Here is a 63,060-nt window from a genome sequence, read left to right on the forward strand (position 1 = left end):
CTGCTTATGAAGCCCTTTACCAAATCCAAATTCATACAAATCTAAATCCAAAGACTCAAATCCCATACTTCAAAAGACAACCTTAAGAGTAGATATCTAGAGAGAGAGAGAGAGAGAGAGAGAGAGGAGGGGGGGGCGTAGATCCCTTGTTTTTCCGAGAAAAATATTTATTTCTAAAAAATGTTCTTAGGAAGTGGCTTATTTGCAGATACTCCTCTGAGTTTGAGCTTCATATCAATTGGTGCAACTACAAAACAGTAGAATAATTGGACAATTTCTTGCTTCTTAGTACTTGGAATACAGCAAATAAAATTTGTGAATAGAACTATATAAATGTAAAAGGAAAACATACTAAAAAAAAAAAACTGAAATGATAGTCCAGGACCAATAACATGTTACAATAATTTCCCAATTACAACCCTGAGAAAACAAACAGAACCTAATCTAACCAAGAGCAGACCTGTCAATTTGCCTAAGCTGTTTTGCCACCTCCATCATCATTGGCCTATCTTCCGCTTTTTTATTGGTGCATTTAAACGCAAGTGCTGCAAGATCTTGCAACTGCTGCTCTTTCCCAGGCCAACCTTCCTCTTCCAATATTGAAGGATCCACAACCTCACTAGGCAGACTGTTTTCAAGATCAAGTCCCTCGAGATTGGATAGAACAAAAGAATCAACATTCGCATGCTCGTCCTCACAAAACCAGCGTTGTCCAATCAGAAGCACAAATAGAAGCATACCGAAAGCAAAAACATCCACTTTCTCGTTCACAAACCCAGTATTTAAATATTCAGGTGCAATGTACCCTATTCTTCCCCTCACAACATCTTTTACGTGTGATTCCCCGTCAGGAATGGAAATGCAGAGTGAGAAATCAGACAATTTGGCCAGATTATGTTTATCCAATAGAATCGACGCAGCTCTAATATCCCTGTGGATTACGGGCCTAGAAAATGCAGTGTGGAGGTATGCAACTACATTAGCTATATCCATTGCGATCCTCAGCCTACATTCCAAGCTAAAGGCTGTCGATGTGTTCCACGGGAACTGCGGAGACTACTTTCAAGACTTCCATTCTCTGCAAATTCATGCACTAGAATTGGAGTTTGGGCCCCTAAGCAGCATCCTATAAGCCTCAGAACATTCTTGTGGACACTCATCCTTGATCCAATCACGATGCTATTAACAACAAATTGATGCACCACAAATTCACCGCCAAACTTCCTAACAAAAACTGGTCTGTCTTGAAGAAAACCCTTGTATAATCTACAATCTCGTGCCAAACATAAAGAAAGTGTGTCATAATTATTTGTTACTCTCTCTTTTTCTAAAAAAAAAAGAAGGACGGGACCTTCATTTATTTATTAATAAACCCTCACTTTTGACGGAGGAATAAAGTGATTACAAGATATTTAGAGGGAGGGACAAAAGACAAACTTTTAAAGATCTCCCAAATAACAACATCAACATCCGAATTACAAAACCAAACAAATCAAAATAAAAACAAGGACCTACAAACCAAATATCACGCAACAAAACAAACAAAAGATAAATAACATAAAACATACACCAAAACCAACAGGAAATCAGTTAAATATACCTCAAATAAGTTGTACTCATCTTCTCCAATTTATATAACCCATTGATAACTCTAGGGAGTTGACTACTATTTATAAACAACATATTCCTCCCCGTAGCACCTTGACGACCCAAGGCATCTGCCACTTTATTTCCTTCTCTATACCGATGTTTTATCGAAAAGTCTACTACCTCCAATAAACCAATCAACTGCGCCCAAAAATCCTATAAATACCACAAGGAACACCTCCTTGTTCTTATCCAATTTACAACAATCTTCGAATCGCATTCAATATCAATTCTAGTATGACCCAAATATTTGCAAATCTTTATTCCCTCTAACACAGCTCTCAATTCAGCTTCATTATTTGAACAAGAATCAAAATATTTTGAAAAACCAAACACAAAAGTACCTGTATGGTCTCTAAGGATGCCACCACCACCCGCCGGCCCTGGGTTCTCCAAATTGCTTCCGTCCAAATTTAGTTTCAACCTCCCTTGCCCCGGTTTTAGCCATCTCACACATTGCATAGTTTTACTTCTTATATTCACAGTTTGCACTTCCAGAACACCCTCCTTTAACTGAGTCAATCCTATCATGTTCCTACTCAAAACCTCCACCCAATACTTAATGGACAGCCACACATCTGAACTATTCTCCAATTTCCCCTCTATTCTACCTAAACATCTCCTTCTCCACAGCCTCCAAACTACTAAACAAGGAATCAAACCCATCAATGATTCCAATTGAGAAAATATGGAAGTCCTATTAAACCACATTTGGACTTTTTCTTTCCAACTTTATTGTCTAAGGAAAGGAACACCAACCTCCACCAAAACCTTCCTCCAAACCTCAGTAGCAAAGTCTCCCCTATTTAACACATGCTCTATATCTTCTAGCTGCCTCATCTCACAACAATTACACGCCGAAGCCAGCGAAACCCCCACCCTTCTCACCTTTTCATCAACACTTAAACACCCAAAAGCGGTCTTCCACATGCAGATAACAATTTTCTTCGGAAACCATTTATTCCAAATCCATTTTGCCTACTCAAACTTTGGAGCTCTAACTCTGATAACATCCCAAGCGGACTTTGTATTTAAACAACCATCCTTTTCCGAGAGCCAAAGCAGTATGTCCCAATAGTTTCTAAGATTTCCCACCTTTTCCATCACTTCTTCCGCTTTATTAAACCCCAGAATTCTCTGCAAATTTTTCACATCCCACGCATTATTGATAACCAGGTCTTTTAATTTGATATGAGAATGTGCACCATCTGGACACTCTGCAACCAAAGGTCCCAAGTCTAGAAACTTATCATACCACAAATTTATATCTCCTTCTCTAACCTTCCACTTAGATTTACTTAAAAGTTCAAACATACCCTGCAGAACTTTCCTCCAAAAGGAAAAATCCGATCCATGAGATCTGCAAAGAGCAATGTGTCCTCCCTTCACATATTTAGCTCTAAAAAATCTAGCCCATAAAAAATTTTGAGTTAATAAATGTCAACCAAACTTCATGAACAAAGACCGTTACATTTTCGAAATGTCTCTAACTCCTATACCCCCCCTCCCTCCTCTACAGGAACACACAATTTCTTCCAAGCCCTCCATTTCATTTTTTCTTTTCCATCCTTAAAACCCCCAAAAAAGAAGCAAACATACCTTGTATCTTTTTTAACCAGTTTTGGGACATTAAGAACAGCTAACAAATGCAATGACATACTCGACAACACATGTCTCAATAACACAAGACGACTTCCTTGCGACAATAGTCTACTTTTTCAGCCCTCAACTCTCTTACTTATTTTTTGAATTAAAGGGTCAAAATGACAGCCCTTCAATTTACCATCCACTATTGGCACACCCAAATACGTAAAAGGAAATTTACCCTCATTAAAACCAGTTTCTTGAAGAATTTCTCCTTTCCTCAGACCACCCAACTTATTTGAGAAAAAGATAGTTGATTTATCTTTATGCACCATTTGGCTAGTCCAACTTTCATACTCCTTGATCACCTCCATTATCTGTCTAACAGATTTTTTTCCAGCATTAGCAAATATAACAACATCATCTACGTACATTAAATGTGATATAATAGGTGCACCACATAGATGTGCAAACGGTAAAATCCACTTCTCAGACATCATTTTTTGAACTAATTTAAAAAAAACTTCTTCCATGATGATGAAAATATACGGCGACAACGGATCCCCTTGCCTCAAGCCCCTTTTTTACTTAAAGAAACCTCTATACGTGTCATGCATCATGATAGAAAACCAAGGAGTAGAAATACAATTCTACATCAACTTACAAAACTAGTTTGGAAAACCAAGAGTATGGAAAATCTGATCTACCACCTGCCACTCCACTCAATCATACGCTTTGCTCATATCAAGCTTTAGTATTATATTACATCCTCTCACCCGCCTATGTAATAATTTTGTTATCTCTTGAGCAAGCGTTATATTTTCAAAAATACTCCTCCCTTCCACAAAAGCATCTTGTTCTAAAGATATTAAATCACCCATCACCAACGAAAGCTTACTAACAAGGATTTTGGAGAAAATTTTATAGATTACATTACAAAGGTTTATCGAGCGAAATTTATCAAACGATTGAGGATCCTTTACTTTAGGAATAAGCACTATGTAAGACGAACAAAAAAATCGAGGCAACATATCACCTTTGAAGAATTCTTTTACCGCATCCATCACATCATTTTTAATAATTCTCCAACAGGTACTATAGAAAGAAGACCCAAACCCATCCGGTCCCGGGCTACTATTCACGAAAAAAGAAGAAATAGCTTCATAAACCTCCTCTTCACTCGGTCCTTCCCTCAACCGACCTATAGCCTCCTTAGAAACCACCGTATGGATAATACTGTCTAGATTTGACCTTTGCACAAAACTATTTTGCCTCAAGAATTGCTCAAAATAATTTACAGCTTTATCGTGGACCATCTGCATATTTTCCAACATCGAACCATCAAGGGGCACCATAGAATTAACACAAGAGTTACGCCTTTTTTGCATAATCACAGCATGAAAAAACTTTGAATTCTGATCACCATCAATCAACCATTTCAATTTTGCTTGTTGAGCCAACCTAGCCTCTTCCCTTTTATACCAAACCTCCAATTCAGCCTTAGAAATAAGGAACTTTTCTTCAACTGATTCCGAGTACTCTGTCTGTTGTAAATTCTTATATTTTTCCACCCTTTCCTCCAACTCTTGAATAAAACCACCAACATGCCCAAAAGTCTGTTTATTCCACACCCTAAGTCTTTGTTTTAACCTTTTCAATTTACCCGCCAATTTTTCACAAACCTGAATCTACCACAATGTATTTTTTCCAAGATGACTCAACCATTTCCAAAAAATGCCCATGCAACGTCCACATTTTTTGGAACCTAAAAGGCGTTGGCCCATACCTCTCCATATTCGCACATAGCCGTAAAATGATAGGAGAATGATCTGAAGTATTACTTTTCAACAAAGATGTCTTAGCTTCACCATATTTTATAGAAAAAACATTATTAATCAGCATCCTGTCCAGTTTCGCCCAACTTCTCATCAAACCTTGTTGGTCGTTACACCATGAAAATTGACTTCCCTTAAATTTGAGGTCTAATAAACCACATCTATTAATACAACCATTAAATTCAGCCATAGATGAACCCAAGCGAGGTCTACCTCCAACCCTTTCCTCATCTGACCGAATTACATTAAAATCCCCCGTAACAACCCAAGGCACATCAAAACTCGACAGCCCCTAAAGTTGATCCCATAACTCTCTTCTCTCAATATGATAACATTTGACATATACAAAAGTAAGAAGCAAGGGGCCTCTATCCTCTGTTAACAAAACTGTCACACATTGATTAGAGGCACCCACCCAATCCACTTGAACATCCTCTTTCCAGAACAGCCAAATCTTCCCACCTTCCTCTACATTAGAGCAAAATTTAGTAAATTGCAAATACACTGCCCACCTTCTTATCTTTTCTATATCTTGAAAGGGTTCCGAAACTGTTAAAATCGAAACTTTCTGATCTTTTACAATTTGTTTCAATCTTCTCTTTGACGTGCCCAACCCTCTTAAATTCCAAAACATAATTTTTTCCATCATAAGTTCAACTTTTGAGGCACTACCTTAGCCCTCTTAGACTTTCTCACTTGACCATCATCTTTATCTCTTCCTTCCGACTCACCCATTGTCACATTACCTGGATCAGAATGATATTCTTTTTGAGTATCAATGCAAACCTCCATATCTCCCTCTGACAACACATCATAATTCTCCCTACACCCTACACCCTCCACATTACTCTTTCTCTTATCCACCTTCTCCACCAAAATCACCTCCCCATCCTTGTCCTTTTCAACTTTTCCCCTCTCTCCTTCATCAGCAACTTCGATTTTCTAGGCAGACCTAGAGCAACCTCCCAGTTCTACCTGCACCCCTACTACCTCTGACTTCTGGTCTTGACAATGATTGACTTTCTCTCCACTCTTTTTCTCTACCTGTAAAAGCCCCAAAAAAAGAGATATAAAAGATTGGAGGACTGATTTCCAAAAAAAAAAAAAAAAGAAATCAGATTAGTGGATTGATTTCAAAATAAATAAATTATTATTATTATTAATTAATTAATTAATTAATCGAAGTTAAAAGAAAAAGGAAACAAAAATTTAATTAATTAAAATTTATTTTTATTTTTTTAATAAAATATATTATTAATATTAATTAAATATATTATTATTATATTAATATATATATATATATATATATATATATATATATATATATATATATATATATATATATATCTCAAACCACCTGAAGCTAAGCTTCAGGTGGATTCTATTTTAAATTCAACCCCCCTCCCCCCCTTATCATTTATCTTCTTCTTCTTCTTCTTCTTCTCCATTCTTTTCTTTTCTTTTCTTTCTCTGTAACTCTCTGAGCTCTCTCTCTCTCCTCACGTTCTCTCTCCCTCTCTCCTCGATTTCGCGACGGATTTTCGCCCGATCGAAAATCCGAAGATACCACTAGACTCCATTCGCTGCTGCCGTCATTTCTACTGGAGCGGATCGATGGTAGGAGCGACATAGGCATATTCCCTGGGGTAAGCCATTTCCCCCTTTTTCTTTAATTTCTTGCAAAATATAAGCCCAATTGACGAACGGACACCACCACGAGAATCTAGGGATGATTCTCTACAAGTCTAGTGGGACGGAATTCTCATGGGGGTGTCGGGCCAAAACTCTAAATTTGGGGTGCGGCGATTATTAAGGGGCTTATTTTTAATTAATTAGCATTAATTTAGAAATGCTAAAATATTAAGCATCTGCGACTGAAATAGGATTTCTGAAATTTAGGGCTCGGGTGAGAGCCGCGGGTGTAATTTTGGGACCCGCAGGCAAAATTTGAAAAATTAAGTAGGGATATTAAATAATAGTTTAAATATTAATTTGAGGTATATGGAGCCTAAGGAAGGCTAGATGAGTATTATTTTGGAGAAATAGATTAATTAATCTGGGGAAAAATGTAAATTGCAGGAATTAAATTTCGGGCGCCAAGGGCATGAAATTTTGGGTCCTAAGGAATTTCTTAATAGTCAAGTAAGGGAATAAACTAAAGCAGTAATTTTTCATACAAATTATTATTGATTATGAGTAAATTTATTTTCAGAAAAACATAGGTTATATTGTGTATTACGCATGAAATGTACGATTGGGAAAATACTGCTATGATGATTAAAATGTATATGTATGTATGAGATATAAATAATTCACGTTTTTAGAATATGAAGTATGACTTTTAACAGCATATGTGTGGCATGAATATTATTTTATGTGAAATGTATTATGATGTGAAAGATTTTACGAACCAAGCATGATTTCAGGCATTTATGAAAATATGAGTGATGTTGTGATGGTTTTGACGATTGTGTGATAAATGAGGTATTTTCAGTATATATATACCTGAAACAATTTTGGCGCGAGGCCATATATTTATGTTATCGGCACGAGGCCGTATTTATGTTTTTGGCGCGAGGCCATATATTTATGTTATCGGCACGAGGCCGTATTTATGTTATTGGCACGAGGCCGTATTTATGTTATTGGCGCGAGGCCACGTATTTATATTTTCGGCACGAGGCCGTATCTATGTTTTCGGCACGAGGCCGTAATGATGTTACGTATGATCATGTATTATATGTTTTCACAACCAGGATGTTGGTTTAGTTCAGACCAGGAGCTCGGTACCGTAGCTATGGGTTCATTTTGGCACGAGGCCTTATTAGTGCTACCGTCCCACGAGGGGATGGGAGATGGATAGTCGATGTGGCTTTCAGTAGAGTGTGGACGTCCACCTGGCAGTCCGGACCAGGGTGTGGCGGGCTCATCGTACTTACAGACATATTTGATTCGACAGTGGTCGGCCAGCCATTGTCGGGTCCCGCCTTCGGGCTGCACAACCCGTCATGGGGGGTAATACATGACACCAGCTAGCTAGTCATCCTGGGTTTATTTTTAGTACTACAGTTATAACAAATGATTTTTATGGATGATATGAATTATTAACAGATGTGAAAATATATGTTTACCCAGTACGATATGATGATGTTTATGGAATTATGAAATGTACTATATACGTATAAATGCATTAAATATTCATGTTGCCACACAGCTGTATTTAGTTTATTTTCCCTTACTGAGAAGTGTCTCACCCCCAATATTATTACATTTTTCAGGAGTCCCTGAGAGACCGGTGGGTCAAGGCCGCCGTTGAGATTAGTGAGATTACCCCGTGAGGAGGGTAAGATTTTGTACTAGGGTTAGAATTATTTTGTGTTTGACCCTAGAGATATTTTGATGTATGTGAGGATGTATAGAATGCTCTGGTATTATATTTTATGACGGGATGTTTGAGATTTTATGTGTACTGCTGCTAGGTTTTCCGCTGTGTATGACAGGTGTCCCCGTTACCCACGGGTTCGGGTTGACCATTTTATTTAGTATGTGATATTTTATGTTAACAAATTGAGGGACGTTACACTACCAAATTAACTTCATCCACTTTTTGAGTGCCCACATTATTAACCTCATTCACAATTTTTTTATTTTTCTCAATCTCCTTCGACAGCCCACTCACGTTTCCATCCTTCTTCTCCTCCATCCTCTGAACCTGAATCTTCAAAATAGAACCTTCCTCTTCAACTAACATATTCTCTTTTCTACCCACTTCTTTCCAAACCCTCTCATCTCCCTCCTTCCTCATACCTACCTTTCTTTTATCCTTAGGCTTAACTCCAAATCGGCATACTACTTTAGTGTGACCTTATCTACAACATTTATTACAATAGAAACTTCTTTTCTCATATATTACCTTTTGCCAATTCTGCTTTTGTCCTACCACCAACGAAAAACCCTCCATAGGATCTTTCTGCAAGTCCACTTCAACACATAATCTCGCACTAGTGGCTCGTGTTCTATATAATGTGGCATTATCTGTCTCCAAGAATCTACCAAACCTAGTGGCCAAACTTTGCAAACAGTCTATTCTATATAAATGTAAAGGCAAACTTGGTAGGAAAATCCATTGAGGTGCGATCGATGGCTCCTTGTTTACGTCAAAATTCACAGACCGGTTAAAAATCTGAAATTGGCACCCTGTCACCCATCTTCCTTCTCGTGCCCATGCATGAATGTAATCCTTTTCGTTTACCAAATTCAACAGAACATGGTAGTTGTCCATAAAATTTATCATTGAGACTTCAGAGAGACCCTATGATTGGATAATATGCCTCCGAAGGACGTCAATAGATGACCTTGCAGAAAGAAATTTAAGAACCAATGCAAACTTCAGATCCTCAGCAGCCTTTTCCATCTCCACATTCGAGAAAACAAAACCTAATTCTCCATTAATTAATTTCGGTTTCCTCAAGGGGATTTTGAATTTTGAAGATGGGATTGGCCTCTTCAAGGCTTCCGCAAATGATTTTTCCCCAGCGAAACATTCCCCCTTTTCTACCTTATTATGCCCCCAACCACTCCCCTCAACCCATAAGCTAGCGTCGACACCTCCCCTCAACCCTTCGGTAATAGCAAAACGAGAGTCGAAGAGAACCCCAAATGCCGTTTGGGCGACAGCTCCAACGCATGCAGCCAGAGACGACGAAACTCTCCGTCTTCATTCGCAACGAGGGCAAGAAACAGCTCGCGGCTCGTTGTCTTCCTCGTCGCGTAAACTCCCAACTCCGTCATCGTTTCGACATCGGCTAGAGACAACACCTCGCGGCGACAGAGACGCCAGAGAAGGACCTAACACCGTCGTCACGGAACGCGCTCCAGGCCGTCGTCGTCTTCCTTGTTGCGTCAGCGGCTCGCGGCTCCTCGTCGTGAAACTCCCAACTCGGTCAACGTTCTCAATCGGCTAGCAATGACACCGGAGAAAGGACACCCAACCAACGCCGTTGTCACAGAACAGAAGGCCGTCGTTGTCTTCCTTCACGACGGCGGCTAGGGTTTCACCAGAGCAGCTTTTTTCTCACAGTCAAAAAGTTATTCTTCAACGATGCCAGTTGTACTCATAAACTTAGAAAATAGACTAAGTTTATACATCAAAATTAACATCATTTGGTGCCCATTATTTGTTACTCTCTCGATCTCTTTGATAGTGAAGTTACGAATAGGATTACATTTTCCATTACAAAAGGATATCAGCTCCTCCATCAACACACTTCCATTTTTTATAAATTGATGCCTCATCTCTCGCTTCTCTTCTTCTTCATTCTCAAGCACACACTCATCTTGCTCCACTGACTTGTCCAGAAAAGTCATTGAACAAAAAAAATGCAAATGTATCCACAATTACTTCAAATATGAACAAATAAAAAACAAACTAAAAGTCCTCACAAGCATCATGCTTCTTATTTTTTATTTCTTTTATTTCTTTTCTTTTCTTTTGGATTAAAGAAAGAGAGTTTGCTAAGAGAAAACAGAAAGAAGTGCAATAAGAGAATAAGTATCCTCCAAAAACTAAAATGCAGTACTGGAAAAAAAAAAATTAAACAAAACAATAAAGCTTCCCAGCACTTGTAAATATCAGCCAAAGAATTTCCTCTGTAATCTACAATACTCGAAGATCACAAGCAAGCCAAGAAAACCATCTTGTCCAAAATTAAGTGCACATGCTACACTGACCCTTGAAAAGTCTAGCATCTCTCGCCATCCAAATACAGCAAACCATTGCCATCTAATCACATCTTCAAAAAATCTTAACAGTCTTCTCCGTCCCAAAACCCTTGGAATGGGTCAATAACATAGTTGATTCCAGACGTACTCGTTGTTATCCAAACATAACAAAAAGACAAGGACTACAGGACCTAGACTAATACAAAAGAAATTGCTAGTGGTCTCATTATTATGGTACCGTATAACACGAACAACAAACATGCTTCAGCTTTGTGAACGAGAATAGGCTAATCACTAAACATTATAGATGTCTCGAAAGCACTCTCTTCTTGTAGATAAAACTAACTACACTTGTGATTTTATGGGGCATTCTGTTCATATTTGTTCAGATTGATAAGCCCGGTCAAATATAAAGCATGTGTGTGGAGAAACCAATAAAGGGCAAGTTACTAAAGTAATTCAACAAGGAATAGAGCATAGTGGTACTGTAGAGGCAAAGACTGTGAGAATTAATCAAGCAGCAGAAACAATTAAAATTGATCGACTAATGGAAACTATAGAAGCAACGCCTTATAACGAATTATTCATACATAGTTATGAAGAGTTATTGCCATGTGGCCTGGAGAGATAGGACTGTGATAGAAGATAGCAACAGATGTTGGTGATGTTAGTTGTATTTTGTAGTCATTTCTGTTTTTAGGAAGTTAGTTATCAGTCAGTTAAGCAGTTTCTGTATATAAGTAGATTAAATGATTGTATTTAAACTGAGTTGCTTGTAAGTTTCATTTGATTCAAGAAATAAAACTCAGAGTTTATTTAGACTCTGTCCCTCCGTGAAACCTTTTATATGGTATTAGAGCTTGAGGGTACATCCATGGCGTCCCCAGATTCAAGCAACCAATCCGATCCATCCTCACAACCGAATATTAACACCCACACTGAATTGAATTCCTCTTCTAATCTCTCAAATCCATTTTTCCTCAATTCAAATGAAAATCTAGGTAGCATCTTGGTTACACAACCACTACTTGGCATGAAAAACTATCACTCTTGGTCAAGAGCCATGATTCTAGCTCTCACCGCCAAGAAGAAGATAGATTTTATTAATGGAAAAATTGCTATACCTAATCGAAAATCTCCTCTCTATGAAGATTGGCTAAGCTGCAACACGATGGTAATTTCTTGGTTTATCAATTCAATGCACTTAAATATGTATGGCAGTGTGATGTATTGTCAAACTGCTAGAGAGATGTGGTTGGAATTGCAAAATGTCTTCTCTCAAGGTAATGGTCCCAAAATCTACAATCTTCAAAAGGGACTTTGTTATATTACTCAAAATCAGATGTCAGTAACTGAGTATTTTAGGAAATTCAAAAGGATATGGGATCAATTGCTAAATCTAGAACCATTACCAGAGTGTACATGTGATGCAAATAAAACCCTAAGTACTAATCATGACAAAGCCTATGTCATGAGGTTCCTTATGGGATTGAATGAAAATTTTGAAACTATTAGGACTCAAATTCTGATGTATGAGCCTCTCCCTTATGCATTAGTCCTTCAAGAAGAGTCTCACAAGAATGCTGGACATGGAGGATCCTATACTGCTAAACCTGATACTGTGGCAACGTATGCAAACTCAAAGGGTTTCGGATAATGCTGGCCTACTCCACCATTGCAAAGAGATCAAATACGCGTTGAGACTCACATGCGGGCCACCGGTGACTCGTTATGATCATTCCCACCAAAGGCCACAAAGGGAGGAAGGCAGCTCTTCCTCTCTTGCCGAACAAACGGGCATTCTCTCCCTTTTTTCGACTCAAGCCGGTGACATTACAAGAGGTCAACTCTGCCAAGAAATAACTCAGGCAGTTAGTAGTGACACCGTTAGCACTTCGATAGATGTTGACGTTGAGCTAAGCCTCTAAAGGCCAGATTTCGTTTCATTTCGTTTTATATATATATTTTAAATTTATAGGACATGTATAATATATATATATATATATATAATTATCCTTTTCCACATCTTTTGAAATTCTTTTCCATTTCAACCCCTATTAAACCGACGATTCACACTCCAGTTCTCAAAATAAAATATTTCGCCAAATTGACCATCGATCTATTCTAAGATTTAGTCAAATCGTTCATCAATTTGCTTTTTCAAAATAGTGTAACCAATTATACAGTACTCATTTTAAATTAGCAAATTTCAAGGACAGACTTTTTATAAGGAGGGGAGAATGTAATGACCCAAAAATATATACGATTAAAGCATAATAATAATAATAATAATAATAATAATAATAATAATAATAGTCATTAAGTTAATATCAATACAGAAATATTTTCTGTATGATCTTTGATTCCATGTTTGATGCCTAAGAAAGACCTTGTCTTAGCGAATGCTCAGAGACCATTGTGGTTCAGTCGCTTCCTGGAGGTCGGCTTGGTCAAAATGGAATTTCATAAGATAAATAAGATAGACACTGTTTGTACACATAAATAAGTACATATACATAAAATAGTATTTTGACAGACATAATTTGTAAAAATACATGGTAAAATAATAATAATAATAATAATAATAATAATAATAATAATATAGGTATCCTATGTGGAGCCCACAAAACTGTGTAGGGTTCACATGAGTCCCGAAGTCGTATGGGGTCCACATGAGTCCCAAAACTATGTAGGGCTCATAAAACCGTGTGAGGACTATTGGAGTTACGTATGACCCACTTGGGTCTTGAAGTTGTGTGGGGCCCACAAGACCAAGTGAGGCCCACATGAGTTTTTGAAATTTAAATTTAATTCTTTAAAAAAAATAATACTAAAACATAGCTTAAAAATAATAACAATGATAATAATAATAATGATGATTTCAAAAAATTAAAAAAATTAAAAAAATAAATAAATCAATTAATTAATTAATTAAAAGTTAATTAAAAGGGAGTGATGGCAAGCACTCCCACATGGTCTCCATCCCTATCACATACCTAATTCATTCCTAACCCATCTCATGGCCATTCTTTAATTTTAAAAAATTATAATTTCACACCTCTCCGTACACTTTTACAAATTTTATTTTCTTCCCCAAAATTTTCCTATAAATAAGAAGCTCTCAACCTTCATTTTTCATAAAAAATTTCAGAGGAAGAGAATGATTAGTGAGTAAAAGAATTAGTGGTGGAAAGAGAATTTTTGAGTAAGTTCTTACTCACCCACTCTTTCCGATCTCATTTCTTAGAAATAATCATTGTGTTCGTAGCATAAGGTAAAAGAAGAGGTAAGTAAATTTAATTATGTTAGATTTTTTTTTTAAATTCATACCCGAGTTTATTTGCAAGTAAATTTCGATTATGTTAATTAGTTTCATAAAATTCTCTTGAGTTTATTTTTACGCATATTTAATTATACTAGTTTTATCTTCAATATTATTGCAGTTATTTTTGAGTTAAGAAATGTTCTAAACCCCTCGGGTATTTTACATCATTAATTTCTATTTAAAAAAATATTTTTAATACGAAAATTGTGTGGCATAAGTTTATTCATACGTTGCATATTTCATGAAAATACGAGTAAAGATTATATGAGTTGATTTTTTTTTTACGACGCGTATTTCACGAAAATATAAGTAAAAATGAGATTTTCATTATATTATTTTAATTGTACAAATTATATAATAAAAACATTTTTAAAACCCCTTTATGGCAAGGAAAGTTCAAAGTTACAAATGCTCGCTACCGCAGTTTAAAGTTTAAACGGATCAAAGTGCACCCACACTGTTTACAGAGTAGTTTAATATGGTAGTGGATTTCTCCTGAATGCACACCTGGGTCGGACCAAGGTTTAATAGGGAAAATCTCACTTAATGATGATATACGTTGATTTAGATTGGCCGACCAGTCAGCTAAGTCCAGTCTTCAGACCACACAACCCATTCATGGGGATAAACATGACTTACGATTAATAGGCTTAAGGATGGTTTTTACAGTACGTGTATATACATATTTAATTACGTATATAGAGCTATTGATAAATTGAAGGAAAAGTGTATGTTTACGTAAACAGAGACATTTTTGTGCCTAGATAATAATTTAGTAAGGAAAAGTATATTTATATATATACATGATTTAGTATTATAGTTATAGTTTTAAAAGTTAAAAAGTTTAGTTTAACAGCTATAATATATGATTATATAATTTTACTGATAGTAAAAGTTTTATACAGAAATTTTTAAATTTACATTTATTTTTAAAGCAGTTTTAAAGTTATAGTATTAAATATTATTTTACGAAATTAAAATATTTTGAAAGCTCATTTTGGCCACACACTAATAATAATCTTATTTACTTACTGAGCATCGTCTCATCCCAATCATTATTTTACATTTCAGATCATTTTGAAGAGTGTACTAGAAATTTGGTGTAGCAAGTACATAGGCGGAAATAAAAAGAGCAGAGTAGAATAAAAATTTAATATAATATAATTTAAAATATGTTTGTGTATTTTAGAATTTTAGAAGTTTGCATTTTAATAGTTGAAACATATATTTGTAATAAAGCTAATTAGTGCTCTGGTAATAAAAATGATTTAGATTTATTTGCATCCGCTGAAAAATTTATATGTAGGAACTCATTCGGATTCGGGTCCTTACAGGAAGGCTCCTGAAAAGAAAGGTGCACTTTTTTAATATGGATAGTAACATCTAATCCTTTTAAGTCTTTCTTCCACAGGGTATCATAAAGAGACTCCTCTTTTTTATCCACGCAGCAGTTGCAACATGAGACCATATCAAATCTCAGTTTCCGCACTCTCTCATCTACAGAAAGACATTGGAACATGGCTTTCCACATACACAGCGGTACTTTTTTAGGAAGTAGTTTATGTCAGACCCACTCCATCCATGGGCATTGCTCCCCTTGAATTCTTATCACCTCCCAAGATGAAGGCGGTTGAAAATTTTCCATTTATGGAAGGCTTCCAAATAAACACATCAGACCCCGCTTTGTGTTTTATAGATGACAACAAAATCTCATCCATCTTGGGGACCCTTACCAAATCTTTTAGCATATTGATATCCTAATTCTCAAACTCCCGGTAGTCTTGAATCTTTAACTCAAAATGCTAGACTGTGTAAGAACACTCGGCAAGGGGACCACTACTCAACCACTTATCAAACCAAAAAGAAGTTTTTTCTTCTTTAACCTTAACATAAACATTATCATATACCTCTAGAAAAACTTTTAAGATTGTCTTCCAAAACCAAGAGCCCATAGGAGTAGAATTTGTTGAAACCATGTGACCTGATTTAACATATTTAGCCTTAAATAAATGGATCCAAAGATTATCTAACATCATAAGTCTCCAAACAAACTTCATATGAAAAGATCTTTGAACGTCATTAAGATCCCTAATGCCAACACCCCCTTCATCTAAGGGTTTACAAACCTTTGACCAAGCACGTCATTTCATTTTTGCCCTACCATTACTCCCCACTCCCCCCCCCCCCAAGAGAAAAGAAGAGAGAATTGAATTAATATTTCTTATCACCACCAAAGGAACTGAGAGAACCGCTAGCATATAAATCGTCATGCATGATAAAACATGTCGAATAAGGATGAGACAACTTCCCTGAGACAGCAACCTCATTTTCCAACTCACTACCTTATTTCGAATTTTTAAGACCAACAGTTCAAGCATTCTAGTAGTAAGGCGTTCGGAAATCAAATGTGCCCCAAGGTACATCATTGGAAATTTTCCTTCCGAAAAACCTGTCAATTGAAATAGCCCCTTTCTTTTGGAAATGTTGATCTTGTTGGACATAGAGAGAGCTGATTTCTCCTTGTTAATAAATTGGCCAGACCAAATTTTACAAAATCCAACGTCTTTAATAGAATCTTTAAAGATATCCTTTCTCCATTAGCAAAAACAAGCAAGTTGTAACGCCTCGAACCCTTAAACCCGTATCCGGTGCGTTATACCTAATAAAAACCTGATAATCCATAAATCCATAATATACATACACAGCGGAAAACATAAACATAATCTCCGTATAACATATATCATAATACCATAATACCAGAGTTTACTATTTTCTACCTATAATCCATAAAATTCATCCATCACCTGCAATTCCAAAAATACATACATCCCCAGAACATTTCAGTATTTTCACAATCATCCTCACTCAACAGCCATAAAACATAAACATTTACATCCCCAAAATATGATCAACATATACCCTTTCTTATATAGTCCTCAAAAATGCTAAAATACCCTCGAGCTCCTAAGCCCGACCTCGAGGATGTCCTGAAAAAGAAACATTCATATTCGGGTGAGACACATCTCAGTAAGGGAAGAAACATACATATTAAAACAGCGTGTGACCAACATGAGGTAAGTAAATATCATTTTAATAATATTTGAAAAAACATTATCATAAACACTGAAATCATTTTCTGAACCTAAACAATCACATGCAAATATTTAACCCACAAGATTACTTAAAGATAGGGGTGATTACCCGTCTATACAAGTAGCACCCCTCTGCTCTGATGCTTAGGTAACTCTAAGGTCACAACTAAAGTATACCAGGGCACTCACCTTACTCAGTAAGCTCTCAAGTGTTAACTTGGTCTCGTACTCATGCATTCAACAATAGTTTACCAGCAAAGGCCCTAAGGATAGGGAATTCTACCCGCCCATACAAGTAGGTTCCCTCTGCCCTAGTACATTATGCAGTTATTGTCACATTTGAAGCTACTAGTGCACTCACCTTTCTCAGCAAGCCCTCAAGCAGAGAGTTCGCCTCGCCTAATCGTAATATGTTCTATATACATAATTACTTCCAATATCGTAGGACATTCTTCCTTTCTGTCATTATTCATTCATACACATCTGTTCATGTAACGGCCACCTTAATTTAAATGGGATTTTTTTTTATAAAAAAAAATATTGTAATAATTAACATACTCTGATACCACATCAATAACCTAAGCAGCGAGAAGCAGAATCATATAAACATAACCGTAACCATTATATATAATATAAAACCAATACCAGAGTACTACCATGTTTCCCAAAATATCCTCAACTGGTGAGGGTTGTACAAAAACGCTCCCAAAAATGATACTCACTTTCTGACAGGGCACTACTGAAGCCCCTCTATCTGCGAGTCTGGTTTGTTCGCCTACCTGGATTACCTGAAAAATGATTCAACTTTAGGGTGAGTCAAAGTTCAGTAAGACGAAATATGCTATCACTAGTGTGTGGCAATTGAGCTATAATACTATGCAAATCTGTTTTCATATAATCATGAATCAATGAATCTGTAAAGCGCAATGCTAAAGATATAGTCTTCATCTTTTCCTGTTGCTTAACATTTCTGTACTTTAGGTTTCTATGCAAAATACTACTAATACATGTATATATTTTCTGTTTCTGTAAAACTGTATAAACATAATAGTAACTGTAAATTCCCCCTGTGGATAGCTGTGTGTCATGATTTAACCACTTGTGACTGGGTTGTTCGGCCCGTAGGCGGGATTTACCCTCGTTGGCCAACCAGGAATAAATCACTATACTCCATGGTCTGATCAGCCCTCCTCTACCCATATCTGATAAGGAGCATGTCCACTCGTGGGCTCTATGCCATTGACCTTTATACCACATATTATCTAAATAGGTGGTTGCACTCTATAAACTGTATGTAACTACGGTACCGTGCTCTGTAAACTGTATGGTCCAACAAGGTATGATACTATATAATACACTTTTATATACAATCTATCTGTTTTACCATGATTCTGTATAACTATATTAACCATGACGCTGTAATAAATTATATTTCTGTATCAATTGTATTTCTGTATAAACTGTATTTCTATATGTCATGATTCTGTAAAACTATATAATCATGGTACTATGAAAACTGTAAATACATTTCTCTATCAGTATGTACTGTAAATATGATCCTGAAAATACTATAAAACATCATTCTGTTTAAATGCTGTAAAACATAATTCTGTAAGAAGCTGTATAAAATTATGTGCTATATCAGTACTCTCATGCCACACAATTAAAATTCATTAAACATAATTCTATAAGCTGTATAAATTCCTGCTCTGAAAACCCATGAACATATACTATATTTTATTAGTAAAAATCCCTACTATAACTAGCATAGCATATTTCCCTTACCTTAACTTTGAAAAGTCCCTATGATAAATTGGCTTAACCCTTGCAGGGCCTCCTACACAACACCCTGAAACCAACATATGTTAGAACATAATATCAGTATTTTTCCGCCTACATTATTTCCTATAACTGCTATAAGGCCAAAAAGGGACTAAAAGGTCTTACCCTGAATTTGGGATAAAATCCAACTCTATTTTCCCGACAATCTGCTCTGGCAGATTCGCAGAGAACTCCACCACGAGCGTCGTGGTGGCTTTGGATCGTCAATCCGGTGATTGGTGGGGCCGAAATCGAAGAGAGAAGGGAGAGAGTGGCGTAAAGAGAGAGAGCTCGGTGAAAAATGATAAAATATCCCGATTTCCCTCCATTTATACTGCCAGATTCGCCGACGAGACACGTCACCTCGTCGACGAGTCTTTCAGTAAATTCGTCGACGAGTCCCTATATTCGTTGACAAAATTCAGAGCAGCTCGGATCCGTCTCTCAGTATTTTCTCGTCGACGAAGCCCTGTATTCGTCGATGAACCCTGGAAAATTTCCTTAAAATTATTTTATTCTCCAAAATGCAATGTCGTCGACGAACGGTCCGTCTACGGCCTCCTTCTGTTTTTGTATCTATTTTCTCTCCCTCTTATTATTATTATAATGCTATTATTCTTCAGGTCACTACAGTTCATGTTCATAGCTTAACATTACATTGCATTTCACTTTACATAATCTTCAACATTTCATCGTTCACATTTGTCATTTCATTCCATTGTCGTTTCATTATCATTTCATTACGTTTTCATCTCATTCCTTCGTACTACAGCTGGTCTTTAGGCATCATCAGTTAGTCTACAGCTCCTTTTAGCTGTCATCAGTTAGTTTACACAGAAGTGTGCTAAAATCTGCTAACATGGTTGTCTTTCAGCTGTCTTACATTTACATAGCTGCATTTAGCATACACAAGCAACATAATCCATAACATATTTTATTCTCAATACTTTACTTATTTAACTTGCATTTCATACATTTAACATATATATTTGCACAGAATCTCATGCCACACAATTTATCAGTAATTCATATATATTTCCCGTAAAATAAGTCAATCCACATTTAATATTTATATGCTGAAAATACATTTCGTTTCTTACATAATTCCTCAGAAATTATTTTTCACTTTCATCCGTTTACTTTCACATATACATATCTTTATAAGTATACCTAGGCTCAGAAAACACAGTTTTACATGGCTGGCATTTTATACCCAAATGGAAACATATATATTTGAATAAACATAATCCATTTTAAGTCCTAAAGAACCTTATTTAATATGTAATTTCCCCTTACCTGAACTACGCTGGCAAGATCCCCGAACTGATACCCGCAACATTCACTTGGACCCTGGATCAAAAATCCTATTTTAATTAAAATAAATTCCAACTAACTCAAATCTTAAGAAAAAAAAATTAAGATTTGAAGGATTAATTATATAAAAAAAAAATAGATAGAAGTCGAAGGGAATTTTAATTTGATTAAGAGAAAAATAAATAGAAGGGAATATTTTTAACAGTATGGATAGTTAGAGTTGTATTTCAATTTTATTTTTAATTTTAAGAAATAATTGGGGAAGAGTAAGTAGAAGCTAAAGGGTGTTTTTAATTAGATTAGAGTAGCTATAGGAGTGTTCTAGGTTTTTAAAAAACCACTTCAAACAGTTCCACATAAGGTATCCAACAAAATATTTTTCAGGAGAAAATGAAGAGAAAACAAGACAGAAGACTCACAAGAAAGCAGTCCAAACCCACTTAAGATTACGAATACTATATTTTCTGAATTAAAGTAAAAGATAAGTAAATAAACTAAAATATATCCAAATGTCCAACACCAAAGTTATCAAAAGTTACAAACTTGGATGGAGCCAAGTGAAGCAATTTACTGGGCTAGAGTAGACTGTTCAATCTGCATGAGTTGTTTTGCTGCATCAATCATTGTTGGCCTATCTTCTACTGTTAAATTGATGCACCTCAGGGCAACTGTTGCAAAATCCTGCAACTGCTGCTCCATCCCAGGCCTTCCAGCTGCCTCTCTCAATACTACAGGATCCACACTCTCACTCAACCTGTTGTTCTCAACAAAATACTTTGCGGGGTTGGATACTTCATCAAGATCATCTATATTCCAATCAATTTTGCGCCAGACGTCCTTTTGTCCAGTCAAAAGCACCAGCAGAAGCATACCAAAAGAATAAACATCAGCTTTCTCGGTCAAAAAACAGGTAGTAATGTGCTCTGGTGCCATGAATCCATACGTTCGAGAGACAACATCAACTTTTACTTGTGTTTCGCCTTCAGGAATGGATACGGAAAGAGAGAAGTTATACAATTTGGCAGAATTACTTTGATCCAGAATAATGTTCTCAAGGTTAATGTCCCTGTGGATGATGGGTGTGGGAAGGGCAGTGTGTAGGTATGCAACTGCAGTTGCTACGTCCACTGCAACCCTCAACCTGCATTTCCATGGTAGAGGCTGCCACTCTGGTTCGTGGGAACCATAAAGACAAAGGCCCAAAGTTCCCTTAATTTCTGCAAAATCGAACACTAGAATAGGGATTTCGGTCTCCAAGCAGCATCCTAAGAGCTTCAGAACATTCTTATTAATGCTCATCCAGGATCCAATCACAATATCATTAATAACTGAACTAATATTCGCATCTGGTGAATATTCCTTAATGCAAATTGGTCTACCCTGAAGAGAGCCCTTGAAGAGTGCATGAAAGCCATCTTTTTTAAAAGCATGGCCTCGGTCACAGATGTCTTTTGCTTTTTTCAGTTCTTCGACAAAGAAGCACCGGATAGGACAACATTTTCCATAAGAAGAAGCAATCACCTCTTTGAGTAACATTGCACCATTCTTTTCAACATTTTGCATCAATGCTGTCTCAGCTGTCGCTTCTTTTCTCCTATTTCTTTTCAAGCATGCAGTAAACATGTTTCTATTTGCAAGCCATCAAACGACCAAGAAGTTTTGGCTTTAAAATAGGCTTCATTTTTGTATGAAAATCTACTATTCATTGAGAAAATTCAATTTTTTTAATATATATATATAAGATTTGTGGAGGCAAAAGTGTTTTGGTGAAAAAAAGGGCATCAGCTGCCTGCCTTCAAATTGATAGACCAAAATTTTGATCTCTATTAGAACTTTTTTTTTTTTTTTTTTTTTTGCGGGTGATATTTTTTGGTTAATTGAATAAATTGAGATTTCCTTTGTGAAAAATTGAATGAGAAAGCTAGGTCTGGGACCAATGAGTTATTTTTCTTGTTCTTCCAACAATTTCAAAAAAGAAAAAGAAAATAAAGAAATTACAGCCAAACATAAACCACAAATATACCAGATAAAGAGTAGGGACATCAAACATATGAAATGAAAACTAGCATATGAACCAGACTTCACCTATGATAAAATTAAAACAAAACATAAATAGAAACAAGATAAAGGTTCGAGAATCCATGAATAAACACAGCCAAATTCAAACTTCCATTCAATTCTCTTTCAATTTCCAGTGGTAAAGAATTCTTTCAAAGCCGTTACAGACGAAAGAAGAAATCAAATTACGCATAAGAAAAAATCATCCATAAGTGAAATAAATTCCTAAGCACAAACGATCTTTGATAGAGAGAGTGAAAAGAGATGCACCTTTTTAATTTGAAGGTCAGAAATATAGATATGATCCAATGCCTGATGTGCCCACTGTCCTTGCTGGTGAAAGAAAGAGAGGAAAATAAAGAGAACTAGCACGAAAATTATGCTCTTTAATATTTTAGCCCATTTGACCAAGGATTCTTCCTTTTAATTTCTTGGAAAGTTCATGTGCTCTTCTATGCAACCACTTGTTCCTTCTTGCTGACCGAAGAAGACTTGGAGTTTTTTCCCTGTTTATATCTTTTTTTTTTAAAATATATTGAATAATACCCTAAAAAAATATATATTAAATAATACCCTATTCTGATAAATATTTTTCAGAATAAATCTAACATAATCTCGCTACTTGGTTCAAGAAGATTTAAACAAATCTCGCTGAACCAAGTAGCGAGATTTGCCACATGTCACGCTCAAGATAAACATAAGCAAATCTCGCTACTTGGTCTAATGAGATTTGCTTGGTTTAGAGCAAATTGAGCTGCTATTTAAATTTCGCTACTTAGTGCAGTTAAATTTGTTTAAATCTCATTGCACCAAGTAGCGAGATTTGCTGTGCATATGATATTTTTTGTGTTCTACTTATTTATTTATTTAGTATAATAATGATTAATTAAATTATTTGAGGAAAGAATCATTTATTAATTTAAATTTTCACATAGAATAAATTACATTTTGTAATTTAGTTAAAAATATTATTTTTATCATAAATTAATATAATAGTTATACATTACAAATATACACTAATAGCAAGATTATATTTAATTAAACAGGGAAATCTTCTATTATTTTATTGAGTAGAAAATATTTAAATATTAATTAAAAATAATTATTATTGAAATTGTTAACTACGAATCTTCATAATTCTAATTTTTTTTCTTTTTTTATTTCTTCTGGCTTCCTTCCCTTCCACAAAATCTTGGATGCAAATAGAGCCTAACAATTTTGTTCGTTTTACAAATCTACAAAATCATACAAGAAATGACCCTCATTTGAGAATTTTTGAAGACTTTAGTTTTAGATCCCAGTGCCTATTTATTTGCACGGTTAAGAGGAACTTATTGTTGTCTCCTTTCTTAGTAACACCTTGCACCATGCAAAACAACCCCCCACAAGGCAAAAGAAACTAGCAAACAACATCGATGCTACCTTACTCTATCTAAGAATACCATTCCAAATATCACTTGGAAATCATCCATCAGCACTATGAAATTTGTATGTCCCACCCACTGTTCAAGCTTCATAGTCACTTGCTTGGCTACTTCTATAATACACTGAGCCGTGGAACTAACCACTTCTATACATCCTAAGTCCTCCAAGTTCAAGTTGTGTCTCTATGCTTCTGGCTTTGAGACAAAGTTATGTGTAGCCCTAGTTTCCACCATTGTAGAGGTCCTCTTCCCATTGTTTCGGAGATCCAGAAACATAAAGACATACACTTGGGTAACTTTTGGTCCTTTTTCCTACCTCTCCAACACGTTGAGTAACTGCACTACACACATCCTCGGGGTCATCCTCATCATCTCCAGCTGCCCCTCTACAATGGAAGCTTGCAAGACATTGAGTGATGACTTGTGATGGCAATCAACAACTTTGTGAGGGCCTCAACATAGTTAGTCAAGGCCCAATCTCATCCAATGGCGATAAACTAGGCGAAGGCCCAATCTCATCTAGTACTACACACAGAAACTCCTTGGACATTTTCCCATCTTGATCATTTGGTACTGTTTTCAAAGCTGCCTACAATGACTGCATTGAAAAGATTGAAAAACATATTTCAAACAACTACAACTAGAAAAGATTGGATATTTGCATCTAGGCACGTCGCAATTAGGAGTTTGCCCTTGTACTTACCGTACAAGTGTGTCCCATCCACACATATGACGGGAGGGCAGTGATCAAAATCCTGAAAAGATGCTGCAAATGATCAAAATACGGATACCAAGGTTGGAGTGTTCCCGCTACCTGAAACAGGACTCTACCTCCATCTGACTATAGTCCCAGGATTGCATGTGCACATCGCTTCCATCCACTTAGGCAACGTTTGATAGGACTTCTCCCAATCGTCGAATACTTGGGCAATTGCCTTCTTTTTGCACAATCAAACCTTCTTATACAAGATCGAATATCCAAAGCGAAAATCTATAAAGTCCTTCAATGTGGCGATCGATGTCAACGCATCTCCCCTTATCATATCACTATCTTTCTAGTAATGAGGGATAATGTGATTTGGTTATGGTTTTGTGAGAGAAGTTCGTTCAAACACGTGTGCGGACCGGCATATTGGGTGATTTCGAATAATCGATGTTTCATCTTATACATTACAAGCAATCTCCATCCGCAATCATGCTCCTTACACCTAGCAACCCATAACTCTAGGGTAGATCGCACAATGTGGAAGTCATGGTGGGTTTAAGCGTGATGCATTCGCACTACCATGATCAACTGATCCTTCGACTCAAAGAGCATCCCCCTACTCAGCTCAGAGGATTCATCCCAACAAGTCACTCGCATAGGAAGCTCATCTGCCGCAGTTAAATCTATAGCATCTACGTCAATATTACTGTGCATCGGAGGCTCGTCCATGAACTGGGCAGTGTACGTGGCATCATCAATTTCACCAGGGGGGTGGGTTCACATCATTGGGGAACTCATTTAACCTTTCACCAATTTCCTGCTCGTACGTGTCTTTATCTTGAAGATTAACATTGTTCGTAATGTTCATTCCCTCGTCCAATGCGTCATTCGCAATGGCGAACAACGATCCTAGACCCTCTGTCGAGACTTCCTCGCAACCTCCCCGTAGATACGTGTCAGGAACAGGTGTTTTGTACGTCAACGACTCAAACGACAATCTCGGATATTCATTAAAATCCACAGTAGGCATACCACCAACCTCCGCACTCATATAAATATGACATGTTTGTTGGGTGTCTTCCTCTACTTCATCCAAATGCTCGGCAGGCGCCTTTGGCTACCTAGCTGCAGTTACACCCATTTGAAGAATGGTTTCGATATATAATTGCATAGTTAAATATGTCAGACCTACGCAGTGTGCATCCAATACAATGCACAGATCATAATCATGAGATATGGGAACAGCCTCGTAAAGGACTGTACTCGCAAAGGGTATCTTACAATCACCCGCAATGCATATTGATCTGGATCAATATGAAAATATTTGTATATTTTCGTATATAATTTATTTAATTTACACCTATGGCCAATTCGAATTGGTCGAACGGGGTTACCTACAGCGTTGCATAGGCAGAATGTCATATGGGTTGTAGTCGATCCACTACCAAAGACTACACATTTCATTCCAATCAGAGTTAGCTATGCTCTTAATCGGTTGGCTGAGTTGTATGTGCGGGAGATTGAACAACTCCATGGTGTCACCATTCCTATTGTTTCCGATCGAGATCCACGTTTTACATCTCATTTCTTAAAGAGTCTACAGGATACCTTGGGATCACAATTGATGATTAGTACATCTTTTTACCTACATACGGATGGACAGTTTGAGAGGACTATTCAGACGTTAGAGCATATGTTGCGAGCTTGTGTACTGGACTTTGGTGATAGTTGGATACGGTATCTACCGCTTGTTGAGTTTGCGTATAACAGTAGTTACCAGGCTAGCATAGAGATGACACCTTACCAAGCATTGTATGGTCGTCGATGTCGATCTTCGTTGTACCAGAATCAAGTAGGTGAGTGGCAGATACAAGGTCTGGAACTGATTCGGCAGACCTCTGCAAGGCTCGAGTTGATTAGGAGGAATAAGGCAACTCAAAGTCGGACAGAAGAGTTATGCTGACTCGCCGACGACGAAAGCTAGAGTCGAAGGTAGGCAATATGGTATTCTTGAAGATCGTCTCGATGAAAGGGGTATTTTTGCGGTGAGGAAGAAGGGAAGTAAGTCCTTGGTAGATTGGGCCTTTTGAGATCCTGGAAAGGCTAGGTTCGGTGCCTACTCGAGTGGCATTGGCCCCCAGCACTATCCAGAGTCCCGACGTGTGCAGTGTCAGTGCTGAGGAAGTACGTGTCAAATCCATCAACAACATGAGAGGTTACGAGCCTCTAGAGATCAGTGATTTAATCATATGAGGAGTACCAGTACGGTATTAGATCGGAAAGTTCCCGCAGTTACGAACTAAGGGAAATATTGCTAGTGACGGGTGGATGGCGTAACCATGCCGTGGAGGAAGCTTACAGGGACTAGAGGTGAGCGATCCGCCCCTAAAGTACCTTGCAGATGATGTGTATGCTACGTAAGTAATGTATAGTATATAGTGGTTAGATATTAAATAATACGGTTTTCAGGAGGAGTGTTGAAGTGTATGTAATATCTGAAACATCATGTTGTAATCACGGTCTTCTCCACCTAAGTGAGGGGTATTAGTAAATAGAAACTTGGGCCGGAAGCTACTGGTGGGTGGACTGTTTGACTCTCTGTAAGACTGAGCTGTAAGTGTTAGGAATAGCGTAGTATCGTATTGCAAAATTTCGAGGACGAAATTTTTATAAGGAATGGAGATTGTAGAGACCCGAACCCTTAAATAAAAATAAATAAGAAAAGGGAGTTTCAGTAGGGTTTCTCGACGAAGCCAGTATACTCTCGATGAAGTCCCTTTAGTTCTTCGTCGCCAAAATTCAAGGCCTCTTCGACGAAGAAATACTGAGCAAACCAAGAAAATATTCGGATGGAGTTTGTCAACGAAGAAAAAGCTTCGTTCGCGAACAGTACAGGTGGTTTGTCGATGAAGGGGCCACTTCATCAACGAATTTTACTCAATCAAAGGCTCTATAAATATCATTTTTTGGTTGCTTAAAGGGTAAGAAAATCGAAAAGCTCTCTCTCTCTCTATGATCCTTCACCGTTTGTCGTCTATTTCTACGATCAAAAGTTTCTGCGTGGATTAGGGAAGGAAACTCTACAATTATAAGATCAGATTGTCATTTTAAGGATTTTCAGAATTTTCCCTAAAATCGAGGTAAGGATCGGAAGTGTTAGTTCGGTATATATAAGTAGTAGTTGAGATTATAGTGAAGTATTGTTCTTCGATTTTTAGGATTTTAGGTTTTTGTGTAGTTGTTTTGGATCAATAAGCTCGTGTTTCTGTTTTCGAGATTAAGGTAATGGGATTTGTTTACATCAGTATTTTGAAAAAAAAAAAAAAAAAACCCACTGATATGTGCTATATTATTTATTATATGTTACTTATTGAATGCTTATTGTAAAATTTTACCAGGTAAAAATATCATTCTTACAGTTTCACGATTTTCACTATTGGCAAAAATGGGTTTTGGCATATGATTCCAAATTTATTACACCTACTTTATTAGCACTAAAACTAACGTACGAGATGCTTGAAACTCTTAATAGCAGCAAAAAATGATATTTACGAAACCGCTTATATGAAATGTATATTTGACCAAATAAAGTGTGAGTATGTATATGAAGTGATTATAACTGCTTTGAGATGCATGTATATGAACTATAGGGACTAAGGTTCCAAGTAGTTATCAGAAAATGGCAGAAAACAGGTGTCGGTTAGATCCGGCCAATTAATGGAAAAAGGGTAAAATTCAAGAGGTTTGAGCCGGTTTTACCATAGTATGACTGGAATGTATGCATGAATGAGATTATGGAAAACATGGGATTGCACAGGTTATTATGTTTTAATGTAAATTATATATATGATATTGGGACCGCAGTTTGTCTCAATAGTATATGAAGCCTTAAAAAAGCTTATATATGTAGGCTCGGTATTGTTGCCAAAACAGAGGTACAGTGCAACCACACGCAGTTATTTTTTAGTGTGGGTACCTAGTAGTAGGCTTCGTAAGATGGGTTACTAGTCAAAAGGGATCAGGGTGGTGATGGCCAAGTCGGACTGCAATATGTTATGATGCTTGACAATGCCTACACGAACAAGGCTCGATCAATGTTTTCTTATCTCACAACCCTTGCCACGGGGAGTTACTGGTATAGTTATGATAGTTTCAAGTTAGACGGTGTTCTAAATATGCATATACATTATTTAAAAGCTTTAATGGGCAAAGTCATAGGTTTGAGTACCGGGTGGAAGGATTGTACAGTATATGCGCCTGTACCCTACCCTAACCTCAGGAACTCTCACTTGTAATGATGCTGGGTTATACATTATCAGGAATTTATATATGTACTATATATATTACAGTATTGAGAATGTGCAACCTGTGTAACTGTTTTCAAATAAGAATATAACTGTACAGTTACACACTAATGTAATATCTTCCTCCTTACTGAGAAGTGTCTCACCCCAATCTTACAACCTCACTTTAGCAGTTTCAGGAAATAGGTCCTAGTCGTCTAGAGAGGCTGGGGGCGTAGGGTTCTGTTAGTTAACGTAAGTTTCTATATAAGTACTGGGTTGTTAGCGTGATTGACTTTTTGGGAATGTAATACAATTTATGTTTTACGTATGGATGAATGTATGTAAGGACTAGTTACATACACTGGTATGTCTATTAGAATCCATATTAATGTTTATGTTTTCCACAATATATGTGAGTACAGATCATTATTAAATACTCATATGTCACTGTTTAGGGCGGGTAGTTATGTATGTTATCAGGATTTGTACAAGATATGTATGTATAGTAGAACTCTAGGACTGTATTAAGGGTCGGGGCATAACAATGTATCTATAATGGTTATTGAAAAGTCTCCCAATCAAGATATATTGAAATAATGAGATCCATTTAATTATTGTACATTCACCTTGGAGGAAGGGAAAAGTCATATGTATATTTATGACTCTTTGATGAATTGGGTCTCTTATGGATTTCTATATAAAGGGCTCCTAGTTCATCTTACCACTCAATAATCAAGTTTGGTAGAATCTCCATCACTAAGTCAAACATAAGAGTGAGTGAGAGAAGAAAAGATTAAGTAGTTTTCCACGTGATAGAGACTTGACCAACAAAAATAGAACGGAAAAAGAGCTAAATGCATCTAAGTTCGATTATCTCGGTGAAAATATCGTAAGGTATATTTTGAATTTCTTTCCTTATCTTTATTTCACCATTGTTCATAAAACAAGTTGAAGATCCTTCTTGTGGAAATTTTCTAACATATCTATTTTCTAATATTAAATATTAGAGATCACTATTCCAGCAAATTCAGGTGCATTAGGTCCATAATTGAATTCCAACAAAATATTTTTTTTCACAAGAAAATGAAGAGAAAACAAAAGAGAAGACTCACAATAAAGCGGTCCAAACCCAGTTAAGATTACAAATACTATTTTTTCGGAATCCAAGTAAAAGATAAATAAATAAACTAAAATATACCCAAATGTCCAACACCAAAGTTATCAAAAATTACAAATTTGGATGGAGCCTTCAATCTGCTTGAGTTGTTTTGCTGCATGAATCATTGTTGGCCTATCTTCAACTGTTAAATGGCAACTGTTGCAAAATCCTGCAACTGCTGCTCCACCTCGGCCCTTCCAGCTGCTTCTTCCAATACTACGGGATCCACAATCTCACTCAACCTGTTGTTTTCAACAAAATACTTTGCGGGGTTGGATACTTCATCAAGATCATCTATATCCCTAGCAATTAGGCTCCAGAAGTACCTTTGTCCAGTCAAAAGCACCAGCAGAAGCATACCAAAAGAATAAACATCAGCTTTCTCAGTCAAACAACTGGTAGTTATGTACTCTGGTGCAATGAATCCATACGTTCCAGTGACAACATCAACTTTTACTTGTGTTTCGCCTTCAGGAATGGATACGCAAAAAGAGAAATCAGACAATTTGGTAAAATTACTTTGATCCAGAATAATGTTCTCAGGCTTAATGTTCCTGTGGATGATGGGTCTGGGAAGGGCAGTGTGTAGGTATGCAACTGCATTTGCTACGTCCACTGCGACCCTTAACCTGCATTTCCATGGTAGAGGCTGCCACTCTGCTCCGGAGGACCCAAAAAGACTATAGCTCAAAGTTCCCTTAATCTCTGCAAACTCGAACACTGGAATAGGGATTTCGGTCTCCAAGCAGCATCCTAAGAGCTTCAGAACATTCTTTTGAATGCTCATACAGGATGCAATCACAATCTCTTTAATAACTGAACTAATATTCATAGATGGTGAATATTCCTTAATGCAAATTGGTCTACCCTGAAGAGAGCCCTTATAGAGTGTATAATGGCCATCTATTGTTAAAACATGGCGTTGGTCACAGATGTTTATTGCTTTTTTCAGCTCTTCGACAGAGAAGCACCGGATAGGACAACATTTTCCATAAGAAGAAGCAATCACCTCTTTGAGTAACATTGCACCATTTTGCTTCAATGCTGTCTCAGCAGTCGCTTCTTTTCTCCTATTTCTTTTCAAGCATGCAGTCAACATGTTTCTATTTGCAAGCCATCAAACAACCAAGAAGTTTTGGCCTTAAAAATCAGATAAGGTGCAAAGATATACAATTAAAGTAATTACATACAATTGGCTTCATTTTTGTATGAAAATCTACTATTCATTGAGAAAATTCAATTTTTTTAAATATATATAAAAGATTTGTGGAGGCAAAAGTGTTTTGGTGAAGAAAAGGGCATCAGCTGCCTGCCTTCAAATTGATAGACCAAAATTTTGATCTCTATTAGAACCTTTTCTTTTTTTTTTTTGCAGGTGATATTTTTTGGTTAATTGAATAAATTGAGATTTCCTTTGTGAAAAATTAAATGAGAAAGCTAGGTTTGGGACCAATGAGTTATTTTTCTTGTTCTTCCAACAATTTCAAAAAAGAAAAAGAAAATAAAGAAATTACAGCCAAACATAAACCACAAATATACCAAATAAAGAGTAGGGACATCAAATATATGAAATGAAAACTAGCATATGAACCAGACTTCACCTATGGTAAAATAAAAACAAAACATAAATAGAAACAAGATAAAGGTTTGAGAATTCATGAATAAACACAGCCAAATTCAAACTTCCATTCATTTCCAGTTGTAAAGAATTCTTTCAAAGTCGTTACAGATGAAAGAAGAAATCAAATTGGGCATAAGAAAAAATCATCCATAAGCGAAATAAATTCCTAAGGATAAACGATCTTTGATAGAGAGAGTGAAAGGAGATGCACCTTTTTAATTTGAAGGTCTGAAATATAGACATGATCCAATGCCTGATGTGCCCACTGTCCTTACTGGTGAAAGAAAGAGAAGGAGATAAAGAGAACTAGCAGAAAGATTATGCTTTTTAATATTTTAGTCCATTTGACCAAGGATTCTTCCTTTTAATTTCTTGAAGAGTTCATGAGCTCTTCTGTGCAACCACTTCACACCTTCCGAACAAAACAAAGGTAAAAAAAAAAAAAAAAAACCAAAACAAAACAAAAACAAAAACAAAACAACAACAACAACAAAACCAAACCTTAGTCCCACTAAGTGGGGTCGACTATATGAATCATTTTTTGCCAATTTATGCGATCATGAACCATTTCTAAAAACAAAAACAAAAACAAAACAAAAAACAAACAAAGCAAAACAAACACAAAAGTCAAAAATTCCCCCACCCACAAAACTAAAAGTCTGGTGGTGCATTTGGATCAAGGAGCTTGTTTGAGAAAGGAAAGGAAAGAAAAATGGAAAGGAAATTCATTTTCCACTGTATTTTCTTAAAGAAAATGGATTCCTTCGTATTTTCCTTTCCTTCACCTAATATTTTCCAAGTTTCAAACGGGGCCGAAGACTGCCTCCAGCATGAAAACAAAGATTCGAAAAGCAAAGTAAAAAGATGTTTTTATAATAAAATATGTGATGTAGACCTGAAAAAACAAATGTGCTATATGAACAATAAAATAGAAGTGTGATTTACAAACAGTAAAATCATAGTGGAACATATGTTCAAACAACGGGCAGAGAATTGAATAGGCAGAAGCTTGTGCATCAACATACCCAAGCCCTAAAATTGATCTAAAAAATCTATTTAAATTTGGAAATAGTGCTTTGAAAGCCAATCAAAGCACATCAAGGGAGCCCAACAAAATAAAAGTACACCAGATCAGCAATGATGTGCAACTGTAATAAATCCAAATAAGAGGCAGGACCTTCAAGGAACGAGTAGAGTACAAAAATGAAAGATCCAAGTAACCTTCCGAGCTAGGGGTATTTAATAAAGGCCGTAGCAAGGAGACTTTAACAGACCAGTTAGAGTAAAGCCTAAACTTTCATAGATCAGTAGGATAAAACAGCAATCCCAAGACTAGCTTTCCCGTTCTTCGATCCGGAATTCCCAGCAAATCCTTGACTCCTCGAATACAATGGGATTTCACACCTGACGAATCTTTCACTCTACCTCCTCTTATTAACACTATAGAATGTTCCTGCGAATTATGACCTTTGCCCGATCCAATATTCTGTCTTTCCCCGACGCTTTCCATCCAAAGCTTTATACTAACTTTTCCTTACCACTAGGCTGGCATGATTGGAGGAGATGCCCCGCCCGCTTTTTGCCAGCAAACTTTAAATTTTCTTTAATTCATGCATAAACACAGCCAAGTTCTAAAAATCTGCTCGAATCATTCATAAGCGAATTGTCTTTGACAGAGAAATAAAGAGATGTACGTCTTTTGTTTGAGGATCAGAAATGGAGAGATGATTTTCTGTCAACGTCTGACTTGCCCGCTGAACTTTGTTATGAAAGAGATGGGAGGAAGAGAGATAGCAGAAAAATATATGCTTTATTATCCAACTCCATTAGTCCAACCATTCTTCTTGTTTTTCTGAACTTCTAGGAAAGTTCATGCACTTTTCTATGCAACTGGTTAAGCTCCTTCCTAGTTACTTCCTTCTAGCTGACTTCCAAGAAGACACATGATATTGATTTTCTATGCAATGGGTCCATCTTCATTTCCTCCTGTCCTTGCATTGCAAATTTCAAAGCAACTGCTATTATCTGGTCAATTTGAAAAATACATCCATGTTATTTTATTGTATTTACTTTTCTTTAGAAAATGTATGTATGGAATGCTATTCTGTAAGACATTTTTCTTCTCAAAAAACATACTTTGTTAACCAATACATTACAATATTTTAAGGTTAAACAACTTGAACCATGTTGCTTCAGCTACAAATATCATCTAATAAAAAGAACATGGGAGTAAGTATAAGCCAAAGCATCCAATCTATAATTATCCAAGTTACAGAAAATTGATCACCAAAGCTTGGCCCTTTAATTTTCTCAAACTATCTGCATACTATCTTCTTTATTTTAATGACCCTTCCAACTTTCTACAAGAATCTAAAATCGTAACATGATGAATTTAATTCCCCAGGGATATTCAATTACAAATGAATGGATTGTTCACTTTAGGTGCCTAGATGGTGACACATGGATTTGAATTCTCTAGTTAAGTATAAATTATGGAAATTAAAAACAACATACATAGTAAAATATTCAGATTAAACTATTGCTACTTTATACTTGAACGAGTTTGATAAAATTTTGTAAAAACAGCACAGCAGATAAATTAAAATTTTGGGCATTCTACTGAAAAGAAAAAGAAGGGAAACAAAATACACACACACAAAAAAAAGGAAAAAAAAGTTAAAAAGATAGTCCAAGGCACTAGCCAAAGCTCAAGTCCAAACTCCAAATAAAATAAAAATCTGAAAAGCTAGTTACAAAGAGCAGACTGCTCAATCAGTCAAAGATGTTTTGGTATATCGGTCATTTTTGTCATGTCATCTACTGTTACTTTATGCATCTAATGGCAATCGCAAACACTGCTCCTTCCCGGCCCATCAAACTGCATCTTTCAGTATGATTGAATCCATAATTTTCACCCTAATATTTCATCCAACTGGATAGTCATCATGGTCATCCTTGTTCCTGTTCTCATCATCATGCCAAAGGGGAAAAAAATCAGGTTTCTCAGTCACAGAACAAGTAGATGCATGGTTAGTTGCAATTAATCCCCAAGTTCTGCACACAAAGTCCCTCCATGAGATTCATAATCAGAAATAGATATGCACCATGCGAAATCAGACAGTTTGAAAACATTGTGTTGACATAATAGTAGAGTCTTGGATTTAATATTCCCATGGATGATGGGCCTGGAAAATGCAGGGTGTGCAAAACAGAAAAACTGTGAAGCTATTTGTCTCATCTGTCATGAAAATCTGCTAATTGTAAACTAAATGAGTATTTTACATTAATCTATAAGTTAAGTTGTCTCTGGACTAACAATTTATCACCCACAATTACTGCAAAGTTTTTATAATCAAATGGTCTGGAAGAAATGCTTATAATTTCTATGAAAAATTTTACCATCAAACAGTCTTGCTCACCTGCAAGATCCAGCTCAAGCATGATAAACAAAAAAATATTTACTTCATCACCATTGAATCAAAACAACAGGCTTTTTTGCTAATATAGTATGCATTAGATGCATCAAAGATACAATATTCCGTACCAGTAAGGCTATACAAATTTTGCTCCAAACCAATATAACAATCCACAAACCAGTTCAGCCCATCAGTTTGGTTCCGAAACTGGTTCGGCTTAGTTCAGTTCAAAATCTTGCCACCGAAAAAATTTGGTTCGGCTTTTGGTTATGCTCAGCAAGTTTCAGTATCGACTGAAAACCAAAATATTTTATTACTGTTTTTCTAAAAATAAACTTTTTAACATCTATTTATATTATTCAATTCATAGTGAATACCCTTTTTTAAGTGGTCATGAAGTACAGAAGAATAATTTAAAACTTGGAGAAGTTTTCAGAAGTTGAGTTGGTTCAATGGCTTCCTTGCAAAGTTGGAGAAAATTAGGAAATGCTGTGAGGTGAGTGGTTCTCAGGATTTCTAAACCAAACCAAATTGGTTCAGTTTTTGGTTCCAAGAGTGATTCAGTTCGGTTCCTCCTCCCAAAAAAATGAAAAATTTTAGTTTCTTAATTTTTTGCAGTGTTCAAACCCAACACAGCACCAAAACAAGGCCACAGCAAATTATGCACAAAACAGGTAGCCAGCCATATAAGGTAAAGGAAGACTGATTTCTGTGAGAGAGAGGGAGAGAGGAATAGAGAGAATTATACATTTCAAACAGCAATATAAAGCTGATTTCTGAACAATCTCTGATTTGACTTCTGGTAATTAAGACGGAGAAAGGGAGACGAGAGAATTCATGTACTATCTTACTATTCCTCATCTCTTTTGACTTTGCCTAAAGTTCTTGGACTATTCTATCCAACCACTCTTCTTCATTCATGCCGACTTCTAAAAGGATTTGCGTGCATTTTTTTGACTTCGCATTTCCTATTTATGTTGCAGCCAATCCCATCTTGTGAGACTCATGGCATGACTGTCATTGTTGTTGCCTCAATAGAGTAACGTTTTACACGGATAACACATTCATGATTCCTACCTGAATGTATTGCACAGAATTAACATTTTCTGTGTGTTTGGGAGCTTGGAGTTCAGGTTTGAATTTATGTGGATTTGAACAAAGTGGATTGAATTTATCCAAATCCACACAAATCTACAAGGACACTTCCAAATACCATCTTAGATTAGATATTCAGTGAGAGAGGGTCGATCTTCTATTTTTTTGGATAAGGTTTTTTTTTTTTTTGTTATTAAAATTTAAAAAAAAAAAAAATGAAGTGAGTAGGAAGTTGTTACTCATTTTTGTGGAGAACTCATGCATACTTCAATATCCCTCTGAGTTTGAGCTTCATATCAATTGCTGCAACTGCAAAATAGTAGGAGAATCTCACAACTACTTGAACAGAACTTTATAAATGTAAAGAGGGAAAACATATTACAAAAAAAAAAAATGATATGTAAAATAATATCAAATGTTACAATAAATTCCTCATTACAACACTGAAATAAAAAATATAACCTCATCTAACGAAGAACAGACCTCTCAATTTGCCTAAGTTGTTTTGCAACGTCGGTCATTGTTGGCCTATTTTCCTCTTTTTTACTGGTGCACCTAAATGCAAGTTCAGCAAGATCTTACAACTGCTGCTCTTTCCCGGGCCAACTTTCCTCTTCCAATATTGAGGGATCCACAACCTCACTAAGCAGATTGTTTTCAAGATCACGAACCTCAAGATTGGATAGAACAAACGAATCAACATTCAGAAGCTGTCCAGTCAGAAGCACAAACAGAAGCATACCGAAAGCAAAAACATGCACTTTCTCGTTCACAAAACCAGTATTTAAGTATTCAGGTGCAACGTACCCCATTCTTCCCTGCACAACATCTTGTATGTGTGATTCCCCATCAGGAATAGAAATGCAAAGTGAGAAATCAGACAATTTGGCCACATTATGTTGATCCAATAGAATCAACGAGGCTCTAATACCCCTGTGAATTACGGGCCTGGAAAATGCAGTGTGAAGATATGCAACTACACTAGCTACATCAATTGCGATCCTCAGCCTACATTTCCAAGGTAAAGGCTGCCGATGTGTTCCTTGGGAACCACGAAGACGACCTTCAAGACTTCCATTCTCTGCAAATTCATGCACTAGAATTGGAGTTTTGGTCTCTAAGCAGCATCCTATAAGCCTCAGAACATTCTTGTGGACACTCATCCTTGATCCAATCACAATGCTATTAACAACAAATTGATGCACCACAAATTCACCTTCAAACTTCTTAACAAAAACTGGCCTGTCTTGAAGAAAACCCTTGTATAATCTACAATCCCGTGCAGAACATAGAGAAAGTGTGTCATAATTATTTGTCACTCTCTCAATCTCTTTGATAGTGAAGTTACGAATAGGATTACATTTTCCATCACAAAAGGAAATCAGCTCCTTCATCAACATACTTCCATTTTTTAATGAATGAAACCACCTCTCTTGCTTCTCTTTTCTTTTTCCGCCTCAGGCACACACTCATCTTGCTCCAATGACTTGTCTGGAAAAGTCACTGAACAATAAAAATTAGGAACAAGTCTGCATATATACAAATCCATCCACTATTACTTCAACTATGAAAAAATAAAACAAACTAAAGTCACAAGCATTATGCTTCTTCCCTTTTATTTTTTGTTTTGGGGGGTGGGGGGGGAGGGGAGAGATTAGAAAAGAGAAAGAAGTGCATTAAGAGAATAAGCATCCTCCAAACAAATGCAAAACTGGGAAAAAAATAAAATTAATAATACAATAAAAGCTTCCCAGCACTCATAAAAATCAGCCGAAGAATTTCCTCTGTAATCTACAAAAGTTGAAGAACATACGCAAGCCAACAAAACCATCTTGTCCAAAATTGAGTGCCCATGCTGACATTGACCCTTGAAAATTCTAGCATTTCTCTCCATCCAAATACCGCAAACCGTTGCGATCAAAGCACATCTTCAAAAAATCTTACCTGTCTTCTCCCTCCCAAAACCCCTGAAATGGCTCCATAACATAGTTGAAAAGGCTTCTGGATGAACTTCTTGTTATCCAAACATAACAAAAAGACTAAGATTACAGGAACTAGACTAATATAAAAGAAATTACCAGTGATCTCATTATTATGGTACCAAATAATGGGAACATCAAGCATGCTTCAGCTTTGTGAACGAGAATAGGCTAATCACTAAACATTATGGATGTCTCAAAAGCACTCGTCTTGCAGATAAAACTGTCTACACTGTAGTGATTTTATGGGGCATTCCGTTCATTATGCTATGGATCCTATAACACCTCCCAGATCAAAAGTTAAAAGTGTTTGAAGTTGACCACTTCTTGCAAAAAAAAAAGGCTTCTTACGATAATGATAGTCCATTAACATTATTGTCACCCAAAACTGTTCTACATTTTCGTATATTTTCATTTTTTTCAGAATATATTATCAGGCGTATTTATTTTGATAAGTTGCCTACGTTTTAATTAGTAACCGAAAATTGAGCTCATATAAGTAACAACTTTAATCAAGTTGATTTGTGAATTGTGATGGCCTTACAAATTGGCAGTATGTGATGAAACAATCATTAACTTTGATCAGTAAAACTTGTTCCTTTTCACAGGTTGTAGGATTTCTATATTCCAGATCAGTAAAACTTGAATACAACTTCAACTTCTCTGTAGTCACCACCTTAGTTAACATATCTGCCGAATTTTTGCTACCTTAGATTTTTTCAAGTGTCAACACGTCGTCCTCTATCAGAGATCTAACGAAGTGATAACGCAATCCAATATGCTTAGTTTTGAAATGAAATGCGGAGTTCTTTTCCAGATGTATCGCACTCTGATTGTCACTGTACAAAACATTCCTCTCCTCCTTTAATCCAAACTCCGTTAACAAACCCTGAAGCGAAATCGTCTCTTTACTGGCTTTTGTCACTGCTACATACTCAGCTTCTGTAGTGGATAAAACAACAATCTTCTGTATCTGTGACATCCAACTAACAATTGTTGTGCCAACAGTGAATATATACCCGGTGTGTTTCTGCGATGATCAATTTCACCTGCAAAATCAGCATCTGCAAATCCTTGGATTTTCAAATCGCTTTTGGCGAAACATAGACACTTATCAATAGTGCCACATAGATATCTCAAAATCCGCTTCACTACTTCCCAGTGTGTCTTCCCTGGATTTGACATATACTTGCTGACTGCTCCCACTACTTAGCCAATATCTGATCTGGTACCAACCATAGCATACATTAGACTTCCAACAGCTAAGGCATACGGTACCTTAGCCATGAAGTCTTTTTTTTTTCATCTTTATTGGGAGATTAATCCTTAGAGAGACGGAAGTGACCTGCCAATGGTGTATTTACAGCCTTGGCGCTGCTCATGTTGAACCTTTGTAAAACACGGCTAATGTACTCTGACTAAGATAACTGCAACATTCCTTGTTGCTTCTCTCTATAGATCCGCATCCCAAGAATCTGCTTTGTAGGACCCAAGTCTTTTATATCAAATTCCTCCGACAATTGTTGCTTCAATTTTATAATCTCTTCTATATCTGATCCTGCGAGTAGCATATCATCAACATAAAACAATAGAATAATATAGCTAGCACGATACCTTTTGAAGTAGCAATAGTGGTCGGCATTGCACTTCTGAAAATTGTTCTTCTGCATACAGCTGTCAAATTTCTTGTACCACTGCCTAAGAGCTTGTTTGAGACGATACAAACTCTTCTTCAATTTGCATACAAGATTCTCTTTACCTTTTACTGAGAAACCTTCTGGTTGTTGCATATAAATTTCCTCATCAAGATCACCGTGAAGAAATGTCGTCTTCACGTCCAACTGCTCAAGATGTAAACCCTCTGAGGCAACAATACTCAAAATAGATCTGATGGTTGTCAGCTTGACAACCGGTGCAAAAATATCAGTGTAGTCAATTCCTTCCTTCTGTTCGAAACCTTTGACTACTAACCAAGTTTTATACCTCTTGGATCCATCATGTTCTTCTTTGATCTTGTACACCCATTTGTTGTGAAGAGCCTTATTACCATTGGGCAACTTAACTAGTTCCCATGTTTTGTTGGAGTTAAGAGACTTCATCTCGTATTTCATTGCAAGCTCCCACTTGCTTGAATCTCCTACTTGACATGCTTCAACATAGCATTTAGGTTCTCCTCCATCTGTAAGAAGTAAATGGTTCACATGCCTCCTGTTTGGTACATGCAGCCGAGAAGATCTCCTAAGCTCTGGTGCTGGAGTAGGAGGTGGTGGTGCAACAATCTACTCCACATGTTCCTCTACCTGAGGATTCTCAGTATTCTGTTGAGGATTCTCGGTATTCTGCTAACGTGTCCTTACACCTTCTAAAACATCATCCACATCTACAAGAGTTGTTTCAGACTCTGTAGATTATGTTGTGCGTCTATCTTTGTACATCATCTTTTCATCAAAAATCACATCTCTACTTCTGATCACCTTTTTGTTTTCATCATCTCAAATGCAATACTCATATTCATCTCCATCATAACCGATGAAAGTGCATTTCTGGGGTTTCGAATCCAGCTTATTCTTGACATGATCATTGATATGTACATATGCAATACAACCAAAAACTTTCTAATGTGAAAGTCTTACCTCTTTATTACTCCATACTTCTTATGGTAGATTATAGTCCAATGGTATTGATGGACTCCTGTTAATCAAATAAGTTGTTGTGTTGACTGCTTCTGCCCAAAACATCTTTGGTAAGCCCGACTGCATACGCATGCTTATGGCTTTTTTTGTCAACGTTTTGTTCATTTGCTCGGCTATGCCGTTGTGTTGAGAAGTACCTGGCACAGTTCTTTCCATTCTGATACCATGCTCATAGCAGAATTTATTGAACTCGGTGTCAATATACTCACCACCGTTATCTGTTCTCAGTTTCTTGATTTTCAAACCAGTTTCGTTTTCTGCCATGGCTTTCCAAATTTTAAAAACATCAAAAACATCAGATTTATATTTCAGGAAGTAAACTCATACTTTCTGTGAATGATCATCGATAAATGTGATGAAATAATGCTTCCCACCTGTGGACGAAATGGTTGTTGGTCCCCATACATCTGAATGGACTAGCTCAAGTCTCTCCTTCTTTGGCATACTGATGTTTGTCTGGAAACTGACTCTCTTCTGTTTCCCAAATATGCAATCCTCACATGTGTCAATCTTCACCAACTATAAATCACTCAACTTACCCTTTGAGTACATCACCCTGAGTCCTTTCTCACTCAGGTGTCTGAGTCGTTGATACCATAAGTTGCTATCATCATTTCCTGTAGCAACTGTAATAAACATGCATGCATTAGGAGTTACATAAAGAGTACCACTTTTCTTACCTCGTGCAATCGTCATTGCACCCTTCGAAATTTTCCATTCATCACCAATGAAGGTTGTGTTATATCCTTCATCTGCCAGTTGACCGACTGAGATCAAATTCTTCCTCGAGTCTGGAATATATCTGACATCTCTCAGTTTCCATACTGACCCATTCATATTGATCTTCACCGTCCCCTTGCCGGCAATGTCGTAAAGTTGATCATTGCCAAGATATACTTTACCGAAATTACCTAATGTATACTCCTCTAGGCAATCTCTGCTGCAAGTGGCATGGAATGAAGCTCCAAAGTCTAACACCTATGACTCTTTTTTGTCCTCCAAAGGGCAGATCAACAAATTTTCTTTTTCTGAAGCAACATTGGCTTTTATCTTTGCCCTCGTCTCGTATTCTTTATTCAGACTTCTGCATTGGTTCTTGTAATGATCAGTTTTTCCATAATTCCAGCACTCAATAATTTTTGTGCTCTGGGAACCTGTGTCCTGAGAACCTTTGGGATTTCTGGATTTAGACCGCCTAGGCCTAGATCTACCACTGTTGTTTGATCGTCCATGCCTGTTTCCTCTGCCTCGACTTTCCATGTTCAAGGCTGAACTCGAAATGGAGTCATGGTTTGAATGCATTCTGATTTCTTCCGTTAAAATCATGCTAACGACATCATCGTACACAAGCTTTGATTTCCCTACGGAGCTACTAATTGCAGTAACACCATTCCAACTTTCGAGCAACTGACTGAAAATCAGTAGGGCACGAATCTCACTATCAAATGTAATCCCGACTGAGGTGAATTGATCTGACAACTCGTTGAAATTATTCAAATGTCTGCTAAAACTTTCACCTACAGACATGATCATAGTAAATAATCTTTTCATAAGATGTACCTTATTAGCGACTGAAGGCTACTCGTACATATTAAAGAGCGCATCCATCAGAGACTTGGTGGATGATATATGCTTGATATTAAATGCCACAGACTTTGACAACGTCATTCTGATGGCTCCAAGAGCTTTTCGATCAAGCAACTCTCACTCGTCCTCATTCATAAATGCTGGGTTACCCTTCAATGGTAAGTGCAACTCTTTCCCAAACAAATAATCTTCATTATGCATCTTCCAAAAATCAAAATTGTTGCCATTGAACATTTCGATTTTTGAGCTCTTTTCATTCGACATCTCGATTCGCTGATCTAGAGATGGAATTAGCTCAAATGGACAGTACAGTTGGATCCGAAACGGTAGAAAACCTTAGAAATTGTTCAAGTCATTCGAAAAACGGATCCAAAACGATTTCGAAAAGTTCAGTCAAAGATCAGGGCAAACTGGTCAAACCTGGTCAATGCTGACATGGCGAGTGCTGACGTGACACTGTGGGGCCCACTGCTGACGTGGCACTGTGGGACCTACTTGCTGGCGTGGCAGATAATGTGGAGCTAACGTGGCGCTAACAGGACGCCGCTAACGTGGCCAAGTCTGGAGTGGGCCGGGTCGGATACTCGGGTTTGTCCAGTTTGAGTGAGTCGCCGGGTCGAGTCGGGTGTTTCCGGGTCAAGTTTAGGCAGTCCGGGCGAGGAAGACGGGTGGCGCAAGTGGGGCGCATGAGCGGCAAGTCACCGGCGCGTGACCGGCGCATGGCAAGGCGTTCTTCTCTAGGAAGGCGCGTGGGGGTGTGTGTACGGCCGTCTGAACTCCTTTCGAGCTCCGTCTTGCACGGTTGGCTTCGTCTCGGCAAGGTGAACGTGATGGTGGCCTCAAAATTCAATTTCAAGCCACTAGACAGAGCTCTGATTTCGGTGTACAACTCCAATTTGGTCTTTCTACTCCAACCAGGCTCTGATACCACTTGTTAGGACCCTGTAAGCAACCAGAAAAATTTGGGACGCCTGAAATTTACGTGGTTCGGTCAAGATCGACCTACGTCCACGGAGCACAACACAATTCACTAAAAATTCGCCGAAACGGAAAGAAATATAACCCTCTCCTAAAACTCTCTTCTTCCTCTCCTTTCTACTCTGTTTCTTCTCTCTATGCATCTTTCAACTCTCCACAACTCCTCTATTTATAGGGTTGATAATCAATTACAATTTATTACAATAAATCAAAAAATTGAGAGGTTACAATCATGGAGATAAATGACACAACTTGCACATCTTGCAAACTGCGTTTCCAGCTCAGCATCTCCAACTCCTAGCTCCAGTTATGTCTCCTGGCGCCAGCTACAACACATGACAATTTGAAACTTTTTATGTGTCCATAATAAAGAACGGACAAGGAATGAATATTCTTAAATTTTACCATGAAATGTCAATTCTTTTCTTATTACATGTTAAATGAAATAATAAAAAACATACAAGCTTACAAGAAATGACTGTACCTATGTTACGTTCGTTCATAAAGCAGTTATTCCTTAGAATTAGATGGAATATAATACAAAAGTGGGTAATAGAAAGAATAATTATTCCTTGAATATTACAAATTGTTTCATTCATTATGTAATAAGAAAGGAATAAACAATCTCATGATGACATTTGGGAATCTTCTAACCCTTTCCTAGTGTCAGATGACATTAGAGAAATCTTTCCTTCTATATGTTGCCTTCCATGGAAAGGAATCTTACTCCTTAATATTTTTCTCTCCTTAAGTTTCTTCAATTTCCATTGAAAATTGGGAGCCAATTTTCAAATGGGAACAATCAACTTTCTGTTGTGTCAATTTTCCATTCCTTTCTTCCAACGCTGTCTTTGGCTATCCCAAACTGATTGAAGGATTGCACCTATCCCTTGTCACTAGATCTCCCTACCTCTTAGAGCACTACATCTTCACTTCCCCATTCTCGTTAGCCAGTGCCTTCGTTGAGTCAAATCCCCTGTTCAATTCTCCGTGTCTGCATGAAATGAAATTCTCCTTTTTCACCCAAGCTAGGCTCGCTACTCCAGCCTATTCAGAACTAGGGCCAGTCGGAAAAGCAAGCCTCAAAATGAGGCCCTCAAGCCCAAATCGAGCAACATATAGTTTCTTGTCCAATTCCACTATCGTTGGCCTAGTAGTAGGCAGGACTTTCTGAAGTTTAAGTGAGGGAGGATCACTCCTAAAAAATGCCAAAGGGTCTCTTTCCCACAACTTTGTTCCTTCCAAATTCATGGATTTGCCATTCTGAAAACTCCAACAAGACCCACCGGAATTTCCCCACATCTGATTGAGTGCAGCTCCTTTTTTCACCACCTCTGCATAACTAGGCTCATTATGCAGCCCATCATACATTAAGACTATTTACTTCTCATTGCTCCATGTCCATGGCACCACACTTTTTATACACCTAGCCCAAGCTTTCTAATTTTACCTTCATCTCCTAACAACGAAATTGCAAAATATCCACCAGCTTGATGATTCCTTGCCCTCTAGAATTCTCAAAGAAAATCAGCCCCTAGAATAGAACAATTTATAAACATTTGAACTTTGTCGCATTGGAATCTTTTTAATAATCCTCTAGACCTCTTAAAAGAGCTGAATAATCTCTTCCCTCTTCCGAGGCATATTTTGTCTGTTTATGAAGCCCTTTACTAAATCCAAATTCATACAAATCTAAATCCAAAGACTCAAATCTCATACTTCAAAAGACAACCTTAAGAGTAGATATCTAGAGAGAGAGAGGGGGGGGGGGGGAATCACTTTTTTTTTTTTCGAGAAAAATATTTATTTCTAAAAAATGTTCGTAGGAAGTGGCTTATTTGCAGATACTCGTGCATACTTCAATATTCCTCTGAGTTTGAGCGTCATATCTATTGTTGCACCACAAAATAGTAGAATAATTGGACAATTTCTTGCTTCTTAGTACTTGGAATACAGCAAATAAAATTTGTGAATAGAACTATATAAATGTAAAAGGAAAACATACTAAAAAAAAAAAAAAACTGAAATGATAGTCCAGGACCAATAAAATGTTACAATTATTTCCCAATTACAACCCTGAGAAAACAAACAGAACCTAATCTAACTAAGAGCAGACCTGTCAATTTGCCTAAGCTGTTTTGCCACCTCCATCATCATTGGCCTATCTTCCGCTTTTTTATTGGTGCATTTAAACGCAAGTGCTGCAAGATCTTGCAACTGCTGCTCTTTCCCAGGCCAACCTTCCTCTTCCAATATTGAAGGATCCACAACCTCACTAAGCAGACTGTTTTCAAGATCAAGTCCCTCGAGATTGGATAGAACAAAAGAATCAACATTCGCATGCTCATCCTCACAAAACCAGCGTTGTCCAATCAGAAGCACAAATAGAAGCATACCGAAAGCAAAAACATCCACTTTCTCGTTCACAAAACCAGTATTTAAATATTCAGGTGCAATGTACCCTATTCTTCCCCTCACAACATCTTTTACGTGTGATTCCCCGTCAGGAATGGAAATGCACAGTGAGAAATCAGACAATTTGGCCACATTATGTTTATCCAATAGAATCGATGCAGCTCTAATATCCCTGTGGATTATGGGCCTAGAAAATGCAGTGTGGAGGTACGCAACTACATTAGCTATATCCATTGCGATCCTCAGCCTACATTTCCAAGCTAAAGGCTGTCGATGTGTTCCACGGGAACTGCAGAGACTACTTTCAAGACTTCCATTCTCTGCAAATTCATGCACTAGAATTGGAGTTTGGGCCTCTAAGCAGCATCCTATAAGCCTCAGAACATTCTTGTGGACACTCATCCTTGATCCAATCACAATGCTATTAACAACAAATTGATGCACCACAAATTCACCGCCAAACTTCTTAACAAAAACTGGTCTGTCTTGAAGAAAACCCTTGTATAATCTACAATCTCGTGCCAAACATAAAGAAAGTGTGTCATAATTATTTGTTACTCTCTCGATCTCTTTGGTAGTGAAGTTACGAATAGGATTACATTTTCCATTACAAAAGGAAATCAGCTCCTGCATCAACATACTTCCATTTTTTATAAATGATGCCTCATCTCTCGCTTCTCTCTTCTTCTTCATTCTCAAGCACACACTCATCTTGCTCCCCTGACCTGTCCAGAAAAGTCATTGAACAAAAAAATTAGAAACAGGTCTGCTTATATGCAAATGTATCCACTATTAATTCAAATATGAACAAATAAAACAAACTAAAGTCCTCACAAGCATCATGCTTTTTAATTTTTATTTCTTTTCTTTTTTTTGGATTAAAGAAGAGAGTTTGCTAAGAGAAAACAGAAAGACGTGCAATAAGAGAATAAGTATCCTCCAAAACTAAAATGCAGTACTGGAAAAAAAAAATTAAACAAAACAATAAAGCTTCCCAGCACTTGTAAATATCAGCCAAAGAATTTCCTCTGTAATCTACAAAACTTCAAGATCACAAGCAAGCCAAGAAAACCATCTTGTCCAAAATTAAGCGCACATGCTACACTGACCCTTGAAGAGTCTAGCATCTCTCGCCATCCAAATACAGCAAACCATTGCCATCTAATCACATCTTCAAAAAATCTTCACAGTCTTCTCCGTCCCAAAACCCCTGGAATGGGTCAATAACATAGTTGATTCCAGATGTACTCGTTGTTATCCAAACATAACAAAAAGACAAAGACTACAGGACCTAGACTAATACAAAAGAAATTGCTAGTGGTCTCATTATTATGGTACCGTATAACACGAACAACAAACATGCTTCAGCTTTGTGAATGAGAATAGGCTAATCACTAAACATTATAGATGTTTCGAAAGCACTCTCTTCTTGTAGATAAAACTAACTACACTAGTGATTTTATGGGGCATTCTGTTCATATTTGCTCAGATTGATAAGCCCTATGAGGATATAAAGCAGGTGTCTGGAGAAACCAATAAAGGGCAAGTTACTAAAGTAATTCAACAAGGAACAGAGCATAGTGGTACTGCAGAGGCAAAGATTGTGAGAATTAATCAAGCAGCAGAAACAATTAAAATTGATCAACTAATGGAAACTATAGAAGCAATGCCTTATAGCGAATTATTCATACACAGCTACGAAGAGTTATTGCCACATGGCTTGGAGAGATAGGACTGTGATAGAAGATAGCAACAGATGTTGGTGATGTTAGTTGTATTTTGTAGTCGTTCCTTTTCTTTAGGAAGTTAGTTATCAGTCAGTTAAGCAGTTTCTGTATATAAGTAGATTAAATGATTGTATTTAAACTGAGTTGCTTGTAAGTTTCATTTGATTCAAGAAATAAAACTCAAAGTTTATTTAGACTCTCTCCCTCCGTGAAACCTTTTATATGGTATCAGAGCTTGAAGGTACATCCATGGCGTCCCCAGATTCAAGCAACCAATCCGATCCATCCTCACAACCGAATATTAACACCCACACTGAATTGAATTCCTCTTCTAATCTCTCAAATCCATTTTTCCTCAATTCAAATGAAAATCTAGGTAGCATCTTGGTTACACAACCACTGCTTGGCATGAAAAACTATCACTCTTGGTCAAGAGCCATGATTCTAGCTCTCACTGCCAAGAAGAAGATAGGTTTTATCAATGGAAAAATTGTTATACCTGATCCAGAATCTCCTCTCTATGAAGATTGGCTAAGCTGCAACACGATGGTAATTTCTTGGTTGATCAATTAAATGCGCGCAGATGTGTATGGCAGTGTGATGTATTGTCAAACTGCTAGAGAGATGTGGTTAGAATTGCAAAATGTTTTCTCTCAAGGTAATGGTCCCAAAATCTACAATCTTCAAAAGGAACTTTGTTATATTACTCAAAATCAGATGTCAGTAACTGAGTATTTTAGGAAATTCAAAAGGATATGGGATCAATTGCTAAATCTAGAACCATAATCAGAGTGTACATGTGATGCAAATAAAACCCTAAGTACTAATCATGACAAAGCCTATGTCATGAGGTTCCTTATGGGATTGAATGAAAATTTTGAAACCATTAGGACTCAAATTCTTATGTATGAGCCTCTCCCTTATGCATTAGTCCTTCAAGAAGAGTCTCACAAGAATGCTGGACATGGAGGATCCTATACTGCTAAACCTGATACTGTGGCAATGTATGCAAACTCAAAGGGAAACAGCTCTAGTAATTCAAAATGGAACAAAGGAAACAACAAGAAAGAGAGACCTACGTGCACTCATTGTAATATGCTTGGGCATACTATTGATAAGTGCTTCAAGTTACACGGATACCCACCTGGTTACAAGCCAAAAGGGAGATTAAGTGCAAATCAAGTTTCTTGCACTCAAGGAACTATGATTGAGAATTCTTCCCAAAGTCAGATTCAATGTCCTATCACAAAGGCTCAATGTGAGCAATTGTTGGCTTTTCTTAATACAGGATCAACTCCTAATGACAATCATCATGTTGCTAATGTAAGTGTTGGTAATGGTTTGTCTGGATTGATCTCTGGATCTGCTAGTGTTCATGGCGCCGCTGCTGTGACAGTCAATTCTTCCCAGCCTCAAGCACATAATAACTACCTTGAAACCATGTCAGGTTTTATGTCTAATCCTTTCTTTACTCCCAATTTGACACACTCTATTTTCTCAGCCAAATTGGTTAATAGAACTTGTTTTGGATCCACTGATTGGCTCATAGACACGGGGGCTACTGACCACATAGTACATTCAATTACTTGTTTCACACATATCACAGTCACTTTGAATACTCATGTGAATCTACCCAATGGTGAAATTGCTTTGGTCAAACACATTGGGACTGTCCAAATCACTAAAACCCTTATCTTGTACGATGTTCTTTGTGTTCTTTCTTTCAGCTTTAACCTCATATCTGTCAATCAACTTGCTAAATCACTTCTTTGTTGCCTTATTTTCTTTGGAAATTTATGTTATATCTAGGACCTTACTCATTGGAGCACGATTGGTCTGGGTAAAGAGTGCAATGGGCTCTACTTGCTGGAAGAAAGCAAGTATGTTTCTTCTTCTTCAGCTTTTTCAGCCAATAAGCCACAGTCACATGTATGGCATTTCAGGTTGGGACACTTATCAAATGCCAAATTGGCTTTGATTAAGTCCAATGATGTACCTCCTTTTGATTCAAATAAAGACTTTCTTTGTGATATTTGTCCTATTGCAAAACAAAAGAGGTTAACTTTTAATAAAAGTTCTCATATTTCTAAAAATTGCTTTGATTTGATACATTGTCACTTGTGGGGTCCTTTTTCTGTTTCTACCATTGATTCATGCAAATATTTCTTGACCATTGTGGATGATTGATCTAGATCTACATGGGTTTACTTGCTAAAACACGAGTCTCAAACACAATCTGTTTTGGAACAATTTTGTAATATGGTTGAGACTCAATTTTCAAGAAAAGTGAGGTTATAAGGACTGATAATAGAACATAGTTTATTATGAGCAATTTTTTTACCCAAAAGGGAATTTTACATCAATTAAGCTGTGTTGAAACTTCTCAACAGAATGCAATAGTAGAGAGGAAGCATCAACATGTCTTATTGCAAGATTCCTTTTGTTCCATTCTCACTTGACTTTATACCTTTGGGGACATTGTGTCTTAACAGCAGTATATTTGATTAATAGAATCCCAACTTCAGTTTTGTCTCATAAAACCCCTTATGAAGTGCTTTATGGTCATGCTCCTTCTTATGATCACCTAAGGGTTTTTGGATGTCTTTGTTTTGCATCTACTTTAGCTCATAATAGGTCTAAGTTTACTGCTAGAGCTAGGAAGTGTGTGTTTCTAGGATATCCTTTTGGTGTGAAAGGTTACAAAGTCCTAGATATATCTACACATACTATTTTCATTTCTAGAGATGTGGTGTTTCGTGAAGAAATTTTCCCTTTTGTTGATGAAAATGAATCGGTTTTAGTTCCTTTTAGTTCTGAAGTTGATGGCCTTGCCACTTCCAGTTCAAGTAATGACTCATTTGTTACTCCCATTTGCATTCCTGAAAATCATATTCCTTGTTCAACTCCAATTAATGATTCTGTTTCAATTGAGGTTCCATCTTCTAATTCTAATCCTTCTTCTTCTTCTATCATTCCTATTGTTACTTCCCCTGATATTCATGATTCTACTGATTCTTTGGTTCCCTCTTTACCCGAACATACAGTTCCTAGTATTGTCCCAACAACACCAGTTTCTACAACAACAGCAGAACCACCATCTGCACTTCTCAGAAAATCAACTAGACACACCACACAACCTACTTACTTATAGGATTATTCTTGTATTGTTACTCACATTCCAGATGCACCTTATGATGTAGCTCAATGCCTTACTTACTCGCATTTGGAACCAAGTTATCAGTCCTACCTGATGTCAATTCTTCTCCTCAAGAACCTCAGTTTTTCTTTCAAGCAGTTAAAGATCCTCTTTGGAGAGAGGCAATGGACAAGGAGATTCAGGCACTTAAGAAAACTCACACTTGGTAGCTCTCAACTTTGCCACCTGGTAAATCACTCATTGGACGTAAGTGGGTATATAGGATTAAGCTGAATTATGATGGTTCAATTGAAAGATACAAGGCTAGACTGGTTGCAAAGGGTTACACTCAAAGAGAAGGTCTAGATTTTCTTGAAACCTTCTCTCCAACAGCCAAAACAGTCACTGTTAGAGTCTTGATTGCATTAGCAGCTGCCAAAGCTTGGCCTCTTCATCAATTGGACATCAACAATGCTTTTCTGCATGGGGATTTAGATGAGGAAGTATATATGTCCCTACCTCCTGGTTATCATAGTAAGGGGGGGAGTTCCTCAACACCTACTTCCTCTTCTCCTGTTGTTTGTAAGTTACTCAAATCTCTTTATGGTTTAAGGCAAGCCTCTAGACAATGGTACACTAAACTTTCCACCAATATTCAACAACTTGGTTTCATTCAATCTACTGTTGATCACTCCTTGTTTGTGCATGTGAAAGGTTCTTTGTTTACAGCTTTGTTAGTATATGTGGATGACATGGTCATCACAGGAAATGATCCAGACTGTGTTGCTAGTTTGAAGTCAGTTTTAGATGTCAAATTTGGAGTTAAGGATCTTGGTTCACTTAAACACTTCTTGGGGCTTGAGATTGCTAGAAGTGAGAAGGGTATTAGCTTGAATCAAAGGAAGTTTGCTCCTAATATATTGAAAGAAACAGGCATGATGGGATGCAAGCCTATTAACTCTCCCATGGAGCAGCAATTGAAGTTGTCCAAGGATTGTGGAGACTTGTTGTCAGACTCGAGCAAGTACAGAAGACTCATAGGCAAACTGATGTACTTAACCTTGAGCAGACCTGATTTGACATATGCAGTAAATATATTAAGTCAATTTTTGGCTAAATCAAGGCTTCCACACATGCAAGCAGCTACTAGAATATTGCAATATATCAAGGGAACATCAGGGCAAGGGATTTTCTTCCCTAGTGATTCAGATTTACAATTGAAAGTCTACTGTGATGCTGACTGGGCAGGATGTACAGACACTAGAAAATCATTAATTGGTTATTGTGTTTTCCTTGGGAATGCCTTAATTTCATGGAGATCAAAGAAGCAGTCAAGGTCTTCGACTAAAGCTGAATATAGGTCAATGGCAAGTACTACCTGTGAAATAACTTGGTTATTGTATCTATTGAGAGAACTTCAAGTGAAGCATGATAAGTCAGTTCTAATGTACTGTGACAACTAGACAGCTTTGCATATTGCTGCAAATCCCATGTTTCATGAGAGATCAAAACATACAGAGACAGATTGTCATATTGTGAGAAATAGAGTTCTTGATGGTACTATCAAAACATTTCATGTTGCTTCCAAGAATCAATTGGCAGATGTCTTTACTAAGGGACTTGGTGTGGATAATCATATCATATTAGTCAAGAAGTTGGGGATGATCAACATATTTGCCCCTAAGATTGAATATCCAGATTATGTGAAGGAAGATCAGAATGCAAGAGCTTTGCTCTTGAGGGGGGGTGTTAAGATTGATAAGCCTTGTGAGGATATAAAGCAGGTGTGTGGAGAAACCAATAAAGGGCAAGTTACTAAAGTAATTCAACAAGGAACAGAGCATAGTGGTACTGCAGAGGCAAAGATTGTGAGAATTAATCAAGCAGAAAAAACAATTAAAATTGATCAACTAATGGAAACTATAGAAGCAGTGCCTCATAGCGAATTATTCATACATAGCTATGTAGAGTTATTGCCACGTGGCTTGGAGAGATAGGACTGTGATAGAAGATAGCTACAGATGTTGATGATGTTAGTTGTATTTTGTAGTCGTTCCTTTTCTTTAGGAAGTTAGTTATTAGTCAGTTAAGTAGTTTCCGTATATAAGTAGATTAAATGATTGTATTTAAACTGAGTTGCTTGTAAGTTTCATTTGATTCAAGAAATAAAACTCAGAGTTTATTTAGACTCTCTCTCTCCGTGAAACCTTTTATAATATGCTATGGATCCTATAACACCTCCCAGATCAAAGGTGTTTGCAGTTGACCACTTCTTGCAATCATGATAATCCATTAACATTACCGCCATCCAAAATTATTCTACATTTTATTCTTTCTTAATTTTCATTTTTTTCAGAATATGTTATCTTGCATATTTACTTCGATAAGTAGCCTGGGTTTTAATTAATAGCCAAAGATTGAGTTCATATTACTCCACTGAAGTCGATTTGTAAATTGTCATGGCCCTATAAATTGGCAGTATGTGGTGTAACAAAATGAAGCTATTATTAACCTGGATTGGTAATATTTGTTCCTTTTAACAGGTGTTAGGGTTTCTATATTCCAGATTCAAGGACCTCCTTCTGGACCATAGGGTTTTCAAGGTCTTAAATGGCATTCTCTTCTCTCTCCTTGAGCTTCCCACCAAGGCATTTTCTCTTCTTTCTTTTTTTCAAAGCATGGGGTTAAGGTAAAGAAAATGCCATTTTGATAAGTTTGTACGTGAATCTAGGTTTGAGATGTCAAATACACCATATGAACCATAAAATAGAAACACATGAACCAGTATTTTTGGCAGTAAAACAATGAGCACATAACAAAAATCCAAAACAAAAGCAAAGGGCTTAACACCCATTTAAATCCATTCTCAATTGCAAGGGGATTGTTGTCAGAGATGATCATATATTCTCAAGATTGGTTCCAAATCGTCCCCGAGTGAATTAAAATCTTTTCCTTGCTCTGTGTATAGCTCTGTGTGTGTATATGTGTGTGAGGAAGAGAGAAAGAAGGTACCTTTTTGAGAACAGACCATGTATGGAAAATCCAACAATGCTTCTTCTTCTTCTTCCTAACTCTGCAGAAGTACCTCTGCAGGGAACAATTGAATATTGATGCACATCACAATGCAACCAAGTCCAAACGCCACCCACCCCAGTCAGCCACCTCCTTTCCTTCTTCCAGCTTTCTTCCAAGAAGATTCATGGGTTGACTTCCTCTTCAACCCAAATAGCAAAGGGGTTTGGTTAAAGGGGTTAACCCGACCCAACAAATAGAGAAAATTTTCCATGGTCGGGACTCAGAACTAACTTCTTCTTCTTCTTCCGAAGAGTGAAAACCCAAATGGCCTTTCAAGCGTAAGCGCCCAATCCCAACTTTCCCATGAACTCTTTCACAGTTTCACCCATCTGCGTAGAATTCCAATTTCCAACTCACAGAGTTCAGTCTTCTGCCGTAGCTCCTCTTACAACTTGACCGTCTAGCAGCAAGTTCATATCACGCACAAAATCATCTCGAGGTAAAATAAATTAAATTTTTGCAGTTTTTATTTTATTTTTGCAAAATTTTAAAAAAATTTCAAGCCTCTAGCATTTTTAATATTGCTTTATTGCCATATACAGACGCTATTCCAATTCATTGCATATTGTGTTAGATATGATAAATGTTTTACTAAACTAACTTTTCATAAACAAATTAATGGAATTATTAAATTTTTAGATATCTATAGAATTATTCAATTATAAGATTATTTTAAATATATTTTAAAAAAAATTGGCCTAATCATAAAATTTTATAAAATATAGATGAATAATAATGGTATACTTCTCATACAAAAGAAATATAGTTTATTCTAAAATAGTAATAATACATTTTGTTAAATAAAATAATAAATATTTTATATTTTAAATATAAAATTGCATGGACAAAAAGAATAATAGAAAAAATATCAATTTACAAAGAAATTTAACTATGTTTTTTTTTTGTAATTTTTAACTAAAAATTAACTTGGATATCTTTATAATTCGTTTTGGGAAGAAATTTTAAGGGATGGTTTTTTTTTCCTACTTTTTATGGGAAAAAAATTAATCATAGATTTTTTTATTTTTTTTTAAATGTTAATTATGTTTTGCTCATGTGATTTATCGTATAAGTTGTCATTACTTTATTGGGTTAGTCTATAAATGATGTAGTAGACTTAGTCTGCCGAATAATTTCTCGACCATTTATAATCTAATCACCCACCTACACAATTATTTATATTTTCATTTTATATAATTTAGGCAGCCTAATTGATCCCATATTTTAGCATTGATTATTTAAAATGAATAAACTGGTTATTTGGTCATAATAACTATTTTAACTATTTTTAAAAATAAAAAAAAAATTATTTGAGAGTACAAGTTCAAACACATTCAAATAACCTCCTACATCAAAATTCTTTGATGTGTCTTTTAAAATGCTGTTAAGAATTAAAAAGTTTCCTATCCAATTCCTAACATTTTCAAAATGGATTTCATTCTTTTCTAGTATGTTTAGAGATTTAGGAGTCATTTGTAATCTAATCACCCACCTATACCATTACTTATATTTTTGTTTTATACAAGGGCAGCGTAATCTTATATGTTTGCATTGATTTATTTATTTATTGCATAAAATATATAGACTTATTTTTTAAATCAGTGAATTGATTATTTGCTTGTAATTGCTATTTAATTTTTTTTTTAATTATATTACGTTTGGAAATACAAATTTCATGATTTGGGTTTGAATTTTATGTGGGTTTGGACAAAAAGTAGTATAAAATTTTATTGAGTTTCTTTCAAATCAGACAAATTCAAATTCAAGTCTTCGAAATTCATGTCTTCGAAATTCATACTTTCAAACACTATGTTAAAAAGTTTCAAACTATTCCGATATTTATTTAATAGCTAACACAATTTCACAGTGGATATAGCACTAATATGAAGTGTAAAGACATTGAAGAAAAAAGTAGACTTTTTTAGGTACATTTTGTATTTCATTTTATTAGACACTACAATCAACACATTATATATAGTGTAGAAATTTGTACGATCCCAAAAGGGGGTGAATTGGGTTTTAAAAACTTTTTGACTAAGTTAAACTTTTATATCGATTCATCACATATCATATCCCATTATCATAATACAAACGTGTATATAAAATAATTAAACTATGAGTATAAGCATACACGTGTACAGTATATCTTATTTAATTTAAATGTGTACATGCGAATAATTATAACTGTAAATAAGTAAGCATACATATAACAACACCAAAAATAATATGCATGGAAATGTTATAATTAATTAATTAATTATTATTAATTATTAATTAAATAAATAATATAATATAATATATTAATATAATATTATTATATTATATAATATGTATATAACTTTACCTAAAGGATCTTAGGAAGGAAAATTAAGAGCAGAGAAGCTCTCTGAAGCAACTCTCTCTCTCTCTCTATGACTCTCAACTTTCTCTCTCTATCCTCTACTCGTCTCCCTCTCTCTTCAATTTTTTCTCCGATACTCAGCCGATCGAAAAACTGAAAATACTATTAGATTCCTATCTCGCCCACCAACACTTTAATCAAAATGAATTCGTGATTCGGGCGTTGTAGGCACCACTCATATGGTAAGGTAAACTCTCACTCTTTCCTTAATTTTTTCTTAAATCTTTAGTCAAATCGACAATTGGACACCACCATGGAATCCTAGCTCCGATCCTCGTCATTTTAATCAGAGCAGATTTTTTGTAGAGACCCGCAAAATTATGGTAATTAAATAATAAAGAAATGAGGAAGAAAAGGAAAATTTTAAGAAGGTCAGCAGGGTCTCGTCGACAAATGCGGATCGTCGACGAGAAGTTACTAAGAGGACGTTTTCAAGACCCGAATTTTGTCGACGAGGAGTAAGGGTTTGTCAACAAAACTCCTCTTGGACTCGTTAACGAGGTGACGTGGCTCGTCGACGAGGCCACGTGCCAAGACATCTATAAATATACAGGAAACGGGTTTTTCAGCGTAGGAATTTCTCTCTCTCTCATTTTCTCTCTTTAAAAATGGGTTTCTCTCACTTCTCTCTAAGTTTCTAACTCCGTCTCTTCCCGATTTGACGATCAAAAGCTACCACGGTGATCCTGAGGAGATTCTCTACAACATAGCCAGAGCGAAATGTTGATTTAAGGAGTTTGGGAATCTTCCCAAAACTAGGGCAAGTGGATTATTTGAGTATTTCCAGTATTATCAAGTTCATTTAAGGTCAGATTCTATATTATATGCAAATATACTAGAATTTTGTGAAGTAAAATTAGTGTATTATATTTTCAGGAATATGGTATTTTGGGACCCTACAGGCAAGGATGAGAACCCCAGTGGATGGTATTTCAGGAATCCAAGTAAAATGATACATGGATTATAGTTTAGGAATTGTGCATATGTGGATTTGGAGAAGTATGTATGCGATAATCTTTAGGAGAATTCAGTTGTTTGATTGGGGAATTATATGTGTATATCTCAGGATGTTGAAATTATAAATGTCGCACGTGTGAGACTATAAATAGCAACTAGTGTTCAGATAGTCAAGTAAGGGAAATATGTTATGCTAGGAATTTTAGTATAATTATCAGTAGAAATTACATGTTTTACCAGATTATTATTATTCAGATTATAAATATTTGTATAGCAGAAAATACAGATTTTAGAGTGAAAATTAGGAATAGCTTCCGAAGTGGGGAGTGAATTGGGTTTTTAAAACTTTCTCTTTAGTTCTTTTAAAATCCTTAACTTCTTTTATAATTTAACCAATTCTTTGACTTGTTTATTTATTTTGTCAATCAATCAAGAACAATCAATCAACAACACAATTAAACACAATTAAACATTCAATCTTCAACCACACTTTGAAAGTAAAAACAATCAAACAATTAATCACAATTTCCAAACCAATACAACCAATTTGATCGCCAAATATAAATTCACTTCAGCTCTATAAGATTGATGGAAGCATTCAAGATTAGTATATGCAACTTTCAGCTTTTATGTTGTGTTCAGCCCTATAGTAAATATGAGTTTGAACAAAGCCCTGTATACATGAAATTTCTTCTTCAATATAAAAACCAATTACTCTTTCCAAACATCAAAATTCAAAAAACTCTTAAGATAATTTATCTTTGGGATGTTTAGCCAAGTAACGTACTCCCGTATGGTTTCCACAAAGAATGGTTCAATCAACGTACTCCCTTTCGGTTTCTGTAGCCCAAATCAAAATCAAACTTTAAGGTTTGCTTGATTTCCAAATATACGTAGTTTATATGATTTTAAATTTAAACCATCCACACAATTTAAATAAGTACTAAAAATAAAGAATAGGGAAAGAGAGAGTGAGACTGGGATTTTTATAAGGTTTGGCTTTAACATAGCCTATGTCCTCGCCTTTGGCAAACCACCAAATGATTCGCTAAACCTGTTCTATTGACGGGTGGAACAAAACTTTTACAAGCGATACCCCACGCTCAAACACTCTTTCACTAGGCTAGAGCCCGCCTCTCCAAATGATGTCCTCTCGTTCGGTCACTCCTTTAGGCTAGAGCCCGCTTCTCTAAGCAATATCCCATTGCTTAGCCAACAATCCAAACAATCCTTGGAACGTCAAAGAATTACAAGAAACAAGATATAATATACATTCAAATATACTCTCACAAATAGCAAGTTAGTATAAGTCCAGCACTATATACTTCAATGTAAAATATCAATATGAAATAGAATGAAGCTTAAGTGTAGAATTTACCAATATCTTTCTTAGATGAGGATTAGCAGTAGGTATTCAGAGAAGGAAGGATTAGCACTTCAGAATATCTCAGCAAAAGAGATTTGCAATGAGTGAACAAGAGAGCTTTGGAAGAACAAGAGTGCTTTCAGCTTCTAAAACAGATTTTTCAATTCATGTTCTGTTTTGATTTGCAAAACCATGTATTTATAGGCTTTCAAACTTGTTTCCTTGTTGCTAAAGTTTCCTTAGATAATTTCCCAAGTTTTTATAAAGTTCGGAGCCCAAGCAATATAAGTTTGAATTTAAAAACTTTTGAAAAATATGCTCGTTAACAGTGTTCAGATGACTGAAGAGTCGAGTTCAGTCATCTGAAGTTCCTGAGACCCTTTAAAAAATGAACTAGACACAGGGTCAGATGACCGAAGATAGGGTTCAAACGACCAAAGAGTCGAGTTCAGATGACCGAAGTCCAGGTTCAGTCATCTGAAGAGCTACTGCCTGTTTCTGTTTCTTCCCAGAAAATCTTTAGACGTCTGAGCTTATTTTTCAGACATCTGAACATGAAGTTTAGTCATTTGAAGTTACAATTTCAGTCATCTGAACAGAGAGTTCAGTCATCTGAACAGAAAAAAAGCTACTAAAAACATTTTCCATAAAAAAATGATTTGCTCTCTTAATCAAAACTTGTTTAAATTATCCTAAATAGGTTTTTAAGTCCTCATAAACTCCTGGAAAAGCTTCAAAACATATTTTAATCGATATTTAACTTTGAAATACTTACAATGGATTTCCTAAAAACTTTATATGTCATGCTTGAAATCATTCTCATTCTTTTTGCTTTTGAAGTTTGACAGCATTTGGAAAAACTCTTTTTAGTACTTTTCATTCCAAAAATGATTCTAACCTTTTTAAAATAATTTTTGACCTTATAAAAATATTTTCCAAGTATTTTAAAAGGTATCTAGGTCCAAGAAGTTAACTTAAGAGCTTCATAATATTTCAAACGATATTTAAACATTAAAGTACTTACATAAATACTTCTAAGACTTGACATTATAAACACTCAAGTCTTCATGCTTGTTTTGACTCTTTCTTGGTCTTCAAGCTTTAATATTTTTGAGCTTTCTCACTTTACTTTTCTTTGGCTCTTTTGACTTTAACATTCCTTGGCTTTCAACAAATCATTCATTACTCATATTCTTCAAGTTTTAATATATCATCTTTAAATCCATGTTTTGACTCTTTTAAGTTTCATTTGATCCTTGTGAGCACTTTGACCTTGCTTTCGTCATATACGAGCCCTGAAATAACATTACTCACACAAATACGTTAAATTCCACTTGTCTGTTAGCATCAAAATAAGATAACAAAAGTTTAAGCCTTGTAAGGCCAACATAAATCATGTGAATTTATTTATTTACACCGTGTGACATGAGCTTATAGCAAATTAGCACAGTATTTATGCAGCTACAAATAATATGTTTTACAGTATATTAGCAAAAAATATCATGGGATATATATATTTTATAGAATGATGGATTTTCAGTACATATACAGATAGAAATCTTACGGTATATTTAGAAACATGATTTACGATATATGTACAAAAACATATATTTTCAGCAATTTTAAAACACCATGATTTCAGAACCATAACACCTAGATTATCAGATATACAGACAGATATTCAGTTATACAAATATTAAATATATTCAGTCAACTATTCATATTTTCAGACTTATTCATATCAGTTTTACAAGTGTTATGGTTATTTCAAAATCATGGTAAAATAATAATATAGAAATATCAATTATATACATATAGTATCAGACCCTGATGGACCAGATTCAGTCAGCAAAGCACGGTACCGTAGCTATTTTCAGTTCAGAGTGCAACCACATAACTTAGATAGTATGTGGATTTTCAGCAGTCGATCGTGCCTATGTTGTGGACAGGCTTCCCGTCAGTTAGGGTTAAGGAGGCCGATCTAACTTTTGGAGTTTAGTTGACTTATCTTGGTCGGCCAGCCAGGATAGGTCCTGCCTTTGGGCTGCACAACCTTGTCATGAGGGGTTAAATCATGACTTTCAGTTATCCATCCAAGGAAATTTTCTCAGTTATTATATATATATTCAGATTTATAGAAACCGTAGATGTACCTATAAGTACTAGAAGTATTATAAATAGAATATTCAAAAAATCAGTTTATGTTAAGCAACATAGGTATGAGCTATATTCTAATATTTATACGTGTTTTTTCTCAGACTCAATTATTTACAGTATCTTTAAATCATATTTTAAAAATATGCAAACTCACCTACCACACACTAGTAATAGCATATTTCGTCTTACTGAGCGTTGTCTCATCCTAGTGACTTAACATTTTTCAGGTGATCCAGTTAGGCGAGCAAATCAAGCTCGCAGATAGAAGGGACTACAGTACTACCCTGTCTGTAAGGTGAATTGTAACGACTGGCTTATTAAATGGGTTTTTTTTTTTAGCATATAACATACTCTGATACCCTAGTATTAACCTAAGCAGCAGGAAGTAGAATCATACAAACATAACCAATATATACAATACAAAACCAATACCAGAGTACCACTATGTTTCCCAAAATATACACATATAACTGTTTTTCAAAAATTCCCTCAACAATACTGGGATGCACAAAAACGCTCCCAAAAATGATACTCACTCTCTGACAGGGCACTACAAACGCCCCTCTATTTGCGAGCCTGATCTGCTCGCCTACCTGGATCACCTGAAAAATATTTTAACACTGGGATGAGCCAACACTCAGTAAGAAGAAATATGCTATTACTAGGGTGTGCCAAATGAGCTACTGTATATATATCATGAAATTTGTTTCATATACACATGAATAACTGAGTACAAAAGTACAACACAAATAATAAAGTACACCACCCCTTTTCCCTATTACTTGACATATCAGTATTATGGTTATAACTCAAAATACTTCTAATGTATATAAGTAGGATCCCCGTTACTGTAAATCAATACGTAAGTAATAGTAACTGAAACTGTTCCCTGTGGCTATCTGTGTCATGACATGCCCCTCATGACGAGGTTGTGCGGCCCAAAGGCTAGATTTACCCTGACTGGCTAACCAGGAATAAATCACTGAACTCCGTCAGTCGACCTGCCCACCTCAACCCATATCTGGATGGGCAGCCTAACCTCTTCAAGGGCCTAGGTGGTCGACCGTACCACATATTATCTGAATAGGCGGTTGCACTCATAAAGTAACATAGTATCTGTAGCAACGGTACCGTGCTCTGTAGCTGCAAGTCCAACAGGGTCTGATATCATATAATATATTTCTATACATATCTATCTATTTTACCATGATTCTGAAGTAATCATAATAACCATGATACTGTATAACGTACTGAGATCTGAATAATCATAACATGGAACTGCATATTCTTAATACTGGAATTTGTATAATCATGGTACTGAAGTTCACATAATCATAGTACTTTAATCCGTGAAATCATGGTACTGAAATTCGTAAAAATCATGAAACGACAATTCGTAAAATATATCCTCGTACTACATACATATTCACAGGTCACACCATACTTTAATACATAATTTTTGTAAATAAATACACTGTATAATATTTAGAATTTTCCTAACATAGCATATTTCCCTTACCTTAACTTTGAAAAGCCCCTAAGGAATACAAGCCAAACACCCGCAGGGCCTTCTACAAAACACCCTGAAACCAACATATGCCAAAACATAACATCAGTATTTTTCCACCTATATCATTTCTTATAACCACCAGGAAGTCAAACACTGGATAAAAGACCTTACCCTGAATTTGGGATGAATTCCAACTTTATTTTCACAACGATCCGCTTTGGCAGATTCGCAGAGAACTCCGTCAAGAGCGTCGTGGTAGCTTCGGATTGTCGATCTGGCGACTGGTGGGGCCGGAATCGAAGAGAGAAGGGAGAGGGAGTCATAGGAGAGAGAGAGAGAAAGAGAGAGAAAGAGAGGAGAGAGAGAGAGAGCGGCGAGAAAAATGAGAAATATCCCGGGTTTCCATTATTTATAGGGCCAAATTCGTCGACGAGACCCTATGTTCATCGAAGAGCACTTCACAAAATTCGTCGACGAGGCCCTGTGTTCGTCAACGAAATTCAGAGCAGTCCGAACCGTCTCTCAGTATTTTCTCATCAATGAAGCCCTGTGTTCGTCGACGAAATTCTGAACACCTTCGTCGATGAAACCCTGTGTTCGTCGATGAAATCTACGGCCTCCTTCTGTTTCTGGTTCTATTTCTCTCCCTCTTATTATTACTTAAATGTTATAATTCTTCAGGTCACTACATGAATATTTTGGGAAGTTATTTTTGAGTAGTCCCTAGGTCCAGATAAGGGTATTTAGGAAATGGTTGTGTATGTATATTTTGAGAAATATTATGACACTCTAGTATTGTATTTATATGGTTATAATTGTATGTATTCTTCTTTTCGCTGCTTAGGTAGTTTATTGTGTCTCAGATTCCACGAGTCATACCTGGACCGCGATGATGGTTTGATTGTATAGTTAGGATATCAGAGCAGTGAAATTTTACAGTTCATATATGTAAACAAAAAAATGGTATGGTAAATT

General features: G+C 36.4%; 4 protein-coding genes across 12 annotated transcripts; 1 reads left to right on the forward strand and 3 right to left on the reverse strand.

Annotated features, from left to right (window-relative positions):
* The first annotated feature begins 11,661 nt into the window (after positions 1-11,661).
* On the forward strand, positions 11,662-12,444 carry LOC131153949 (uncharacterized). The gene has a single exon (XM_058106394.1). It carries the CDS (start codon positions 11,662-11,664, stop codon positions 12,442-12,444), a length of 783 nt encoding a protein of 260 aa, XP_057962377.1.
* Positions 12,445-16,173: 3,729 nt separating this feature from the next.
* On the reverse strand, positions 16,174-22,819 carry LOC131153438 (serine/threonine-protein kinase ZRK1-like). 6 transcript variants are annotated; one of them, XR_009136227.1, is made up of 4 exons: positions 22,668-22,819; positions 20,322-20,375; positions 17,861-17,992; positions 16,174-16,771 (listed from the first exon to the last, which is right to left on the reverse strand). XR_009136227.1 is itself a non-coding variant. In XM_058105731.1 (2 exons), exon 2 carries the CDS (start codon positions 21,900-21,902, stop codon positions 20,907-20,909), a length of 996 nt encoding a protein of 331 aa, XP_057961714.1. In that variant the 5' UTR covers positions 21,903-21,939; positions 22,668-22,819; the 3' UTR covers positions 20,400-20,906. The 6 variants fall into 6 exon arrangements, 2 of the variants coding, with proteins under 2 accessions (XP_057961714.1, XP_057961713.1); XR_009136229.1 differs by lacking the exon at positions 16,174-16,771 and adding an exon at positions 16,845-17,099 and having other exon boundaries at positions 17,927-17,992; XR_009136230.1 differs by lacking the exons at positions 16,174-16,771; positions 17,861-17,992 and adding an exon at positions 16,845-17,099.
* Positions 22,820-29,901: 7,082 nt separating this feature from the next.
* LOC131153439 (non-functional pseudokinase ZRK2-like) lies at positions 29,902-33,471 on the reverse strand. The gene is made up of 2 exons (XM_058105733.1): positions 31,805-33,471; positions 29,902-31,075 (listed from the first exon to the last, which is right to left on the reverse strand). The coding sequence occupies exons 1-2, from the start codon at positions 31,834-31,836 to the stop codon at positions 30,118-30,120; spliced, it is 990 nt and encodes a 329-aa protein (XP_057961716.1). The 5' UTR covers positions 31,837-33,471; the 3' UTR covers positions 29,902-30,117.
* Positions 33,472-34,116: 645 nt separating this feature from the next.
* Positions 34,117-54,126, reverse strand: LOC131153440 (serine/threonine-protein kinase ZRK1-like). Of its 4 annotated transcripts, none has more exons than XR_009136232.1 (4): positions 53,632-54,104; positions 45,458-46,481; positions 36,344-36,413; positions 34,117-34,554 (listed from the first exon to the last, which is right to left on the reverse strand). XR_009136232.1 is itself a non-coding variant. In XM_058105735.1 (3 exons), the coding sequence occupies exons 1-3, from the start codon at positions 53,648-53,650 to the stop codon at positions 36,401-36,403; spliced, it is 1,056 nt and encodes a 351-aa protein (XP_057961718.1). In that variant the 5' UTR covers positions 53,651-54,104; the 3' UTR covers positions 34,189-36,400. The 4 variants fall into 4 exon arrangements, 2 of the variants coding, with proteins under 2 accessions (XP_057961718.1, XP_057961717.1); XR_009136231.1 differs by lacking the exon at positions 34,117-34,554 and adding an exon at positions 36,588-37,607 and having other exon boundaries at positions 36,352-36,413; positions 53,632-54,126; XM_058105735.1 differs by having other exon boundaries at positions 34,189-36,413.
* Positions 54,127-63,060: the final 8,934 nt, after the last annotated feature.

The sequence above is a fragment of the Malania oleifera genome, chromosome 4 (assembly GCF_029873635.1).
Source record: "Malania oleifera isolate guangnan ecotype guangnan chromosome 4, ASM2987363v1, whole genome shotgun sequence".
In the NCBI taxonomy this organism is placed as follows: domain Eukaryota; kingdom Viridiplantae; phylum Streptophyta; class Magnoliopsida; order Santalales; family Ximeniaceae; genus Malania; species Malania oleifera.

Excerpts from the sequence above, each read along its gene's own strand:
- LOC131153438 (XM_058105730.1), bottom strand. The coding sequence starts at position 21,962 with ATGTTTACTGCATGCTTGAAAAGAAATAGGAGAAAAGAAGCGACAGCT.
- LOC131153949 (XM_058106394.1), top strand. The coding sequence starts at position 11,662 with ATGGCGTCCCCAGATTCAAGCAACCAATCCGATCCATCCTCACAACCG.
- LOC131153440 (XM_058105734.1), bottom strand. Across the intron at positions 37,596-45,457 it reads CAGCTTAGGCAAATTGACAG|ACAAGTCATTGGAGCAAGAT; the intron begins GTCTGCTCTTAG and ends TGACTTTTCCAG.
- LOC131153439 (XM_058105733.1), bottom strand. The coding sequence starts at position 31,836 with ATGTCTATATTTCAGACCTTCAAATTAAAAAG. Across the intron at positions 31,076-31,804 it reads CAGACCTTCAAATTAAAAAG|AAACATGTTGACTGCATGCT; the intron begins GTGCATCTCCTT and ends GCTTGCAAATAG.